At 43.9% G+C, this 60,659-nt stretch overlaps 2 protein-coding genes across 3 annotated transcripts in view; one reads left to right on the top strand and one right to left on the bottom strand.

Annotated features, from left to right (window-relative positions):
• Window positions 1–8,960: 8,960 nt before the first annotated feature.
• GOLIM4 (golgi integral membrane protein 4) lies at window positions 8,961–37,198 on the top strand. 2 transcript variants are annotated; one of them, XM_056499303.1, is made up of 16 exons: window positions 8,961–9,516; window positions 20,786–20,860; window positions 22,038–22,087; window positions 22,801–22,854; window positions 23,320–23,470; window positions 24,477–24,559; window positions 25,204–25,287; window positions 28,336–28,503; window positions 29,320–29,619; window positions 30,776–31,002; window positions 31,429–31,508; window positions 32,095–32,207; window positions 33,285–33,452; window positions 33,870–33,938; window positions 35,353–35,433; window positions 35,739–37,198. In XM_056499303.1, exons 1-16 carry the CDS (start codon window positions 9,330–9,332, stop codon window positions 35,898–35,900), a joined length of 2,052 nt encoding a protein of 683 aa, XP_056355278.1. In that variant the 5' UTR covers window positions 8,961–9,329; the 3' UTR covers window positions 35,901–37,198. The 2 variants fall into 2 exon arrangements, with proteins under 2 accessions (XP_056355278.1, XP_056355279.1); XM_056499304.1 differs by lacking the exon at window positions 25,204–25,287 and having other exon boundaries at window positions 8,973–9,516.
• A 13,037-nt stretch (window positions 37,199–50,235) lies between these two features.
• The window catches only part of LOC130257055 (uncharacterized), a 10,471-nt gene continuing 47 nt past the window's right edge, over window positions 50,236–60,659 (bottom strand). Inside the window, exons 1-7 of the mRNA XM_056499316.1 lie at window positions 60,589–60,659; window positions 55,158–55,308; window positions 54,270–54,363; window positions 53,169–53,287; window positions 52,492–52,634; window positions 51,704–51,901; window positions 50,236–50,378 (exon numbers count right to left, since the gene is read on the bottom strand). The exon at window positions 60,589–60,659 is cut by the window's right edge and continues 47 nt beyond it. Of these exons, the coding sequence (XP_056355291.1) occupies window positions 50,267–50,378; window positions 51,704–51,901; window positions 52,492–52,634; window positions 53,169–53,287; window positions 54,270–54,363; window positions 55,158–55,308; window positions 60,589–60,614 (843 nt within the window). The 5' untranslated portion in view covers window positions 60,615–60,659 and the 3' untranslated portion in view covers window positions 50,236–50,266. The remainder of the gene's footprint in view (window positions 50,379–51,703; window positions 51,902–52,491; window positions 52,635–53,168; window positions 53,288–54,269; window positions 54,364–55,157; window positions 55,309–60,588) is intronic.

Raw genomic sequence — 60,659 nt, 5'->3', positions numbered from 1 at the left:
TTAGGCACACAATACACATTGCATAGCAATTCTGAAAAGTGCAGCCCTTAGGTAAACATAGTTCTTACCTGATTTGATTAGGAATTGCACTTTTAACCAATCATTCTTAAGGGTAAGAGGTCAGCAACAATTTTAACTTTAGATCTGGAGATTTCTGCCATCTGAGAAATCATCAGCTCTTCCTAACAGTAGTTTCATGAACTCAAAAACTCTATTGATTTGCTGCAGAAGCTTTCTCCATTGTTTCAGTCTCCTTAGAGATAAAACAAAATAATTTTAAGCAACCAGGAAGTTTACCTGAGCCACTGCAGAAAGTTGACCCTAATAAAATACTATTTTATCGAAATATGGCAAATTCCCTCTCCTCGTTGCTGGCATTTGAATGTTAATATCCAATAATGCATTTTGATTTCCAATTGTTTTGGTTATTTCACCCCTTGGAATACCACAGTTCTACTCCAGATGTATTTTAATTTTCCTTACTGCCCCTGCCAAATTTCTGTTTCCCATTTGCTGAGAGCTCTCATCATGAGCAATATGTCTATGTCACTTCCTCCCTGTATGTTCAGGCTTGTCCTTGACTCATGCAATCTGGAAGAAGCTAAGCCCAGAGGAAAATTCAAGCCCTTCAGGGCTGCTATTTTTAAATACAGGAACTTCCAAGGGGCTGTTTGAAAAGGAGATTCCTTTTGAAGATAATAAACAACATGCAAGAAATACCATTTACAGCTCCTCTCCAAAGTCTCATGTCCCAGCCCTGGAGCAGGTCAGCAAAAGTGACACACCAAAAAGCATAAAATGTCCAAAGAGAAGCCACAGAGAATCAGGTTTCCACAGCCTGATGTGGGGTTTTAAATTATTTGCTGAAACATGTGGACTGTCCCCATTGATCATGGATGCTCCATCCCTGGCAGTGTCCAAGGCCAGGTTGGAAGGGGCTGGGACCAACCTGGGATAGTGGGAAGTGTCCCTGCCCAAGGCAGGGGGTGGGACTGGATGGGCTTTAAGGTCCTTTCCAACCCAACTGGGATTCTGGGATCTGCATCACCAGGCTTGTGGGATCCCTTCCCCTCTCCCTCTCCTCCTCAAGGATTAGCCTGACCTGCTGCAAACACATCTGTGATCCCTATGGATGCAAGGCCAACTGCCCATCAAACAAATCCTCCCCTTTCCCCATTAAATGGGGAGGAAGGGAGGGTTCCATTGAGCCCAGAGACAAGCGAGGCAAAGGTGTCCCAGAGACCAGGAGTTCATGTCATCCCTTTTTGTTTTGTCTGGGACTCTGAATTGGATTCTCTTTTAAACCAGCCCCTCCTGGCAGCCACACACTGCAGTTCTGAGCCCCACCTGGACACAAGTGATCTCCCACTTAAAGCAGAATGAGTGGCAAACAGCAAGAACGTGTCCAGAGTGCACTTCTCTGCTCTGAAACAGCAGGAGCCATCCAGGGAAGGCAAACACTTTGGGCTTCTGCCAGGATCTAAATGCATTCCAGCTGAGAATCCTCGTGGCATTCAGAGGTGCCAGGGTGCCAGGCCATGTGCTGGGGTGCCACTGCAGGGTGGAACCAGGAGCAAAACCCTGATGCTGCTCAGTGCCCTGATCCCACTCACATTCCTGTTTTATTACCACTTTTCTCTTGCTTTTGCCTAAACAAATAATTTCAGCAGAAGCTTATCTTTGAAAATCTTGTGGTTTATAGTTTACTATGAAAAGTAATGGTAGGCTTTTTTCTGTGCTAGCAGTATGTATTAAGTATTTTTCCATGTTATTAGGGGCCAGTTGATGGCACTTTTCCTCCTGGCTGACTCTCCTCTACCTGGACACTTATTTTCATGAAACTTTCAGGAATGTCATATCTGAGATTGCTGCCCTCTGGCAAATCTGCCTGAGTTTGAAAGGTTTGAAAGTGAACAACACACAAACACAACACCCTTGTCTGATTGCAACATCATTTCCTAAGGAAATTAATTTTTTTTAGTCAAACAAGAAAAGGCATGCACTGAGCTGGACTTCAAGGCTCTCAGGGACTGTTCATCATCATGGCCAGAGCACAAGAATGTCTGATACTGTAGGTGAGTAGATTTTGCTCTCCAGGCTCATTATTTACAAGGCAGTAACTCTGTACAGAGATTCTTACCAGCAACTGTAGCACTTCTTTATTCACAATGTAAATGTGCTGTGTAAATGCTTGTAAAACTTTATGAGCTCCATTGCCTCCGAGCAGTTCCAGCTCAGGTATGGTTAATAAATCCTGCATGTGCACTGTCTCAAGCCCCTCCCCAGCCTCCCAGGGCAATATTCCACAGGCAAAGGGCTCCCCTGCACCCACTGAGCAGGATTAGGGGGTTTTTGTTACCTAACCCTAAAAGACACAGTCCCCTTGTAAGGAGCTGTACCAGAGATTTAATTAACTTTACTTTTTCCATCCATCACCTGTAGCCTCCATCTCACACACTCCCACCCTTACTTACTGAGTGCCCACACCATCATCAATGATTTCTTTATTTCTCTAAGAGATTTTTTAGGGCAGGCAGCAGCCTGGCTCTCCTTGATCTTCTGGAGAATTCCCACTAGGTGGCACCGATATCCAACATTCCCTCTCCACCCTGCGTGTGAATTCCCCTTGCTTTGCTCCAGGTCTTCTCTCCCCTTCTTTTTTTTTTTTTTTTTTTTTTTTTTTTTTTTTTTTTTCAGCATTTCCAAGCTCTGAGTTCATCGGTTTTAATAACTACAAAAACAAACAGCTCCCGGGATCTTTTTTCCTGTCCTTACAGTGCTGGATGGATCCAAGCCAAAAGCTAAATTCTGTTTTTTTTCCCAGACAAAAAAGATCAATTTCCAGTGTGGTTTCTACAGCTGGTTCAGGAGTCTGACTGGTACAGCCATTAATTATTTCTTTTAGGACCTTCATCATTCGAGTCCTTAGAGGTTCTTTACTTTGTCATCCTCACTCATGTGCATAATAAACCTGACCTCTGCAGGAACACCTTGATCCCAGACAGACCAGGGAGCTGGGAAACAGGGAAAGCTGTGAGGAAAACTGATGGAGCAGTGACTGAGAGCTGCCAGCAGCCATTCATCTTCTGGGAAGTAAGAGAATGCCTCAAATGAGGCTTTGGTAGCAAATAAAACACAATAATTCTTTCAACAGGAAGTAGTCAAGGGTAATTCTCATTAATAGGACTGAAGTAATTTTGGATATCTTTCAGAAGAGACTGATTTTTTTCAGCAGGTCTTTCTCAAATCCAGCCCTTTCCTCCACTCCTCCATACTCTCATATGTTCCCAAACAAATATGTAGAATTCCTTTGGACTGGAACTAATTTTAGTTTGTAATGTAACAGCAAAGCATTTCCAAGACTAACAATTAGGAAAGATAGTTATGTTTTGGGAAAAAAGCCTGCACACATTTTCCTGGTGAATAGGAAGAAGCTAGAAGTCAGCAACTCCAATTAAATTAAAACTACTATTTGGGGATAGCCCTGACTGGAAAAACAGCTTCTGTTTCTGAGTCTGCCAGGCCATGATAATATCATTAAATGGAAATGAATGTGGATATGACTGCTGAAGTCCTGAGTTCATTTTAAGCTCATTTAAAATGCTTTATCGACATTTCTGCAGATTTTAAACATAAATTCCAGAGTGGCTGTTTTTGTCTCTTCAAATTAACTTTACAAAGAGTTTCCAAACTCCATTTGAAAGTCTCCACTTCAGACCCTTTAAAAATCACAAGGATATCCCAGACATAAACATCAAGGAATGTACATTAGTTCATCACTCACTATCTTACAGCTCAATGATAATGTAAACAATTATGAAGATGGGATTTCTGGAAGGCCAGGCAGCTTTACAGCTGTGGCATATCAGAGCCTGGCTTTTATTCAGGTGCTGGAAAAACAAAGACTGTGGAAAACAAAAGTGAATAATTGTGACAAGACTGTAAAAAGCAGGGAATGAAATAATTCAAAATTCACTGACCTATTTACTCCTGCATCTGCCACAGCCTCCAGTCTGGACAGCCCAACAGGAAATGCACCAGGAAAAAGTAATCACTGGAGATTATCCTACGTATGAGAGAGAAACAATGTCTGCAGCCAGCCTTCCCAAGCTCAACAATTTCCTCCAACTCATAAAAAGTGGAATGCAAGTGCTGTCCTTTGAAACAGCAATGTGGGAAGCCTCCTTCCCTGGCAGATAGGACAGAGAATTCCCAAAACTCCAGGCACAGAGAAGCCACCGGGCTCCCGTGTCCTCACACCTGCGTGGTGCTCCCCCAGCAGTCAGGGGCTTTTCCTCCCATTCGGGGGTTTTCCCTCCCATTCCCACCTGGCTGCAGGCACAGCCCAAGCTGCTGTTTGTATTTCACCCACTGCAGCATCAGAAAACCACACAGAAAACCAAACAGATCCCTGTGAAAATGCACTAAATGTGCTGCTAGATCAGTGCCCAAAGGCTCAAATATCCTCTCCCTTACTTATAGGACTATTCAGATTATCATTAGCACAATCATTATTATTATTGTTTTTGTTCCTCAGGAACAGGGGTTTACAGTTGTGAATTTCTCATCAGGTAGATCATCTGACCACTGTTTAAAGTCAATTCACTGTTTAAAAGATATGGAATCCTACTCTTTATTTTAGGTGTTACTACTGTTTTTATGGAAGCTGTCATGTTAAGAACAATGGAGCATGTAATGGCATGAGGAGGGGTTTTTTCCCTCTGGGGATTGCAGCAAAAGGCTGATCAAATTTCAGTGTTTCTTAAAAGTTGTTCTGCCTTGACAGGCTCCAGCACAGGGTACACTGAATTCAGCTGTGGTGACTGCATGGCAATGACACAAAGTCACCTACGGCCATTCCAACTGCATCCTGCATGTGTAAAGTGAATTTGTGGCTCTGTGACAAGTACAGCTCCACTGCTTCCAAGTGCTGCTGCACAGCTGTACATTTGAATGCATCTACTCACCTGCATGAATTATTTACTAAGGATAATGGGTTTGAGCCAGTAAAATGACAAGGCTGTTTTGAGTCAGGAAGCACCAGAAACAAAGTCACAGTATAGCCTCCTCAGCCATCTCCACCAGGAACCACATTTCTCACCTCAGTGAGGAATTGTTTAAATCACTCTTTGTACCCCACAAAATTTTCTCACCAGTGTTTCATCCCCATTCCTACCATGATGCTGAAGGATTTACAAAAAAGTGCCTTTATGAGCATCCATGAAGAAAAGTCAATCATCATCTCCTCTTCCACATCCAGAACTGGGGGCACCAGAACATAAATGTCAAAGCTCTGACAATTTGGAGTGTCCAGTTTGGGATTCCTAATGTTTGATTATTTTTTTCCTCCAGAATATTAAACAGCATAGAACTTTCTATATTCAAACACAGCCCTCCTATTCTCACCCCCACTCTGGACATCAGCAGAGTTCAATTCATCACTCAGATACAGCTCAGCTACAAAAATCCTGACTCCCCCAATGTCACAAAAATAATGACTTCAAGCAGGGGTAAATTCAAATTTCCCAGGAGCATTCACCTCTTCAAGTCCAATCTTTTTATTCCTGATCACTAATAGATGACACTGGATGTTAAAACAATCTGTATGTCTTAGTAAGCTTTAGCCACTGGACAAAAAGGTTCAACATCTGCAGCTGGAATGTATTTTGGAGCTGGAGAGGTAATAACAGATGCCTTGCCAGGACATTCCTTAACTTCTGGCAGCCAAAGGAATGGGCTGTGACTTGTGTGGGACAACTTCACTGTGCATTTCCATCACTTGGGATCCCTGATTAAAGATTAAAATAAAATAAAAATAAATAAAAGACTTGCTGCCTGATCTGTTCAGCTGCTGTGCTCATTATACCATTCTGGAAGAACTCAAAACTGTTCAGTGACCATTTTTATTAGAAATATAATAATTGTGGCATTGAATTTAGTAAAACTAAATGACAGAAAACACAAGAAAATTATCTTATGAGAAGGAAAATAAACAAAGGAAACAAGCAAACCAAAAAATGTAATTCTGTGGTGTCCAAATTCCAGAGGGGTGCACTTCCCAGATGAGAACCTGTGTCTGAAGGAAATGGGATTTCTCTGACATCTCTGCCCTGATCAGTTCTCCGTCATCCAGGTCTGAGTACATGGAGAGGAACTTGCAGGGTTGTAATTTACACATTTCTCAAAACTTAGAGGAACTTCATTTTGCTCAACGTTTCTTGGTCAAACCTGATGGGATTGGCCAATGCTTTTTTTGTGCTGAGCAGCACAGACCCACGGGCAGTTGGGTTGCACAAGCCTCCTTTGCCCAGGAAAAGGAACCAGAGCTGACAAACGGCTCTGTGCAAATTCCTGCCACGAATTCCCTCTGCAGCCTCCCAGCTCCCCTCGGCTCAGAAACCACTCATCCCTCATCTCTCCTGATTAGATCAGCAACGGATCCAGAGATTACAAGTTACATTTCTCTCCCAGCAACTAATTTAATGCTTTTTAATATATTACAGCCTCTTTTAGGTCCAAACCTTTCTATTTTGGGACTTCCAATTCAAATTTGCCTAATAGCTTCGTATAATAGTCCCTTGCTCCCAATAAATTCCTCATTTCAACTTTAATTGGTTTGTTCATGGAGAATCACAATTTACACGAGCTGAAGAGATCTATCACTAGCAGCTACTGAATATAAGTAATATTTGATTAAACAAAATGAGATAGTAATTTGCTTTTTTTCTCCTAGTATTTGTTAATGATATTGCCAATTTCTACTAGCAGTTAAAGTATATTTACACCATAATCAATTAAATGTATTTGGAATAGATATTAAATAACACTGTGGGTTCAGTGTCCTTTTAAACTTACATTTTATCATTTTAATAATTTAAAAATGTCAGCCAATTGTTCTCCAGTGCAAAAAAAATCAAAACTAAAGACACAGACTGTTTTTATGACTGGTGATGTAAGCAACAAGTGGAAATAAAAATATTAAATCATTTGAAGGGCTGTAACACTGCAGTATAAATCATTCCCAGTGATGTGAAACTCTCAGACCAAAAATACAGAATTATCTCACTTTACTCATCAGAGCTCAGCCTGAAGAGCCTGGAAATGGAAAAAGCACAGGACAGCTGTAAAGGAGTTTGGTAGAGGGAGGTGAGCTGGAGCTTGGGTGATTAAGAAACTTCCTGGAAATATTTTTGTGAAAGAAATGGATGGTCTAAAGCAGCATGAAAATACCTCAACTTAAAACACTCATGATTGGAACAAAAGATTTTAAATCTTTTTAATGCCAGGAAGCCCAGGAAGCTTCCTAAAGACAAGGGAAAAGGTCATGATTTTTCTTTTTTTAAAACCATCACTGTTTCAAAGCAATTACAGATCCTTCCTGGGTGTCTAACTCATAATTTCAAACACTGTGGGTCCTCAAACTGAGAGCAAGGGACTTCATTAAGTGAAAATATATCAAACAGATATTTGAAATAGACGTAGAAATAATATTAGCTTGAGGAACTGACTGCTATTAATTACTGGAATATGCAGAGTATTTGAATAAGAATTTCTGAAGCTTCTTTGATGTTGTTTTTCTATTAAGGCCAGAATAATGCCTATGCAAAACACGGATTTATGAGTTAAATGTATTTAGGAAAAAAAATAACTTTGGCATATGAATTTGATTTCTTTGCTTATTCTTCTAAGTTTAGCTTGAGAGTTACTTGGGTTTTGTTTGTCCTGTAATAAAATACACTAGGAGAGGGAGCTGTATTTAGGCTAAATCTGAATTTATGCTGATGAAGTATACGTGACCTGTGTCACGTTTTTTGGCAGCACAGAGGGATTTGGGAGCACTGAATTAGGCTGGCACAATTTTGGGAGCCTGAGATGCACCAGTGGCCTGGGTTGGGCAAGGGGGAAGAAAAGGCAAGGACAGTGAAGGCTGTGACAATCAACAACCAAAACAAAGTGCAGCCAACAAGCTATGAAATAAATAGATTATTGTGATGAATAGGTTTAGATGGGATATTGGGAAGGAACTCTTCCTTGTGAGGGTGGGGAGCTGGAATTCCCAGAGGGGCTGTGGCGGATCCCTGGCAGTGCCCAAGGCCAGGCTGGACACGGGAGCAGCCCGGGGCAGTGGGAGGTGTCCCTGCCATGGCAGGCTGGCACTGGGTGACCTTTAAGGTCCTTTCCGACCCAAACCATGAGAATCCATGGACACCGCTCAGAGCGGCGCTTTGGGGCTTTGTCCTCCCGGCGCCCCCGAGCCCAGACGGTCCCGGCGGTGCCACTGGGCCACGCGCCGTGTGTCACCCCCGCTGTCACCGCCGGTGTCACCGCCGGTGTCACAGCCCCCGTTCAGCACCGTTCGGCCCCGCACCGGGGAATGCGGGGCCGAGAGAATGCGAGGGGATGAAGGGATGCGGGGCTGAGGGGGATAAGAGGCTGAGGGGATGCGGGGCTCAGGGGATGCGGGGATGAGAGGCTGAAGGGCTCAGGCTCTGAGGGGATGCGGGGCTCAGGGGATGCGGGGCTGAGAGGCTGAAGGGCTCAGGCTCTGAGGGGATGCGGGGCTCAGGGGATGCGGGGCTGAGAGGCTGGAGGGCTCAGGATCTGAGGGGATGCGGGGCTCAGGGGATGCGGGGCTGAGGCTGAAGGGCTCAGGATCTGAGGGGATGCGGGGCTCAGGGGATGCGGGGCTGAGGCTGGAGGGCTCAGGATCTGAGGGGATGCGGGGCTCAGGGGATGCGGGGCTGAGGCTGAAGGGCTCAGGATCTGAGGGGATGCGGGGCTCAGGGGATGCGGGGCTGAGGCTGGAGGGCTCAGGATCTGAGGGGATGCGGGGCTCAGGGGATGCGGAGCCGAAGCTGGAGGCTGAGGGGCGGGCGGGAAGCGCGGCCCGCTGCGGACGGACGCGGCGCGCACCCAATGCGCTCCGGAGGGAGGGCAGAGCCCCGCGGCCCGACCCAATGAGGCCGCGCCCGGAGCGGGACTTCCTTCGGGGATCCCGCGGCGGGGGAGCCGCGGCCGAGCGGGGACACGTCAGTGCGGGGCCGGGATCTGCCTTTGTTCCCCCGCAGCCGCCCCTGGCCGCAGGGACACGGAGCATCCCCGGCATGAGCCCCGCCGCTGCCCGCACCGCTGAGACCGCCCCGGGCGCCGCGGCCGTGCCCAGGGGCTGAAACGCTGGGCCGGCCCCGCCTCCGCCGCTCCTCCTTCCCTTCCTCCTTCTCCTCCTCCTCCTGCTGCTCCTCCTGCTCCTCCCGGGGCCTCCGATGCCGCCGCCTCCAGCCCGCTGCTGAGCCGTGACGGGCGGGGGCCCTCGGGACCCCGCCGGGGACATGGGCAACGGGATGTGCTCCCGGAAACAGAAGCGGATTTTCCAGACGCTGCTGCTGCTGACTGTGGTGTTCGGGTTCCTGTACGGGGCGATGCTCTACTACGAGCTGCAGGGCCAGCTGAGGAAGGCTGAGGCCACGGCGCTCAAGTACCAGCAGCATCAGGAGTCGCTCTCGGCTCAGTTACAAGGTACTCCCTGGGCAGGAGCCTCTGCTGCCCTTCCCCAGGGCTTGCAGAACACCCTCCTCCTCCTCCGCCTGTCCGGCCTCTCTCAAAGTTTTGCTCCTTCTTCCCCTTCTTCTTCTGCAGTCTGTGGGGTTTTGGGGTCTCCCCGCCCCGCCGAGGTCAGGGTGAGGTTTTGTCCCGGATTCTTAGACAGCTCTTGTGCCCTCACATCCTGTAGTGACTCTTATTCCCAAAGGACTGCACATCACTTGGCAGTTCCTGGCATAAATGGGAAAGGCAGGCGTGCACTGCAGACCGTGTCCAGTCTGGGATTTTTGTGGGCTTCTCTGTTGTCTTGCAGGGTTTTATGTGGAGCATCCATCTGCAGCTCCTGGGCAGCATAAACTTTAAATAGCTCCAGGATGGAGGAGAATATTCTAATAAAGTGGTTTTAAAGGGTGTTTTGAAAGTAAAGTTCAAGTAAGTTACGTGACTAAGGCTGTTCTATTACTTTTGGAATAACTTTTAATTTTTTGGCTTAAAGGTGCCACATAAATACAGATCCGTGTGTATCGTGATTTAAGGATGCAGCAAATGTGAGTGTCCTGTAGTTGAAGATGAAAAGTTGTCTGATATCTGCATGCCAAGAAAATCAGAAGCAAAGCAGCAGGGATGTACCTGAAACATCAATGGTCTGGGAAGTGAAAGACCTCGGCACCTCTCTAATTGTTAAATGCAAGGTTATCAGGTCAGCACAGACAAAGCCAGAGCCAAGTCAAGTTTTCTTTCTCAAAATAGCATGAAAGAAGAATCAGAGGAATCTGCTGTAGCAGCACTAAACTTCAGGGTGATCCTCAGCCATCCTTTTCCCTGTGAAAGCATCCATCAAAGCATGCCTGGCAGCACACAGTTTGTGTGCAGAGAGCACAGCGTTGGGTTTATGCTGTTAGATTCTTACAGTGATTTGTTCCTTCAGCGTGTTTAGTCACCAGCTGACACCATCCTTACTTAGTATTTCAATTTCACTCCGTTTCCAGGTAATACCAGGGAGCTCTTTGCCAGAAATCTTCATTTTAATCACAGAAAAGGTGTAAATGTTTGGCTGGGAAGGGGGTGTGTGGCAGATGGCTAAAGGGCTACTCTAGCTAGGCTGTGCATCTGCCAACAGAGGACACAGGAACATCTTGTTCTCAGGCTCAAATTTGAAAAGTTGGCTTTTTCTGTTGCTCCTGGTTTGCCAAAGAGGAGCATGCAACAAACTTTATCCTGACACAGAGGAGAGATTCTCTGCATCAGGTATGTGAAGTCTGGACTGTTGGTTTGAACTTGAAACATGATTTTGAGTAGCCATCATCTATCCAAGCATGTTCATAGAAGCAGCAAGCAATTGTGGGAGCTGCATTTTCTGTAATTATCTTGCTTGTTTGAGTGTATCAATGGGACATGTGAAATATGGGCTAGGATCTGATAACATTAATAGATTTGATGATCCATGCAATAAACTCACATGGTTCTGGGATCCATGCCAGTGTATCAAGCCCATTAAGCAGGAGAATTCATCTATGCCAAATACAGTAGCAGTAAACCCTGTTTAAAAAAATAATGACTGGCAATTAAGTCACAGAATAGAAGAAAAAGTAAAATATACCAATAAAAATGGTTCTTTAAACTTTCCTGTGTTCTGGAAGTAGCTGTTACACCTAAGAGAGGGTGAGAGCCTAGAGAAATACTAAATGCAGCAGCAGCCCCTAGCTGCCTAATGTCCCACCGAAGTAAAGGGAAGTTATATTCCCAAGGACTCCAGAGGATCTGGGAAATAAACTTTTCTTCCCTGTCTTTCTGCAATGGCCTCCCCTGCACAATCATCCAGATTTTTTCAGTAGGAGTTTGTTAGTTAGGAGAACACAGGGAATTCAGTGCCTGTGCCTACACCCAGCTCACCTGGAGAGACACAAGCTGTGATACCCACCACCAAACCCATTCCTGAACCTGTCCTGTTTAACTCCTTGTTGTGGAAAAACAGGAAGGAATTTTCTTTAGGCAGACACTTGAAAACAACATAAAATGCTGACAGCAAATCCAGTTTGCAGGTGCAGTATCTGACTGCACTTTGAACTTTTGATTTTAAATGACCTGGATTTTAAATCAACAATGTTCCTGTTGCCAAAAAATAAAAAACAGCAGAACCCTCTATGAATATCTGAGCTACATCTCTTGGCTGTCCAAAGATTATTCATGGAGTTATTGCTGTATGAGAACAATAAAATTAAAGTATGTACTGGTAAAGTAATGCAACTTATCTTTTCTATGCAGCATAACCAGTTTCTCTATAGATCTTGGGTTAGAGATAACTTGGGGGCCTGAAATATGATGGAAGCACTCTGAAATATTTTTAAAAGAAACCAGTTAAAGGGCAAAGTTAAAGAAAATGAGGGTGCTGCAGCAACAGGGATTGATTTCTTGGGGTTCAGAGCTCTCCTGGGTGATTGAAAAAACTGAGCAGAAAAGGAAGTCTTGGACTTCTATTTCCTGAACAATCATGTCATCAGGAGACTTTTATAGGTTTAAATGTAAACTACAAGAATAAAAGGCAACTTCTAAAAGTGGTGTATTTGGGAATGCTGAGGCTGTATTGTGACAGGCTGGCTGTGCTCCTGGAAGTCTGACTGGAGTGAATCTCTTGGAGGACAGTGAAGTATCACCTGTTGTCTGACTTTTTATAGGGTTTTGTTGTGACTGCTGGAGCCTACAAAGGCTTTCCTGGTTGCACACAGAGGGGCTTGGGAGTGCAACTTGAGTCCGTTTGTGAAATGCCTGAGGTTTTGGACACTCCTGAGTTTATGGACACGGTGGCAGTTTAGGACCTATATCCCTTTGGTCTGCCCAAAATCTGAATCAAGATCCTCAGAGTGCAGCTCCCTTCACTTCCTGCTGTCCCCTCTATTATTTTTTTATGTTTTTATGGGTTTTTTTCATCCATGTAGGTAATAACCACCTTCTTTTTGGTACTTGCCAGTTTTTCATGCCCGAATGAGCTGTTCTTTCTGGTTTTCCATGAAAAGCCAGCTGTCTTAGATTTTTATCTTTTTCATTGCCTTGTTTTGCTCAAGCACAGCAACACATGAAGGAGGCCCAATCTCCTGGGAGTACATGGAAATACCAGGGCAGAATGCACACATCACTGGGGAATGGTGCAGGAAGAGTCTCAGAGTCATTTAACACACACACCTGATCTGAGGAGAGCTGCACATGGCTGTGCTTTTGGGAGGTTCTGCTCTCCCTGGTGCTCACAGCTTCAGCCACTCTGCTGAGAAGTGTTTGTGCCCCTTGGAATAAGCCCAGGGTACAAAGGGAAGGATGGCAGACCTGGGAAACACAACTGGGTTAGAAAGGCTGGGATCTTTAAACTCACCCCCTTCAGAGGACTTTGTAGATTAATATCAAACTTTGGCATTTTTCTCTAACAAAGTTCTGCTGGGCATGGAGAAAGTAGAGCTGCTTTTGTAATGTACAAAGGGAATACCAGGGGCAAAATTTAGAGATGACACAAAATTTTTTGACTGCTGAGAAAACCTAAAGTCATGGTTATCTGTAAGGTCTTTCATAGAGAAGCTGATCTCTCCAGTAAGCTGATTATTTTCAAGCCTCATTCTTTGAGCACTATATACATTTGAAACATGGAGATAATCTTACTTAGTATTTCTTAAAGTGATAAAAGCAAAACTTGATGCTCTTTGCCACCTTTGAAACTGTCAGACTAAGTCTTGAGCTGTTGGCCATAGAGGAACAGGCTTCAGTTGCTAGAACAGAACACACTGAGAGCTGCAGGTGAGCCTGATTGTACCTGAGACTGCTGCAGGATTGAAAGTATCTACAGACATCTTCTTAGCCCTTGCAGCTTCTGTCTTCTCATCCTGTGGGTGTTAAGTAACCCCTTGTGTACTATTTTAATCTGTTTAATCTGTTTTAATCCCTAATCCTAATAGCAGCCTACAGTTAGTGCCTCTTACTACCTGATTTTTTCTGCTCTTCCTGTGAGAGTCTTAACGTGTCTGTTGGCTTTGTGCAATCTCTGTGCAGCCTGAAACTGTCCTGTGATCTTGGCAGCCAGCCCAGCAGGGACTTGGACTTGAGAGTTTTCCCTAGAGTGGACAAGGTGTGGAGTTCCTCAAAGCTTTCTGATCCAGTGCTAGGAAGCACCAGCTGTAAAGCAAATGAAGACTCCTCTGTGCCTGTTGTGCCATTTGTCCTAAATCAAGGCTTGCTGAGGGGCTGGCCTGCTGGGGGTTGGTCAGATCTATGGTAGCTTTATGTGTGTGGCATTGCACAATGCACTGATCTAGAACACAGCTCTGTGTCACTTTAGTGGTTAATATTTATCATATCTGCATGCAAACTGCACAGATGCCAAAGCTGCTCTGACATCACACAGTTCTGGGTGTACTTTGCTATTACAACTTTTTTTTTACAGTACCTTGAGTTGGCAGAGCTGAGAAGGAGCAGCACTATTTTTAATGGCTTCTTTTTCACGTGCCTCAGACAAGTAGAGCTGCATCTGCTGCAGCTCCTGTGGGTTTGGCTATTCTTCCTAATAACAGAGTCCTGAACTCCTGTCATTCCTGTGACTTTCAGGTTGCACATAACACAGCAGCACTTTGATAGTGTTTTATTGCTGGCTGAGAGATCCATGGTGGCACTGTGAGAGGAGAGGTTGGTTCTGTGTGTGCTTCCCCTGAAATGGCAAGTGTAGCATCCCAAATTCTGCTACCTGGCTTGCTGAAATGGAAAACTTTGGTTTGTAACCTCCTCTGAGCAACTGCCTGTTGTACCTCCATTCACATTTTCAATGGGTATTTAATGTTCTGCATACTTAAACCCCATGAAATGCTTGAAATTGTGCAGAATTTTAAAGATATATATGGTGTAATGAATATTTATATATATACATAAGCATTTGCATGTGCATGTAAAAATATATAAACTAGATATATACAGGTCTGTTTTGCAGCTCAACCTCAAGATTTTGAGTTATCTGGAATTATCCTACTTTTACTCATAGTCTAAGTACAGAAGAGGTGCTGGAGCATATTCCTTCCTCACTGAATTCCTGAGCCTTAAAAATGACATTCCAGGCACATTGTCTCACTGGGCTGGCTGTTTGCTTGTCAGCCTGTGAGTTTGGGTGGGGCAACTTATGAGTAAGGCTTCCACCCTCTCAGAGATTTGAGTGCCCATTATAGCATCTCTGGTGTGCTGCTGAGGATATTGCCAGCAATTTGTGGCTAACAGAGTTCACTTTGCTCCTTTTGGAATGGGATCCTTGCAGGGAAAAAGTCATTTAATCTGCCCTGCTGAAAGTCAGGTGCTGCTTTGAGGTTTGATGGTAGTGAAAGCTAAATAAATCAGATTACTGGAAAAAAATGTGCTCTAGAGAGCAAGTAATTAAAGCTGAATCCTTTGTTGGGTGATTTTTCTTGGGATTTTCAGGATTCAGGAGCATGAATTTCTAGTCATGTCAGAGCCTGAGGTGAGCACTTGAGGAATTCAAGCTGTTCAGACGCTGTCCTTATTTAAGGAAGGGTCTTGTGAGTTGAATGCACTTCTGATCTTTTTGTGCTCATGTAGCACAACCCAAATATCTTGAAATTCTCTACTCTGTATTTTTAATTAATCAATAAAAGAAACTGCAATTGCTCCACTTAGTCCTCTACATTTCCCCCCTCCTCTGAGGTATCTGAAATTAGCCTGCTGTCTTATTTTCCTGAGGTGACTCAGGTCCCAGAGTTTGGCAGTCATTTCCAGGGCTTAATTACAGAGATGATGGGAGAAGTATGGCCTGCCTGAGCTCCTAGAGGGCACAGTAAGGAGCCTGCTCCTGTCCACACCACCACACTCAACAAAGCCATTTTCAGTCAAAAAATGAATCACTAACTCAGACTCTTGATTTCTGGATGCAGTTTGTGCATCTATAGGTTGGGCTTTTTTTCTTCAAGCTGTATTTTTTTGCTATTTTCTGAATACAGATATTTATGTACATCCTGACACGGTGTAGATACAATCACTAGACCTTCATAAAATTGAAAAAAGTGTAAAACACTTTGAGAGAAAGAACAGGCCATTCTTTCCTGGAGCTGAGGGTTGAGCAGACCCAGAGTTTCAGAGGGGAGAAGAAGACTCTTGTCTCTGCAGCTTTTATCAATGTTTATGTGTTTTTCTGCTAATTTTAGTCTAAAATCACTACACAGGTTTTTTTTGCATTATTTGCATTTATCATCACTCAAAAAAAGTAAAAACTATTTTCTCATCCACTGGTGTATAGAAAACAGCAATGCAAGGTGGGATGCTCCCACCCATGGTACCAAGGGTTGGAAGAAACCTTTTGTGGAATACACTGGAAATAATTTCTGGAAAACATGATCTCCTTCCTGATAAAAGTCAGGTCTGAAGCCTATCTGTGAGGGATTAAATATTTAATCACATTTAATACCCCTTCTCCAACTTATTTTTAGCAGCAGCTATTACAGTTTACTCTTGGAACATGATAAATCCTTCCTTCTGTCCCAACTTATCTTGAATCTGTTGTTTCCTAGAGGTGTTATTGACTTCTAAGAAGGGCAGAATTTGAGGCTGGTTGCAGTGAAAGGATTCTATTAAATGTAGATGTTTGCTTCAGTTTAGAAATTAATTTTCTTGTCATCCTTACAATTGAATAGAGGCCACAATGATCTCTTAGAAATGCAAGTGTGTGTTTCTAGGGTAAATAAAGTGCATTAATGTGCCAAATTTTCCAGCATTTCCCATTTTTCAGAACTGCAGTGAAGGCAAAACTAGAACCACTTACTGGAACTTTTTAGTTGGAACTTTTTCCTGGAATACTGAGTAAGTCAGAGGAACAGGTTTATTTTAATTGATAGCTCATTTTTGATGCAGGATCTCTAAAAGCACATTGTGTTTTCTCTTAAAAAAATCCCCTGAATGTAAAGTTCCAAATATTAAATACCAACTTTTCAAATTATTACTACTCTGAGCAAAATAAAGGATTAGGGAATTCAGTCAAAGTAGGGGTCATTTTTAAGTACCACTGCTAATACATGGTGTGGTTTTCCAAGAGGAATTTGACATGACTGGTTGTAATTAGACAAAACCATTACTTGATCATGTGAGTAAATTGCAAAGTGTAGGAGTTTGTTTGGAAGTAAAAGTAATTCTCTTAGTCCCCACAGTGCCAGCTGTGCTTTGCAGAGGGCAGAATAAAGCAGTCCATCCCTGCCTGGATCTTCCACAATGAAGCCTCACATACAATCAGTTTCATATTACCTTGGCTTCTATTTATACCCTTTTGTGGAAATTCAAACCAGAAAACTTCAAGGACATTAATTATTAAATTACTTTGATATTTTGTGGCTTGGAGCAGCCTGGTCTAGTGGAATGGAAGGTGTCCCTGCCCATGGCAGGGGGTGGAACAAGCTGAGCTTTAAGGTCCTTCCAAGCCAAACCATTCTGTGATAAATAGATGGGTTTTTGTAATGTTGTTTTCTTGCTCTGTACCTAAAACTGAGATTTCCTAGTCTTTATTGTGGGAATACTTCCATTTTTTCCAAGTTATTTGCAGTGTTGAATATCCATTTTTTGTTAAACCCTCCATGGAGTGTCTGAAATAGGTGAAGCTCACACTGTGATACTGAGGCCAGCATGGTTTGTGCCATGGTGGGGAATCCTGCTGCTGCAGTTTGATAATCTGTTTCTGATGAGATTATCAGTAGTGAAATCAGTGGATCTTGTTTGAAAGCAGATTCACTGATGTAAATACAGGGCTGGAAGCTTGGGGAGCAGGTCTTGTTTTATTAATAATATCTCCCCCCAGCATGAAATGTGTCAGAGGAGTCATGAAGTATCATCTGAGGTCAAAATTTTAATTATTGTCGTTGGATTAGAGAATTTATCCTACACCCCATATTGAAGGAATTCCTCTTTGACTCAGGGAAATGCTTTACTCTCAGCAGGAAAGCTCTTGCCACGGGTTCACATTTTAAATGGTTCTATTTGCAGGGACAAGAATGGGGAATTAACTATTTTTGTAACAAGTTTATGTTCTGCAGACCTTCACAGTGTCAGTAGAGAGGTGCCAGTGTGGTTTACCCCATGCTGCTGGTTCAGTTCAACTCTGCCACAGTGTGAGGGAAAACAACACTGAGTGTTGCCAGGACTACTGAAATCTGCTGGTTTTAAGTGAAAGGTATTATTGTAAGCTCAGAGAAGTTGTGTAAGAAGCAGTCATGTTGAAATCAGTAAAATTTCTTGTATAATGTATATTTAAATCCCTATGTAATCTTAATTTTTCAGGGAGCTGGGGCACTGGATCATCCTTCTGACAGACCAAATGGTTAAAGTAACATGGGCACAAAATTGCTGATAATGTAAACTAGGAAATGCTTTCTTTTAAATGTACAATAATGGCTAATTTTGCTTAATAATAGTTCTTGCTTAGAGAGGCAGAGCAAAGATAAGAGAAGGAGCCTTGAGTGTTAAATAATCTCCATTTCATCACTTCCCTGACTCCTATGTTGTAATTAACGTTCAGCACTGGTGGAAGTGGTGCAGTCTGGGAACACACTGGGCATTCCACACCTTCCTTCTCTCTCCCTTCCTTGTCTTTGTGGGGAAAATCTTGAGGACTTGATTTTATTGGGATAAGTCCAGGAATTTCAGTGTTTCCTTGTTGAAGGTGAAAGGTCTTTTATTGGTCTGTGAGGTTACCAGTTGAGTTTCTGGGCTCTGTGAGTTTGTGGCTCTTTGTTCTGTGTAGGTAGCACAAATGAACAAAGGTAATTCTCTAGGTAATTTCAAGAATTAAGCTGACACCTGTAATAATTCCATTTTTGGAATAGTGCCTATTAGCCATTAAATGACAATATTTCCCCCCCTTTTTTTACCATTCTGTTAAAAACAGTGTAGAAATAAAGTTCAACTATTTGTGCAAAGATCAGTGCAAAATTAAAAGCTTACCCTAGGAAAAATGATTTGTGCATCCCAGCAGTGGGATTTTGTCAGATTCCTTATATAGGCTTCACTCCCTACTAGGCTGGACTTTTCTATAAAACCTGTTTTTCAGTGTATTTATATCTTTCAGTTTCTTGCTCAGACATCTTATATCCAGGCTGGCAGTGAAGAAGGAGAAATTCCTGCTGTAGTAACAAGTCCTTCATTTGGGCTCTTCCTGAAGTTCCTAACTGGTGGAAATAATTCAGATTTATGGGACATTAATTCCAATATGTACCTATAAAATCTGACCTGCAACCTACTCCCCAAAGGAGCAAGTGAGAAAACATGGGAGCTGTACTTTGTTAATAATTATTTTTAATCAACACATTCAGTACATTGCATTTTATGGACTTTTATCAGAGAGAAACGTGAAGGCCAACCAGAAACTGGACTCAAAGGGCAGAGGTGAGGGAGGAGGTTTTTCCTCCTGGGGAAAAGGAAACTGAGGAGCTGTTTTAGGACTTCTCCAGCTTTGTCCCAGTATTTCAAGGATTGGCACTCAGCAGCAGGAGGAGAGGATGCACTGCCTGTGTTCAGACCCTGCAAGGGCAGGGCGATACCCTGAGCTCAGCAGGGATTCTCTGAGAGGTGCCTAAACCCCAAATCCTGCCTCCTCTGCCCCTTTCCCCCTGCCCCTGTGTGGGTTTGCTGTGCAGGGCTCCCCCCACACCCCCACACTGCATAAAGCACTGGGAGGAGCTGTGGAAGGTGCACTTGCAGATGAGAGGTGGAATGGAAAATGTTCCCTCCAAATCCATTTGTGGTTTCGTGTGTTTGCCAAGAACCCTTTTCCACCCTGATTGCATGGGAGGGCAAGCCCATTATGGATTTTCATTGCTCTCCTGAGCTGCTGTGCTGCAACCACTGTTCCTTTTGCACAATAATTCAGCATTCACCACCTTCAGGGCCTAAATAAAACCATTACTGTAGTGCTGTGTTGTGCTGCCTTTTGGTTTTCCCTTCTCCAAGCCTGCTGGTGACTTTTTCAATATTCATTGCTTGCTTGTTTTCTTCCAGAGGGTGTTGATACACTGGCTCATCTTGACTGATGCCCTTGACTTTAGAAGATAAATAGCAAAGTGGAGATAGGTGCCAGGGATTGATTAGCAATCCAGCTTCAGAGCTAAAACGTAAACACTTGTAGATAAGGCTGCAGAATGCACCTTGGTGGGATTAAGAACATGTTTTAAGGTGCAAGAGGAGTTTTCTGTGGCTGCTGAGATACAAATCTTTATTTGATGCTTCTTGTTGGAGGCTTGCATTCACCAATAGTTTATTCTCAGAAAATTATTTTCCTGGTTTTGGTGGAAAAATCACTCATTGTTTTAATACCAATTAATAACTCATTAGAAGAATGCAAACTGTAATTTGGGCAGTGAAAGATACTTGGGTTAAACTGAGCTTAAACACGTATTATTATACATTTCCATGAGTTTTAATTGATATCTTTGCTGCAAACTTGGCTGTTTCATATAATGAGAAGTGAGGAAAGGGAAGATAGAGACTGATGTACCACATCCCAAATTCCATGTCCAGAGCACAGCTGGATGAAATCCTGCTTTACTGGCAGCCAGATGGGGTTATCTGGATACAACAAACAAAGTCATAAATGTAAACCCCATTTTGGGATGGTGTCTGCTAAGGAATCATGGGCAGCTTGGACAGTCTTTGGGAGTTATTTTTGCTGGGAGACAGTGCAGAGGAATACTGTATTCCCAGTTTTTGGAAGAATTCAGTGTGCTCCCAGGTTCCCCGTGCTCAGCTTGGGCAGCAGTGCCTGCTGCACCTCCTGGAGCTGTCCTGCCCCTGGGCATCTCCCTTCCCTTCCTGGCACACTTCTGGGCTGCCAGGAATTCCTCTGGCAGCTGAGCTGTCCTGTCTTATTTCCTTGTCTCTGTGCAAACAAGGCAGGGGAGGGTGGAAACGTGGAGAGTGTCCCTGCACTTCTGAGAAGCAAAGAGGGTTTGGTAGCTCCACCACAGCTCTCTGCCCCACAAACAAATCCCTCACCTGGCTATCACATTCCGTGTTTAGCAATGCAAATGAGCAGGATTTGGGGTCCATAGAGGATGCAAAAAGGGAAAAAGTTACTGTCACAAGGGTTACAAACAGCCCTTTATCCCATGACCTCATTCCACTTGTATTTTCCTGGTGCATTCTGTGCCAGCATTCCCTGGGTGTGTTGGGGTGGATGGTGAGGTTTGTGTATGTTACTTTTTAAATGAGTTGTGTACAAAATTTCTCTTTTCAGTTGTGTATGAGCACCGGTCAAGATTAGAAAAGTCATTACAAAAGGAAAGGCTGGAACATAAGAAAGCAAAAGAAGGTAAAAATGTATTTTTCACTTTGACATTTAACTTGATTATAATAGAAAGCAATTTCAGATAGTTTTTCTTCAGTTTTAAATGAACTTGGGTAATATATAAACAATGTATTAGGATCCATTTGGCAGAGCTGTGCTGCTCTTTCTAATAGTTCTTTTTTATTTAATCATTTTTAATTGTATCTTTTTAAAAGCAATCATCTTTTTAACACTATTTACAGATGACTGCAATATGAAGTAATATACACAGAGAATATGTTTGTATCCATGTGTGTAACAAACCCAACATGCAGGTGGGGTATGGGCATGCCAGAAATTCAAAACTTGTACCAAAACCATGGCATCTTTTCCTGCATTCCATCAACTGGAAATTAAACTTGGAATCAGTAGTTTTACTTGTGCTTTAGGGTGAGCACATGCTTATACACCTTTTCCTGATTAAAACTAAATTCTTGGTGTGTGTGAGGCAAACACAAATTGTATTTCTTACACTCTGTGTGCCCTCTGTGGAAGTTCAGTCCCATTTAATCCTCTGAGTTTCCTCAGCCTCTAAATTCATTGTAATTTTCAGGGCAGAGCCTCTGTTCTTCCTTAAACTGAGGACTCAGCTGCTGAATTACAAATATGCCTCTGGCAAAGCTGACAGGGAGTAAGAAATGATTCTCACTGTGCAGGTCTCGGTGGGTTTCTGGTGCCATCTAGTGTAGAATGGTCCTGCTGCTGCCCGAGGGGGAGACACCTTTTCCAGCCCTGCAAAAAGAGGTTGAGAAGTAAATGAGGAAATGTTTTATTGTTTTCAAGAATACACAATTTATAAATGCCCTTTTCCTTCTGAGTGATGCTCTTGGGCTTCTGCTGAGAGTTCATGTGTCAGATTTAATTACCCATCTGTAGATTTGAGCCTGAACTCTGCATCTCTCACTACTGTATGAAACCTTCAATTGAAAATATTTTATGAAACTTTTTAAAGTTTGTGCATTTTAAAATTTGTGCATTTTGTCAAATTCTCCATAGGTTGTTTTCCTTTTTTTTTTTTTTTTAAGATCCTTTGAAAACTGTTTCTGCATGAATGTTCAGCTCTTAAAGAGAATTTATGTACTCAACAGTCAAGTTATTCAAGCACAGATTCTCATCTTCCTGGTGTTTTTTTTTCATCAGTACTTTCCCTTTTATGTTGCAGATTTTCTTGTTTATAAACTAGAAGCACAGGAAACACTAAATAAAGGAAGGGTAAGTCATCATTCCTAGTACAAGTTTTTAATAGCTGATGCTATTTGAGTTGCAAGGAAAAGGAAATACTTTGCAATTATGACTGTTCAAAGGAAGAGATCTTGCAAAATACTAATTGAAAGAGCTCTCACTTATCCCAGTTCTACTCTGCATTCATAAGTGCTCTCCAATTCCTAATTATTTGAGCTATAGTGGGAGATGCTAATACCTCTCCAGAAAAATTAATTTAGAAAATAATCCCCTGTTTATATTGTGGTAGTTAAAATGTAATGCTGTTTTATTTAAGGGGAAAGGGGAATAAGAAGGTGTTAGAAATCTTTTTGTAGCTTAGCCCCCAGGGAAAAGAACAGTGACAGCTTTCTAACACATGGGCTTTGAACTGGAAAGCATAAAAACATCAAGAAACTTTGTTTTATATACCAAGTGCCAGAAGGAAAGCTCTACCTGGCAGAGGACCCAGAGACCTGTAGACAACTCTTTATAAAGCAAGTAAATTAGGATTTTATGGCTATTTCATGTTGAAACTGGGGAGCAGTTTGGGAGCTGAGGAGCAGGAGTTAAAATCAGTTGTTGCTGCAGTAGGTGCAGTGTGGGAGCTTGCTCTGCTCAAAGCCAGGGCAGAGCTGGGTTTGTGTCCTGGGGAGCTGCAGCCCTTGGCTGTGCAGAGCTCAGGGCAGTGGCAGGGGTTTCACAGCAGTGCTTTTGTTTTCCAGCAAGACTCCAACAGCAGATACAGTGCTCTGAGCGTGCAGCACCAGATGCTGAAGGTGGGTGACTGGGACAGCAGACCTGGGGAGCTGGGGAGACATGGGCATCACTGCAGGGTGTCAGGCTGTGGACAGTGCCTTCCTCTGACTTCTAAAAGATGGTTTCCTGCTGTTTTTCCTGGTCAGGCTTTCCAGTGGGTAATTTAATCTTATCAGATGCAATTACTTGTAGGGAATGCTGACTTATCAGCCCTCATGGAGTTCAGCACGTAGGGATTTTCTGAGACACATTCAGCAGCTCCCAGGGGGACAGTGCAGCTCTGGGGTGAGGTGACACAGCCCTGGAACAGGAGCCTGCTCATCACAGAGATCATTTTGTGCTTGGAAGGAGCTGCAATGTGCATGCTTTGAATAATAACCTTCCTGTTATGAATGCTTCCTATTCATCAAACAAATTGCCAAAGACAATATTAGCCAGATCTGCAGATACAGAGCTGCTCCAGTGTCCCAACTTGGTATTTGCAGAGTCAACACGAAGAACTGAAGAAGCAGCACGCTGACCTTGAGGAGGATCACCGAAAACAGGGAGAGGAGTTCAGCAGGACATTCAGTGATCACAAGGAGAGATACCTACAGCTGCAGCAGGAAAAGGAGCAGGAGATCTCCAAGCTGAAGGGTAAATTTAACCTGTGTCTGGCTGCCCACATGAAATGGGGTGTTTGGCATTGTGTTTTGTATGGTGTGAGAGAGACATTGTCTTTGTTCTCACTCACAGGTCATTCATGCATCTTCTGTCTCCTGACAAGTTCCATTTATTGATGATTTTCTGAGGCCTCTCTCTGAAATCTGTTCATATGTACTCTGTGTTTCTGTCTGGGTTACAGAAATAGCAAAAAATCCACTTAAAAGCCTGTTGAGTGTCAGAGGTTGTTGAGTCAGTCTTTAAGTTTTAATTCTAAGACTGGTATAAACCTGGCAAAAAAAAAGGTTTGTCTCTTCTTTTTGGTAACTGAAAGGCAATCTAAGAATATTTGCTAGTGCTAGCAGGGATGTAATTGTGCCTCTTCCTGAAGTGACTTTATTTACAAGGATGGGGCTGTGTCCATCAGAGCCTTTTCTGCCCCCTGTCCCTAATTCAGGGGTTGGTTCTGGAGCTGTTTGCAGCTTTGTCTGCCCTGCAGGCAGAGGTTGTTTGTTGTCTCCTCATCAACATCATGAAAAAAGTGGGAATGGAACCTCTGTCCCTGATCCCTGAAGCTTTTGGAGCCATCTGGGTGTCCCTTCCAAAGCAATAGCTGTGTCCTGTGACAGAAAATTCTCATTCACCAGATGTAATGTGGGGAAAGAGAGGAGGGTGCCTTCCTCTCTGCCTTTCCAGGATTCAGATTTCCATAGGGAATTTTGCCATCTGCAGCACCCAGCAGGAGCAGTGATGCAGAATTCCAGGTGCAGGTTGGGTGCACTGATAGATTTCACCAAATGTTACGATTTTCTGTTGAAAATGGAAAGCTTTTAATAGGGATGGGTAGAGAGGTAAGAAAAACAAACCTTACAGTTATTCTACCTAATTTTTACTGCAGCACTCCTGTGGGATTTTGTGTGGATTCTGTTATAATTTTAATTTTGGTGCTTAGGCTGGTGTTATAAATCCAGCCAGGTTTAAACTCTGTATTTCTTCTCAGAATCCCTGTATAACTTACGGGAGGAGAACAGGCAGCTGAGAAAAGCTCACCAAGACATTCACACCCAGCTGCAGGATGTCAAGGTAGGCTTTGCCCTCAGGAGAACTTACAAGATCATTAGAAAAAATTTTCCCAAGTTTTCCAAAGCCCAAAGCAGGCTGTGCTGTAGACTTGTAGTTTCTGTTATGTGGGAAAAAGGAGAGGAATAGACTGAACTGAATTTGTCTTTGGCCATCTGCACTTCAGGTATATACCCATAAAAACAAACAAACAAAAAAAACCAAACAAACCAAAAAAAAAAAAGAAAAAAAAAGTAAAACAAAGAAAAAAAATCCAAACCAACCAAACAAAAAAAAGTATTTAGTATAGAAATCAGAATTTGATTTTACAAGTTAAAAATTGGGTTTTGGCAAAACTCAATGCCTAATGTTTCCCAGCTCTATTTTTTTTTTTTTTTAATGTTCATCAGCATCTGCCCCTACTTTTAATTTTATTTTATTTTAGTTACACAAATCCTGGCCTCCAAATTGCCTTCCCTGGTGTGCTTGCTTCCTCTGCCTTTTTAATATGCATTCCATATGAAATAAATAAGTGCTGTCATTCCAGCTAAGGATTTCCTTTTCAAAATAAATTGAATTATCTTCCTAGTTCAAACCCCCCTTGTCTCCCTAACTGATCTTTAGAATGAGCTTGATGTGCAACGTGTGGTGTTCTTCTTTTTGTGTAGCAACAGCATAAGAACTTGCTGTCCCAGCACAACGAGCTTGTGGTGACATTGGAAGACCACAAGAGTGCACTAGCTGCTGCTCAGGTCAGAAGGAAGGCAGCTCCTGCCAGCTCTCAGCTTCCCAAATCTCTGTCTCCCAGTTCTCTCCTGGCCTGGCTGGCTGCAGGGGCTGCATGTGCCTTTGGCATGGGGGTGCCAGAGTGCATGGCACAGAGGGGCTGCTCCTGGGAGGCTCAGAGCAGCTGGGGCCAGCCCAGCAGTGCATGTGTTGGGAGAAGAGCTTCCCTGGGAGCTGCAGTGCCTTCCTGTCTCTGTCCTCTCTGATGGAGCTGCTGTCAGCACCCTGCACTCTCACATGTCTCCTAGACCTGGATGCTGGTCTGAAAATCTCTTCTTGTGTGTGACTAGAAAGGTGGTGAGGCTGTCATGGAGTTCCAGAGTGGTTTGGAAAAAGCTCATCCAGTGTCACCCCCTGCCCCTTCCACTGTCCCAGGCTGCTCCAAGCCCCATCCAGCCTGGCCCTGGACACCTCCAGGGATCCTGGGCAGCCCCAGCTGCTCTGGGCAATACAGATCAGTGCAGCAGCAGCAGAACAGAGATGGAGATGTGCATGGAGGTGTGAAAACTCCAGGTGGAACTCAAATTAGTTCTTAGAAGAGCCAGCAGTATTAAGTTTCTTAAATGTCATTTTCAAGTGAACTATCCATGAAGCACAAACTGTTGCAGGCTCAGTCAGCTGTGCCAGTGCAAGCTGTGGGGACCACAGGGAATCTGAAGGTGGGAGTGATGTTGGAGCAGAGGAAGACTTTTGGTGAAAGATCAGAGGGAAAGGCAATGAGGCAGTGTGAAGTTATTTTTATTCCTGACTAATTTTCTTCATTTAGGCATTTTCACAGTCCACAAAATCTTTAGCAGCATGAAAAGCATTGAATCTTTTATTTTTTCCCCAGTTCTGCTTGTTGTGCCTGTCAATATGTGTAGATATTAAAAAACCAGGGAAAGATCAGGGAGGTCCCTCATAGACTGAGTATCTGAAGAATCATATCTGCAGTACTAAACCACACTGGCAGCTAATTTTGAGCTCTTCTCCCACTGGCCACCTTTGCTGTGTGGTATGTGCTGATAACATCTGAAATTCCACATGGCCACGTGGAAGGGCTGATTTAAGGTTCACCAAACCCAAAGGGAAGCTCCCCACACTGCTGGCTTTGATTCAGCTCTTTAATTAGCAAGCCTGTGTCACACAAAGCCTCTCTGTCTGCAGGCAGGGTGTGACATTTGTCCTGTGGGGACCCTCCAGAGAAGGGTCTTGCACATGCCTTGAGAACAGAGGGTATTTCACACTTTCGTGTAGTTTCCCCTGCAAACCAGCTGCAGAAGGTCCCCAAGGGGTTCTTTCCTAGCTCTATAAATGATCCCTCTATTTCTAGGTGTGTTCTAGACATTGAACACCAGCAGTCAATGCTGCACTAACCTGAATCTTTAAAGTGTTTTAGTCTTTGTGCTTTTCCCCAGTCAGGCAGATTAATTATATATTTTAATAAACCCTGTTTTCTGCCAGTATCAGCACCTTTAAGCTGTGGCCTTGAATCAGAATGTTCAGTTTAGTGACTCTGCAGTAGAACAGAGTACTTGAATTCTGATCTGGGCACTGTTTAAATATCATGGGATGGTTTGGGTTGGAAGGGACCTTAAAGCCCATCCAGTCCCTCTCCCTGCTATGGGAAGGGACACCCTCCACTATCCCAGGTTGCTCCCAGCCCTGTCCAGCCTGGGACAGGAGTCCACAACATCTCTGGGTAGCCTGTGGCACCACCCTTACAGTGAAAATCTATTCTCAGTATCAAATCTAAACCTTCCCTCCTTCAGGTTAAGGCTGCTCCCCCTTGTCCTGTCCCTCCATCCCTTGTCCCCAGTCCCTCTCCAGCTCTCCTGGTGCCCCTTTGGGCACTGCAAGGGGCTCTGAGCTCTCCCTGGAGCCTTCTCTTCTCCAGGTGAGCACCCCCAGCTGTCCCAGCCTGGCTCCAGAGCAGAGGGGCTCCAGCCCTTGGAGCTTCTCCACAGCCTCCTCTGGATCTCTCCAGCAGCTCCCAGTTGTGTTCACCTCTATGTGTGGTCACCAAGTGGAGACAAAAAAAAAATCAGAGACCTGAGTATTAGTTTTATGTTCAGTAAATATTTCTTTTTCTTCTGAAATACTCCTTTTTCCTCTCCAGCAGTTAATCAGGGAGCAGAAGCATCCCCCTGGACTGACAGGAGTAATCACTGTGCATTCTGCTTTCCCTTTAGGCCATTCTGGTTTAGGGTCCATAGGCTGTGGAGGTTCTTAAACACATCCTCACCTCCCCTGGAGCAGCAAGGAAACTCTCAGGTGTGGCACCTGTTGTATATGCAGCTGGTCAGCTTTTATCCACCCTGCCCACCTCAAAAAATCCACTTGAATTGGAAATCTTGCTGCTGCAGAGCCAGGGATTGGGATACCAACCCTGCTGGATTTTCTTTAAAGCTTCTTGATCCTGTCCAAAGTTAATCAGCAAATCAAATTCCAACATTTTAATGTTGCATTTCAGGAAACCTTTAGAAATTTACATTTTCCTTCGCTTCTTTTCTTTCTTTCCCTTCTGTTTTTCCCCTTGCTCTTCACCACTGTGACTTTCTTTGCCTCAATTCCATATGCTGGCTGTTGTCTTGTCTAACACCTGTCTAAATGTTGAGGACTTGGCATTTTCACATCATGTAGATGTACTTTAAAACTTCTGTTTCTGAAAGAGCTGCACTTCTTTCTACCAGCAAAGGAGAAGTTGTGGTGCTCTCGACTTCCCTTGCTGCCAGGAAAGCTGCATCACCCCCTTCTGACACTTCTGCTTGGCATGAATAAAACAACTCCTCTTCTTTGTCCCACAGAGATGTTTTTAATACACTTTGTATGCATGTGCTCTTTGAAAAGATCCTGATGGATCAGTGTCATCTAATGTTTGGAGGAAAAAATTTTATTTTAAATGTTCCCATCCCTTCCCCTCCCTGAAATACCAAGTTTTCTACCACGTGTCCCACCAGCAACTTCACTCCAAGGTGACTACATTTGATTAAGAAATTAATTTGGACACACTGTAATTTACATGTTGGCTTTAGACTCAGGTGGAGGAATACAAACAGCTGAAGGACACACTGAAGAAAATGCCAAGTTTCCAGGATGCAGAGAGGGTGGAAGGAGGGAACGAGCAGCCCGAGGTGCGGGGCCCGTCCCCCCAGAGCCACCCCCCAGAGCAGCACGGAGCTGGGGCTGAGCAGCAGCAGCAGGTAAAGGGCTTCAGACACCCAGGAATGGTTCTGATTCAGCAGAACATGCTGAATGTCTCCTAGGAGTGTGTGTTTCACTGTGCACCTTTGTCAGTTCTGCAGAAAAGCTGTGAGGAATGGTTTAATTGTTAAGTAGTAAGAAAATCTATTCATGATTATCTTTTCTCATGACTACTTCAGTTTTAAGTGTATTTATGGCAGCTGTTTTAAGAAGTTGCTCAAAATCTATTTTTTTAGCTATCTGAAGTGTTACAGAAGGCTTTTAGAAACTGTGAAGAAATTTTTGTTTTATAAGGTTCCAGTGGCAGATGGTCAGTGAATTTAAAATTGGCACACCAAGGTTCAAGCAGAAAACATGTAATCTAGAAGTTAAGAAAAACCAGTTGTGATTTTGTTTTACAAGAATTTTTGGCCAGCAGAACCAACAAGAAATAAAAATCATGGAATCATTTAGGTTGGAAAAGAACTTTAAGATCTTTGAGTCCAGCTGTGAACCCAGTTCTGCCAAAGCCAGCACTAAACTGTGTCTCTAAAACACAAAGCTGGCTTTGTAGAACTGTAAGAGTTTTTATTCCACTTCAGCTAAAATGAGGCTTAACTTACTCAGTGGTGGAACTGTACAACACCTTGTGTAGCTGTACAGCACAAACCAGGTAATGACCCCATTTGGCAGGAGGAGCTCATTCCAAACCAGGCATTTGGGCCTCCTGACAACAGCTCTGGGCTGGCATAAAGGATCCAAGGCTGTCCTTGGCTCTCTTGAAACTGAAACCCATAAACGTGTTGTACACACATAATCCTGTGTCTGTTTTGCAGAATGAGAAGCCAAGGGAGAGAGAGGAAACAAATAGCCAGGAACAGGGCAGGGCTGAGCCTTTCCATGCCAAGGAGCTGAACATCCAGGAGCAGCAGGAAGCTGGAGAGGATGAGGAGCAGCGGGCAGAGCAGATGGAGGAAGAGCGCAAGAAGGAGCTTGAAGAGGAAGAAATGGAGCAGGCAGGGCAGCCTGAGCACCTGGAGGAGGAGCAGGACCAAGTCCCAGAAGAGCATGAATGGAAAAAGCAGGAGCAAAAGGAAGAAGAAACCAACATGCTGGGTGATCACCTGCACTCAGAGGTAGGGAGCTTAAATCTGCTGTTTGGATGGAGGCTGCTCTTATCACTGCTGGCCTTGTATTGCAGTCACCTATTTCTAGGCAAAATCAAGTTTTTATAGGGAGTTTGGGATTCAGAGCACTCACTGTTTTTTATATAAAATTACTGTCATATTTATAGAAAATTAGGGATTCAAAGCACTTGGATGCAGTAGGATTCAGGCTCAACTTGAGCACACTTGTTCTGCACTGCTGGCCAGATCTTAATGAACATTAATTCTGCTGATAAAAAGCAAGAGATAGGAAAAAAAAAAAAAAAAAAAGAGCAACAGACTGAATCCTGTCTCCCACTTTAAACCTGAGGCCTGTGGTAGCTGATGAAGAATTCAGCAGGTGAGAGGGAGGCTGGGATGGAGAACTGCTCTGCTTTGGTAACTTGATGCATCTCAGCAAATTGCAGAGTGTTTCCTTGTCAGGGGTACCTGCCTTCTGCAAACACACTGCCAGCTCAGTGCTCACTGTTGTTTGACAGGGAATGACTAAACAGGACTAAAATAGCCAGGGGAAATCAGTGTGCAGCTCTAAGTAAAACCAGAAAATCCTGGATTTGCATCCTAGATTGGACCTGCACTGGAAAATGTATTTTACTTTAGGCTTTGTAAACACTTTCTGTCCTGGCAGATGAATTGTGTCACTCTGGTGTAATGAGGAGCTGTTGCAGAAGGAGTGCAGAGGGTCAGAACAGCAGCAATGGGTTAAGCTGTGAAACTGGAGTTAGTCTAAGTTATTGCTGAGTATAAAAAGATGTTCAGTGTCTCACTGAAGGCTGAAAGCAACTCCCCCTGAGATTACCACTTGAATAAATGGAAACTTTAGCTGTCTTATCAGTCATCAAAACCTGCTTTTACTGTGTAATATGTTGGGAGGTTTCATTTTTATTTATAGGAAAAGCATGGCTTTCCTTAGCCCACAATCTCCTCTTTCTTCCCTATGTACTCCACAAACACTCCAACACTTCCAGTCTGTGTTCCAAAAAATGTTTTAACTTCAAGCAGGGACACAAAAACGTAAAAATAACTTAGCTGTACTTGCATGGAGCTCTTCTGGACAGGTTTCTCCTTGCTTGTTTCTGATCACTGAGAGGATGATTAATGTGTGACTAACACATTTCTGTGACAGGTGACGCCAACAAAGAGACAGAAAGCAGCTTATGAGCAGCAGCTGGAGCAGCAGCACCTTGGAGCCCAGAGAGCAGAGGAGGCCAAGAAGCTCCAGCAGCAGCAGGAATCCCTGCACCAGCAGAGGCTGAGAGAGCAGCTCCTGAGGCAGCAGCAGCTCCAGGAGAGAGAGCTCCAGCTGCAGAGACAGGCAGAGCAAGGGGAGAAACTCTACAAAAACCACCTCAGGTTCAGCTCTCCCTCATGAGTTTGTCTTGCTGTGGGTTTTATGTTGCCAGTTTTGTTCTGCTCCCTTGTTCCTGAGGGCAGATTTCCAGGGGGTCCTGTTGGCCAATTCCTTGAAGAGCTAGGGTTTGTTCACTGAAATTCAGAGTCCTGACTTTACTCTTTGCCTGACCCACATCCTTCAGGACTGCAGACTCCTCCTGCAGAGATGCACAACACAAAGTCAGTGTAGCAGCACAAGAGTGTCTCTGTTCTATCAAGTGTTTTTCAGGAAAGGTGATGTGAGAAAATGTCAGATAATAGAGCATGAAACTGGGGCCTGCTCTGGCAGCTGCTGAGAGAGGCAGAGCTGCAGGTGGGGGGTTTGTTTATTAAAGCAGAAAACACACTTTTGAACCTGAAATGATGCTTGGCTTTTAATGTTCTCAGCCAACAGGCTCATTATGATAACATGGACCAGGACATTGTGCAAGGGGAGGAAGAGCAAGGTATTCAGGAAGAGGAAGGAGGTAAGAGAGAATTTCTGTCCCTGCCATCTCACAGGCTCCCTGTGTACTGCCTTCCATGGGAGACTTTAATATTCATTTCATATCCAGATTGGATTCAAGTGAAACATAAACTTGCAATTTAAAACCAGAAGCTCAAATAACCATGGCTGAACTGGCTGAGTGAAATAGAGGAATTACTAAAGATCATATCCACATTCCTGAAAGGAGAAGTGTCCTTTTGATTGAGCTGTTATTACCAGGCTCTGTGGATCTTGGTTATGTTCCTAGCTCTGCCTAGGGGTTTGTTTGATCTCTTTAAATTACAGAATCATGGAATTGTTTGGGTTGGAAGGCACTCATCTCTTTCCACACCCCTGCTGTGGACAGAGACAGCTTTCACTAGCTCAGGTTGTTCAGTTCCCCATCCAACCCAGCCTGATCTTTTAATTTCTATTTCCTATTAGAGTAAATCAATTCTGTGAGCATTATCTGTTTATGTAAAGGCTGCCTACTGCTAAAAGCACATGTGGAACCTTGTCTGTAGGAGATTCTTAAAAAGATAACTAAAAACTGCTGTAAAACAATAATCACCTCAAAAATTCTTCAGCTTATGAACATGACAACCAGCACCAGGATGAAGGTGAAGATGATGATCAGAATAATGCAAATGAGCAGCAAGAAGCAGAACATCAGGCAGAAAATCAGCAGGCTGATGAATCAGTAAGTATGAATTAAGATGCTGAGGGTTGCAGTGTTACTGAAGTGAGAACCCACAGGTCTCATCTGACATAATTGCACCTACAGAAATGAGAGAAGCAGAGGTCTGCTAGGAAGACAGGCTTGACAGTTGAAAACAACAGTTTAAAATCCATTTAAAGGTGTCCTTACTCATTTGGGAAGAAGTAAAAGGAAAAAGCTTCCTTGTTGGAAGCAAGGTGTTTATTTCCACATTCCTTTGATCTGTGCTTTTGGTGGAATAAAGGATTTGGTTGTAGCTGGGACTTGAACAGGTACATTTGGCTTCAAAAAATACCAGCAGTGCCCAGTCAGAATGAGAGGGGTTGATATTTTTCATGCTGTCATTAATTAAAGGCCAGCTCAAGAACCACTGTAACCAGCTGGAGTCAGTGCAGAGGTGTGAGGTCCTGAAAGAGGATCAGGTCAGCACTGAACTGAGCCCTGGGATGGACTGCACAGAGATCTGGGGCAGGAGAATCACCCTGTGCCTTCCCCCAAACTCAGTTTACTTGCTGCTGTCATGCATCTTCCTTCCTCCCCTCCCATTCAGGAAACTAAGATGTAAAGTGAGATGGATTAAAGATGGATCTTTAATTTGTTGTCTATAACGATATAAAACTGCTTTTATTGAATGATAAGCAGAAAATGCTCCTTTTCTGCATGGTGAAAAGTGTTTTGTTTTCTTGTAGACATAGCCAAGGTCAACAGAGCAGGACAGGCTGATACTGAATGATGCCATCAGCTCTGTGTGGAGCTGTGAGCATTAAACTCTTATCTTGGTTCACATGGCCTTATCAGGCACTGTCAGCTAGTCAGTAAACACAGGTTGTTCAGCAGCCTCTGGCACAGAAGTGCTCAGATCCTGTGGTTTGTGCAGACAGGTACCTGCACCTCTGTCCCTGCTCATGCTGAGGTAGCTCAGTGAGCCCTGATCCTGCAGATTCCAGCTGTGCCAGTGGGCATGGAGCTGGCTGTGACAGCCCCTGCTGCTCTATTTCAAGGGAAATGCAGCTGGGCCATGAGCTAAAAGTGTTTAACAGTCACTCCTGTAAATTACAGAAGGCAGCCATGGAAGATGTGAATCCTGCTGATGACCCCAATAATCAGGGAGAAGATGAATTTGAGGAAGCTGAGCAAGAGAGAGAAGAAAACCTGCCTGATGAAAATGAAAAGCACAAGGAAACGGGTCAGAAACAAGGACATCCAGGAATGGAGGAGCACTTGGTGGTGGGTAAAGGCAACAGAGGCACCTCTAGGGCTCCTTCAGGAGCTTAAAGCTGCACATTTCAGCTGTGTTGGAGCTGCAAACTCCTCCAGGCAGAGAGAGCCTGAGTTTTTATGGCATTGGTCTTCAATGGGGTGAATATTATATTCCATTGTCTTCCTGCTTAGTATGGAAAGTCTTCCTTTATTCTGTAAAGTGATTTTTCTTATATTCATCCTGCCATTTTTTAATTGAGGGCAATTTTAAATCACAGAGCTGGGCTCTCACTACTGCTAATGAATGCACTAAAACTTCTCCTGCCATTATTGTTACTTTAGCTTTACAGAGAGCTTTAGTTCCAGAACAAGAAGCTTTAATCTTCAGCCCTCTGGTTATTAGGCAAGCTCACAGAACTGAATTTTTATGTGATCTTTGTGCAGATGGCAGGAAATCCTGACCAGCAGGAGGATAATGTGGATGAACAATACCAGGAAGAGGGAGAAGAGGAGGTAAGAGCCAAGGCAGGTGTGGGCTCAGGCAGCAGAGCATAACTCCATTAACACCAACCTTGGTGTCTTCTAGAACTGCAGGATGAACCCAGATCACTTTGTCTGACTTTAGCAAACCTGGGAAGTCTTTGCCATGACTCTGCTGTCCCCTTCTGGATACACTCAGGGTTACTCATGCTCCTGTGCTGCAATCCATTACTCTTCCATGCCATACAGCATTAATTGTGCAATAATTGAAAAGATTAAGCCTTTCACAACACAAGGAAAATTTCCTGGAAACCTCAAGGTCACAGAAAACCTCATTAATCTCTAATCACACACTGCAGTTCTGAGCAAACTGCTTCCTTGGCCACTTACTTACTCTTTAGCTCTGACTTTGATTTATCTGTGCTCCTCCTGAGCAATCCAAGCTGCAGTTCCTGGAGCTGCCCAGGAAGCTGACAGCACATGGAGCTGGAGGAGAGAGGCAGGGAAGGGACTTTTTCCTTCATATCATGCTCATTGTGCAGGCACCACCCTGAGCCACCCCACAGCCCCTCAGTAGTACCTGATTAATTCCTATTTCTGCTTCCCACAAAATCCCTTTCAGAAAAAGCCCTGAAGTTGGCTGCTGTCACTCCCTCATGGGGAGCACTTTGGATTAGCTGGGCTGCACTTAGCATTCACCAGTGCAAAGTGCTGCTGCTCACATCCAAGCAGGCCACTGGGAATTGGGCAGGGCTGCCCTTTGGCAGCTGCTCTTGGCTTACAGGAAGCAATTTAGACACATCTCCTAAAGGATGTGCCCACTGTGCTGACCTGGAAGTAGGGAAGAGGGAGCAGGGACTGAGTGAGCAATTAAGAGAGAAAAGAGATGCTGCAGTGAGCATCAGTTTCTTTAGCAGGTGCACTCAGATATTATCCATGGCTGTTCAGCTCTTTGCCAAAGTGATCCTGGGGTGATGGATGCCTCTGACCCAGCTCACAGGACACTGTTTGGAGCAGACAAGCACAGCAGCACTTCCCAAGAGGAAATCAAGTTTACTTCTAAACATTCCTCTTTCAAATTTGCACCTAACGTGGTAATTGGGCCATGGAATGGAGGGAGAGTGCTGACAGAACAGAAAGGAATGAGGGATCCAAATGCTGAACATCAGGGACACAGATTCAGCATGACTTGCTCTCTCCAAGGAGAGCATTGGAAGAGATTGTGAGAATTGTCTTTAAAAGTCAGATGCTCTCAGAGGAAGTGAGTTTCCTGATTGTTGGGTGGTTATGGTTCTTTTTATCTTCCTTTAACCTCTCCCTGCTCTCTTCTCCCTTCTTTAGAATCTTCATTCTGTGAAAATACCACCGTGAAAATGTGCCCAGCTGTACCACAGGCCACTCTTTGAAAGGCAGTTAAACCATACAGAACATCTCTTGTGCTTTGCAGGTGCAGGAGGATCTGACTGAAGAGAAGAAGCGAGAGCTGGAGCACAATGCTGAGGAGCCCTATGGGGAAAATGAGGAAAATGTGAGTCCTGTGCAGGCCCAGGGCCAGGGACAGCATCAAACCTGGTCCCAGCTGCTCATGGCACAGGGGTGTGACATGATAACTGTTCTAGCTTGCTTGGGATCACAGAGCTTAACATTTCATACTGTCCCAACTCATCCTTCCATCTCTGTGTCAATTCTTGCTCCCTGGAGACTTTGGAAAAATCTTTTTTTTTTCTGTTTCTGCCCACAACTCCAGCTGAAAATCATTTCATTGCCCTAAAATAAGCTGTAAGGAAACTGGCACTGAATGTGTTGTAAGTTTGTTTTGTTTTCCCCAATTAGGCAGATGAAAAGAATAACAGAGGGACAGACCAAGAGCAAGAAATGCAAGAAGACAACAACCAGAAAGAAATTCATGAAGAAAATTATGAGGAGGAAGAGGAGGAGGAGGAGGAGGAAGGCAGAGCTGCTGCAGCAAAAACTCGCAGACGAGGGGAGATGTAGTTCCTCCCTTCATTTTTCTTTTTCCTTTACACAAATTCCTGTTGTGTTTTTTTTGTAAACAACTTTTTTTAGGGTATTTAATTTCCAGAAAAAAAAAAAAAAGGCTTGTGTTTTCCACTTTTTACTTTTCTATTAGGTGCTGTCCTGTGTTTATATGAATACAATATTTTGATACTCTAGTTTAGGATTTCTTTTCTATCCATGCTGTACATAACCAGACATCCTCTAGGCTGAATATTTTCTAACTTTGGGCACGGTTTATAGAGGCCATTTTGGATACACTTTCACCTTGTCCAGGCCTGACAGAATGTTTGTGCCATGTCAGGTGCACTCAGCACTGAAGGAGCATTCCTAGTGCCTAAATCCAGGTGACTTCAGTCACTCCAGCTCGTTGTCTTCCATGGATTTATTCTGACCAAGGGCTGCTAATTCCATGTAACCTCAGAGTCAGGCATGGGCCAAGCCCTTTGCAGGACCAGGCCTTTTCTAGGTGCAGAGCAGTTATAAAATATGCAAATTTTCCAAGCCTTCAGCATGCAGCCAAGTTACCAGCTGTTAATTTTGGCAGCTGTTTAGATACGGTTCAATTATGCATTTCTTTTAATGAGCATTCCCAGGTACTTCAATTACATTCAGTACCTGGCTGCTCATGCAAATGGGGCTGTGCTGAGAGGAGCTGGGAGCTAAAAACCAATTTAGGCTTGGAGCTCCATTATGCCAAATCAAAACACTACAGCTGTCACAGGGATGAAGATTTACAGCAGCAGCAGCAATTTCCTTGTCCTAGTTGATGTATAAAATATTTGACCAGAAGCAGAGTGATGTTGCCTCAGTGCCATGATTTCTGGAGGGTGTGGTAGCTGAGCTGACACTGTTGGTGCAAGATGTTGAACTTAAGGCCTTTACCTTCTTTTCCTTATTTATTTACAAAAATCTGCTGGAAGGATTTCTGTGAGCCCCAGGGTGAGACTCAGGCTTGAGCCAAGCCCACAGAAGTTGTTGAGCCCAGCAAACATCTCCAGCACTGCATGCTGAAACCTGAGGGGGGGGGAGGGAAATGACACAAAAATTGTGCCTTGGTGTGGGCTACCCTGAATATAATCCCAGTGCATGAATTATACAATATTTGTATTGGTACAGACACTAGTTATTTAATATATGTTAAAGGAGAGTGGGAATCTGGATTTCCCAGGCTATGCCCCATTGCTGGAAATGAGGCACAGGGGAGCTCCCCATCAAAGGCTGTGTTAATATATAAAGGGAGAGGGAGTGGGGGTTTTTTCCCTTTCTTTTTTTTTTTTTTTTTTAATAATGATGCATAGCAATGTTTTTAGTTTAATTTTTATATGAATGTAATTTAATTCATTTTTCTACTAACTTGATTATATTATGTTTTGTAGTTGGTTTCCATTCATTGCAATTTTCCTAATTGTCCCAGATCCAGTGCTTATGTTTCATAGGAAGATTTTTGTCAGTGAGTATTTTGGGTTTTCTAGTTACCATAAATCAGATTTACCTTATGTATAAAAAAAAAAGTTTACATGAGACTGTAAAATGTATAATATGTACATAATCTTCAGAATACAATTATTTTGGTAAATTGGCCTGTATTTTTAATGTCATGGTTGCAGTATTTAATTATTTGAGGCATAATAAAACTTGACTGCAGTCAATAAACTGAAATGTAGTTACTGATCTTTCACAAGCATGAGGGTTTGTGTCAGTTTTCCTAATGAGGTGTTTGGATTTCATTTTAATGCAGGAAGCAGGGACAAGCAGGGGAGGGGATGGAGCCCTGGCAGCATTTTCAGGGAGTGGAATATTTTTGTTAGTGATATTCCCACCTCTGGGTCAGAATGCCTGACCCAGGGGTACCATAGGGGAGCTGAGCTGGTCCTTATTGCCAAGGGATCCCTGGAATTCAGGGAATGCCAAATGCTTGGCTAAATCAAGAATTTAATGAGTGACCTAAGCCACAGCCCCAGCCTTGGAGCAGAGGATGAGCAGCAGAGGGGAGTGCTCAGTTTCCAGCTCACAGCCTGATGCTCTGCTTTGGGGCTGACAGAGGGGAAGTCAGAATTCAGAGGGAAATGTTCCATCACTTTGGGATTTGGCAGCACAGAGCAGCCAGGGGGAGAGCACAGGGAAACTGCTGATGGAAGGAAAATCCATGTACAGAGTCCTGGTGGTTTGGGTGAGATCAACCAGGGAAACACCCAGTGAGGCAGGAGCCCTCAGCCTCAAAACACAAAACCCACCATAAAATTCCGACCAGAAACACTGTGTTTGCTCACTGAGGAGCCATTGCAGCAATCAATTTAATGGTTGTGATGAATTTTTGATCATGAGACATCTTTGAAAAGCCCCAGCTTGGGATCACAGGGAAATTTGCCACCACAGGCTGAAAGGTCAGTCAAAAGATGATAAGAGCTCATGAACACATTAAAAAATCTCACAATGCAAAACATCATCCCAGTGGAGTTCATTCCAGAGCTCACCTCCCTGAGGAGCAAGCAGGGAGTGCTGTGCTTGGGAGCACAGCCTGTAAATCCATTTGTCACCCAAGCACAAATTCGGGGCTGACACCTCGTTCCCACCTCAGCTCAGGTTTCCAAGGGAAGGAGCCTCAGGGCACTCCCAGCTCCAAAGGACCTGAGCAGGGAAATTCGGTGTTCACAGCATCTGCAGGGTGAGGCAGGAGAAACCACAGCTCTGCATCCAGAGCAAGGAAAAAGTTGCTTTTGGTACCTCTGGCACAGCAGCAGCCCCTAAACAGAGTTCCCTTCTTGCTGGTTCAAATGCAGAGCTATTAGTCATCATCATTATCATCACAACTAAAGAGAATAAAAAGCCCAAATTATTAAAAGAAATTCTTTGCTGTGAAGAATTAGAAAATAGAAACAGGAACAGGTGCCCCAGGGAGGTTTTGGGCTCCCCATCCCTGGCAGTGTCCAAGGCCAGGTTGGATAAGACCTCGAGCACCCTGGGATAGTGGAAGGGGGTGGAACTGGAGGAGCTTTAAGGTCTCTTCCAGCCCAAAGCATCCTGGAATTCTAAATCCATGAATATACAGCTATACAGAAATATCTATTACATGAAGCAATTTGTGCAGAATTGTGTTTACTTGAGCCTTGGGCAAAAGGCTCTTGTAGATGAGCTCAGTTCTGAGTTTCCAGGCTCTCCTGCAACCCAGAACAACCATTTATGAATATCTGTATGCCACTGACCTGTTTCCCCGAGGAACATGAGCATTATTATGTGGCACAGAAGAGCCAACTGCACTCCTTGGGCTGCCAAAAGCTCTAGGAAACAAAGGCAAATTGGAAATGGTTCCCCTGCCCAGTCCATGGCATGCCAGATGGACGTGCTAATGGATTGATTTTGTTGTAAAATTAAGAGATGTGGTGCAATGATGAAAAATGTTGAGATGCCTCCAACCTCAAAATCAATATTTTGATGAGTTCTAAAATAAATTTGTTGAAAATAATGCTGTGATTTGAAGAAAGTGGAAGTGTTATAATTCACAGTGACAGATCTGCAAAGCCTCAATCCATGTTGTTCCTGAAGAGACATTGAGAAAAGCTTAAAATTAGAAAACTGGAATATTTTTTGGCAGTTTCAAAATTGGGAATCTGTTCAGAATGGAGTTTCTCACTGGTGTTTTTGTGTAGAGCCTCAGGAACACAACCAGGAGATCTCCAAACCCAAAACCCTGAGTTCCTGTGGGTTATTTGGGGGCTGTGTGGCAAAGCAAGGGGGCTCAGTGCAGGGATGAGGAGAGTGAGCTGTAACTCTTATCCTGCCTCACTCCCCAGGTGGATTTGGGCTGTGCTGTGACCAGCAGCTCTCCAGGTTATTCTGCATGCTGGTTCCACGCTGCCAGGAATTGCACTCAGTGTGGGCAGGAGAGGAGAAAAGGGCATTTCCATCATGCTGGGTAGCAAAGGTTTCACAGCTCGAGCTGTTGAATGTTTCAGTGTGGAAAAAGGAGAGGGGATTATTTGACATTCCTCTGTATCTTAGCAAACTGCTAAAGATTCATGAATATTTCAAAGAGCCCTGGCTTTTTGAAAGGTGCCTTAAATCTCTTTGGTGTGCAGCAGATGTGGTGTTTTCCATTCCAGGTACAGCATCACAGATTGAGCTCTGCCTTGGGTTGCTGGTATTTTAAGCAGCAGAGGGCAAAATATTAAATAAAAATCAACATTTTTTCCCCTTACAGGGCAATCCCACAGCTGCCAATTCTGTTGGTGAATAACCTGATCTGTAATTTGCTTGTCCCAAATCAAATCTTCCTGTTCCCAGCAGCTGGATTTTGCTAAAGGTGCCTCTTGGAGAAAGCAGCATCCAGCTTGGGTAAAAGTACAGAGCCATTTCCAGTTTTTTCCTTGCCTCCACAAAGCTGCATTTTCCCTTCTGATGGTGTTTTGTTGGGATTGTTGTGCTCAGGCCCAGAGGAGCTGCCCCCAGGTCAGAATTCCCCTCCCTGACTGATCCCTCAGGTGTGGGCAGTGGGTTTGGAACCTCCAAACCCCACAGATTTCATCTCAGAGAGAAAAAAAACAAGGAATTGAGGGTTTGGGAATGGCAGGAAGAGCTTGGTTTGTTTGGTCCCTTGTGAGAGGGAGGGAAATTCTCATTTTGTGTGACCAGTGTGAAGCACATCCCTCCTCTGCAGGGCAGGACACCCTGTCTGGGTGGGGAATTCAAACCTCCAGAGAATTGTCCCCATTCCTTAGGAGCTCTGGCTCCATTTGGGTGTCCCCTCCTGCTCATCACCAACACAAAGGGATTGCTGGATCCTCCCTTTGTGCCCAAACCATCTGAATGTGCCCAGGAGGGGCAGCTCCCTCCTGCCTCAGCCTCCCCAGCCCTGCCAGCCCAGGAAATGCAATACCTAATAAGAGGATTAAGTAGAGAGGAATTCTGTTTAATATTGTATTAGCAATGGCAGATCCTCCCCTGCCTGCTCCAGCTCCCTCACAGGATACAATGTCCACGCTTGTAAGGGAAGATTATTGACATCTGATCAGTCAATAAATCTGTTCTTGTTTTTTAATGACCCCAAGAGCTGTTTCCACACGCTCACATCGTCTTACCAACAATTTACCCTCATAAATTAATTATTTCCTTTAGGGCCTTTTAAACCCTAGGACCTGTTTTAGTTCTTTGCAACAATTCTAATTTAATTGTAAATCAAGGCTCAGGGCAGAGCAGGGTTAAACCTCACCAGCCCAGACAGAGCTGTGCAAAACCAGAAACAGAGAGGCAGAGACAGCAACAAAAACCTTCTGAAAGGATGCAGGAGCCAGCTCAGAGGGATGGAGCATGGCTGATGTGTGGAAACTGGGAGAACTGGGATGTTCAACCTGGAAAAGAGTTTGCATGGGCCAGCTGTGACCTTCCAGGACCTGAGGGGAGCCTCAAGAAAGACGGACAGGGACTGTTTAGGAGGGGCTGGGGTGACAGGACCATGGGAATGGCTTTAAGGTGACAGAGGGCAGGGTTAGAGGGGATTTTGGGAAGGAATTTCCAATTCCAGTTTCCCTGTGAGGGTGGGGAGGATCCCTGGCAGAGCCCAAGGCCAGGCTGGACAGGGTTTGGAACAACCTGGGATAGTGGAATATGTTGGAACTGGATGATTTTAAAGCTCCCTTCCAACCCAAACCATTCTGTGATTCTCCAATTTAGAACAAGTGGGTTTGAGTCCTCTGTTGCTAAATCCTGCAAGTGACATTTGCAATAATTTTCCCTTCTGTGCCTGAGTTTTCTGCCTGTGTAAAGGGGGAGAACAGTCCTCTGTTATCATAGAAGGACTTGATCAATAAGAATGTATTAAAGATTCATATAGAGGTGTATTAAAGCATCCATGCTATGCTAATGTCTCCCATTCAAATACTATAAAAAGCTCAGTGGGCCCTTGGCTGAGCCATTAAGTGAACGATGGGCAAATTGGAAATGTCCAAGAAAAAGAAGGAGCAGAATTACACTCTGCTATGAAACACCAGGCAGCTCCCATAAAAATCAATGGCACTGCATAGCAGTAAATTGCAGGGGAGATGAGCTTTATTTCATGGCTCATAAGTGAACATGAATCTCCAACAACCTGCCAGCCCTGACAGCTGTGCCTCTGCAAGGAGCTGGGTTTGGGAGCTGCCTCCATCCCCTGGACCTGCTCCTGTGGGACATCCCCAGCAGGTTTCACTCAGGTGGCAGAAATCCTCTCCAGGCTCATCCCCCTGAAATCTGAGCCCTGCTGGAGTGACTGAGCTGTGCCAGAGCTCCTTTAGATTGTTGGGTTTGTTTCTGTGTGTTCTGCTCTCCAAGCTCCTTCTGCTCCAGGCAGAAGTTATTCCCTAATAATGTTATGGCAGCATCTTAAGGAGGGACAAAGAAAAAAAAATATTCCTGCCTGAAAAGTGACACAAAAACCTGTGGCAAAGCTGCAGGAGGAAACAGGAGAGGAGTTCCCATGTTCACATTTTGTCCTGCTCCAGGGCTAACCAGAGCAGGTGGGTCCATGGCAGGGAAATTGCTCACAGGCAGCAGCTGTGGGGATAAAATCTCATCAGGGGAGGAGCAGACACAGATTTTGGAGGATTTTGGTGAGGTGGGGGTGTGCTGTGCCTGCTGAGTGGATGGCTGAGGCTAAAATCCAGGATGGAGCAGCTCTGCTTTCCCAGCCTGGATTGCCCAAGCACAGCAAGTGCCAGTGAGTTCTCTCCTTCTGGATTTCCACACCCAGAACTGGCTGTGATGGGCACTGGGGAGCCCAGCCCAGCTCCAGAGTCAAAGACAGAAGCCAGCAGGGGATCTGCACAAACCAGCACCTTGTGGCCTCACCTGGAGATCAAGGTCTGTGGGAGCAGCAGATAAAAATCAAATAAGTGACATAAATCCCAGAGGTCATGGAAAAAACCTCCTCAGATTTAACCACTGCCCCCTAATTCATCACCTTTTTATCTAACAGTGAAAAGCAGGAACTGCCAAAACACTGAGAGGACAAACCAGCTAAAAAACTTTATTTTCCCTCAAGTTCTTCACCTTATCCCCTCCCCAGACACTGCACTTGCCTCCAGATCTCCCTTCAAGCTGCCAATATCCCACATCAAGGAGGCACTTCCAGCCTCATCTTTCCACTATTTTCCTTTTCCATAGTGTTTTACTTCCCCTGATGATTTCTTATTATCCTCCAAAAGGCTTTTGAATCTGTTTTCCCAACCCACCCAGCACAGTTAATTATCAGGAATTAAATTATCTATCAAAGAGCTAATAGACTTGTTCCTTCAGGGGCTAAACTAGTCATTGCAAAGTTTATCTGGAAGGGGGAAGGTTTAAAAATGTTAAACCCAACAGGTTTTAGTCCTTATTATCCTCTCTGCAGCCTATCTCTTTGCTGTTGTTTGGCTCTGCTTTGTGTTTTAAGCAGAATTTCTGTTATCTCTCAAAGAAGTAAAATATATTTGCTTGGTTGTGAAAGGATTTGGAGCTGAGACACTGTGTCATGTTAAAGCAGCACAGACTCTCCATCATCTAACAAAAAATTAGCAACAAAAGCCCTCAAAAACTGATTATGAGAGCAATTTTCCTCTGTATATAACAGCCTGGAATGAAGGGCTGAAATTCAGCTGAGGGGTGAAAAAAGCTGTGCTGGACATTATTCCATCTGGGGAAAATGCTGGGTGAATAAATACCTGTTGAGTGAGTGAAAATATCCATTGGGCTTCATCTGAAAGTGAAAATATAGGTGGGAAACTTTGAGTTTCCTAATTTTTAGGGGGAAATGGTTGAGCAGAGCCCAGCAGAAAGAGCCTGGGAGGGATGTGTGGGGTGCCCTGAGTGGGCTCAGCCCCACAGAGGGTTTTGGGAGTCCCTCTGCACAGAACCAGCACATTGTGACTCCAAAAAAGATCTTAACATGAACATCCAGGCAATTTTAAGGAGCTCCATAATGAGGGGATGTTGTCTTTTTAGAAATCCTATGAAATAGAATTCTATGAGGCACTGGAGAGTGATCTGCACAACCCAAAAAATCAGCACAAAGAGCTAAAAAAGGCACTTTAAAGCCAAGACCCAGGGCCAGCTCCCTCAGGTGGGCTCTTCCAGCCATGCTGGGCACAACCTCCAGCAAAAACTCAACAACCAAGAGACCCAGAATGGCTCAAGGAAGAAAGAGAGGCAAATTACAGCTGGTTATTATTGTCAAAAAGTTCAGCATTTCCCTGTGGAATCTGTTTCTTTTGGCTGTGGTTCATTCCACTGAATAAAACACACTTTTTTTTTTCCTAATTCATTTGAACTTCTGGCAGCTGCACTTCAGCTCACTGGCCAGGGTTCTGTGGCTGCTCTGCTCTCTGCAGTTCTCATTGTTGGGTAGTTCAGGTCAGATTATTCCACCTGGGACAATATTAATGGCTGTGACAGTTCCCAGGGCTCAGGCAGGCATCTCTCAAATAGATGAGCCCCTAATTCTGTGAATATCTTCCAGTGATGGGGTTTGTTCAAACAGGATTATGCAGTGAAATGGAGAGAGGAGAGCAGGGAGTAGCTAAAATTGGTGCTGAGGGAGTTGCTGTGGTTCAGAATGAGCCTGGTCCCAGGAAAGGACAGGAATCACTGAGAATCACTGAGAATATCTGAGAATATCTGGGGGTGATTCCTCCTCTCTGCAACTGCACCTGCAAGCAGCACACTGCAGCCCCAGCACCAACTAAAGGATGCACCTCCAGGTAAATGAGGAAATCTGTTTGGAAGAAAGGGGTGAACTTCAAATTAATTAAAGCAATGTAAGGAGGAAGGCTGGATTCAGCTCAGTCCTGGCAGAAAGAGGAGTTTTGGGTTCCATACATCAAGAGCACAGGAATTTCCATCAGATATTCCCATGTTATTACTGTCCAAGCTTCTCTCATCCCTGTTCAGGTTATCACTTTTATTTTTAAGGCTGATTTTATCCATAGCATTTCTTGTTGATGGCCTTCTTTACTTTCCTTCAGGGCTTTCAATTGCATCATGTGGTGTGTACCTGGCAATTCCAGCACAAATCTGTCTGGAATGATGGATTAGAAATGAAAAATGAGTGATCTGGGATATCTAAAGAGTTTATTTCCAGCCTGCTTCCTGCCATGTGCCTCTGCATGTCCAGTACATGTATCCAAATGGATCAGAATGTCAGCATATTCAACAAAATCATTTTTCCTTTTGGTATCATCAAAAATGCTGAAAATGCTTTACTGAACAGCAAAAATTAAGTGGTGATGACTGAAAGCTGCATTGGACAGACCAGGAGGAATTTGGTTTTAATCAGACAGGAAGGAAATGGTGAAATAAATGAGCACAGTCTGATATATTCAGATTCAGGTTCCCTGGGGAAGGGGAGAGGGCTCTGCTTCTGCAGGGTTAACATGCCATGGACAGGAGCAGGGCAGGGACAGCAGGGATCCCTTCCTGGCCATGGGGATGTGCAGGGAGAGCTGGGACTGAGCACAGCACCCTCAGCACATCCCAAAGGCTGGGCCAGGCATTTCCCATGGGCACAACACCCTGAGAGCTCTCAGGGACCTCAGCAGGCTCTGGGGATGTGCTTGGGGCTGCTCTGTGCCCAGCACTGCAGGCTGAGCTCAGGGAATTAATTATAAATAATTTAATAAATTATTTAACGCATAGCAGTGTGGGAATTTGGGGTGGAATGATTTGCATTTGTCTTGGTTTGAAGGACAGGTGTTTGCCAATAAAGGCAGAAGCTTTTCTTTGAAATGGAGAATGTAAACTCCCTTCTTTTAAATTATTATTATAATTTTGAAATTAAGGAGCTTTCAGGCAAAGATATGGGAATTAGGAATAGCAGTTCTTTACTAGGAAAATTAAAATAGCAATGCAGTATTACACAGAACAATCCCAGCCCTGCCAGAGTCAGAATCCAAGCTGACACCCGTCAGTCAGTCAGGGTGTTGGCACAGTCCCATTCAATGGTGGCTGCATCCTCCTGCAGGGGCAGATGTGGTTCAGCTGCAGCAGTGCTCCTGGAGAAGGTGCAGTTTCCTCTGAAGCTCCAGGGATGATGTGGAAAGGTCTGGCTTTCCTCTGGAATCCAGTGGGAAGAAGGTCCCTTGGTGTCCAAAATCTCAGTTTTTATCTGGGTAGGAAAGGCTTGGCTGCTCCCCTGGCTGGAGCATCTCCCAGTGGGATGATGGAATTTTATCAGTCATGCCCTGGGACTCAGTGGCCATGAACAGGAGATATCTCCTGGAGGGAGGATGGGCTGTGGGAAGATAAAGATGATTGCCCAGCTGGTTTAAAGATGGCCCATGAGCAGATAATGTGTGCCAGGAGATCAGGGTCACTGCCCCAGCTGGGTTAACAGATGGGACAGAATTCACATTTCTGGCCACATCCTGTGTTGCAGCCCAAGACAGCATTGAAATTCTGCCCACCTTTCCTCTTTGCTGTGCTCACACACACTCAGGGCTGCAATGAACAGTCCTGGGGAAGGATATTGCCTCAAAACCTTTCTTCTCTGAGTGATTTAAATAATTTGGACCAATTGTGTTTGTCCTTCATGTCCTGCAAGGTGAGGTGTGTGTGAGCAGATGGTTTTTGAAATGCTTATCAGTACTTGATGGTTTCTTCTCTGCTACAACTTTGCTTCCATGACCCCTGAACTGTAATAATTACAGATCTTATAAACCCTTCTCTGAAACTCCTGGGATCATAATAAAGAATTGAATGAAAAACCTTATTTTCTTTCTATTCATTTAGTTAATCTTGTTTGTTTTTTTCTATTTTATATAGTTCAAATTTTTCCATTCAAACTTTTCTGATTTGTATTGAGAGATTTAGACATAATGGGAAGTGAAGAGACAGCTTAATTAGACAGGTTTGGGCTCATCAGCCCTGGACCTGCCTGAGGATGTTAAGCAAGATTTTGGGAGCACTTTGCTAAGTTTTCATGAAATGTCAGGTTCAAAGGAATCTTTGTAAGTAATTGGAAATTGATTTCATGCCACTTTGATACTGAGCTCACCTGTGGCAGCTGTTATTTTGCATTTCAGAATGGGTGGAAGGAATTTTCCCTGTGAGGATGGGGAGGCCCTGGCACAGATTTCCCAGAGAAGCTGTGGCTGCTCCTGGATCCCTGGAAATGTCCAAGGCCATTGAGGGGATTGAATTAAATGGGCTTTTCTGTCCCTTCCAACCTAAACCATTCTGTGCTTCTCTGATCTTTAAATCTCTCTGCAGCATGACTCAAACATCACCAGCACGTTCTTGCCCCTGGATGCACTTTAAATAAAATCAGCAAGGCTCCCCAGAATTACCTCATATTTCCCTGGGATCCCAGAGCCAGAGCATTAAAATAATGAAATGAAAAATTATGAGAGCAGAACCAACTTCCTGTTTGGGAAGAATAAATCAGTGCCTGTGCCTTTGGCTGACCCAGCACTCAGGTGAAGCAGCAGAGCCCCTGTCCCCAGGAGAGACTCCAGCATCTCCTCATTACAGCTGCAAGAGCTGGGGTGACTTCACCAGGAGCTGAAACATCTGCCCATGGCACTGGAGCAATTTCCCACCTCAGCCTCCCTTTCTGATGCTGGATTCTGGGAGGAGAGCTCAGTGCTTGGTGCTGTGATTCCAGCAGGGCTGGTTTAATGCCCCTTGGGGTCTGGTGGCATGAATTCAGAACAGCAATAAACTGATGGGTTCTCAATCCAACACCCCCCAAGAGCAGGTCTGGCAGTTCCCAAAATCCTGCTCCAGCTGCCACTTCAGGAAAATTTTGATTTCTGTGATAAAATGCTGTGATTTTGATTTCTATATAAAAATAGAAATGGGGCATTCTGTCTACCTTGGCACTTAGGTCTGTCAAAGGATTGTCTCACACATGTCCTCAGCTGGAAGGAATATATTTAAAGCTTTGTGTCCAACCTTCCACTCCCAGGCACAACAGGGGTTCTTTATAATGATAATGTGTTCTAGGGGATCTGGATTCATTTCTAGACTATCCTCAGTCCATAAAAAACTTTCATTTTCTGTTCCCATCCCCTTCACAGCAAAGATTCCTGCTCTGGGCCAGTTTGCCATGTACAGCACCACCCCAAACTTCCACATTGCTGTGGATTAAATAACTTGGTGAATTCCCTGAGCTCAGCTGGCAGTGCTGGGGCACAGAGCAGCTCCAAGCACATCACAAGAGCCTGCCTGATGTCCCTGTTTCAAAGCCCTGCCAGCCTTGTTGTTTCTGAATAAACCACACATCTCTCTCTGAACCTGTAAAAGCTCTTTGCAGTGTGTTGCAGAATTTCCCTCCTGATCCTGGGGGTGGTTATGGAGGGGTTTGTATCAGTCTGCTCTGTTCTCAGTGCTGGGCTGATCCTGTGAGTGTGCAAACACTGCTCTGCTTGTCTGAAATTCAAGATCATTTCCTGAGGGTGACCATCAAGCTGACCCCTCCTTGCAGTGCTCCTCTGCCTTTCCCTGTCACAGCTGTAGAAAATCTCTGAGCCAGATCCTGCAGCACATTTAAAATCTTATTATTTGATTATTGCAATGTTTTAATCAGCTGTTTTGGCTGAGCTGTGGGAGAGGCAAGGACAGCCCTGAGGGAGAGCCTGGAGACTTTCCCAGCTGGGATTTCTCCTGCCTGGGTGCAGTGCAGGTGCTGAGCAGAGCTGCTGTGACACTGGTGCTGCTGTGACATTGGTGCTGTGACATTTGTGCTGCTGTGACATTGGTGCTGCTGTGGCATTGGTGCTGCTGTGACATTGGTGCTGCTGTGACATTGGTGCTGCTGTGACACTGGTGCTGCTGTGGCATTTGTGCTGCTGTGACATTGGTGCTGCTGTGACATTGGTGCTGTGGCATTGGTGCTGCTGTGACACTGGTGCTGCTGTGACATTGGTGCTGTGACACTGGTGCTGCTGTGACATTGGTGCTTCTGTGACATTGGTGCTGCTGTGACATTGGTGCTGCTGTGGCATTGGTGCTGCTGTGGCATTGGTGCTGCTGTGACATTTGTGCTGCTGTGACACTGGTGCTGCTGTGACATTGGTGCTGTGACACTGGTGCTGCTGTGACATTAGTGCTGCTGTGGCATTAGAGCTGCTGTGGCATTTGTGCTGCTGTGGCATTTGTGCTGCTGTGGCATTTGTGCTGCTGTGGCATTGGTGCTGCTGTGGCATTGGTGCTGCTGTGGCATTTGTGCTGCTGTGGCATTGGTGCTGCTGTGACACTGGTGCTGCTGTGGCATTTGTGCTGCTGTGACATTGGTGCTGTTGTGGCATTGGTGCTGCTGTGACATTGGTGCTGCTGTGACATTAGAGCTGCTGTGGCATTTGTGCTGCTGTGGCATTTGTGCTGCTGTGACATTGGTGCTGCTGTGACATTGGTGCTGCTGTGACATTGGTGCTGCTGTGGCATTTGTGCTGCTGAGCCTGGGCCCTGCAGAGGGCTGGGCTCTCCTTCCTCCTCCCTGCAGCCAGCACACAGCAGAGAATTTATTGACTGTCTCTGCAGTCAGGCAATTCCCTTAACTGCCTTCATTTCCAGGGCTCTGTCACCCCCCCTGCCCTGTTGGTGGCACAGATATTTGTGTGCTGGTTGGGATAAAAACCCCCAAGACTGGGCAGCAAATCAATCCAAGGCAAGGACAGACACCTCTCAAAGGCAATTGCATCCAGAAATCCTGAGAACCTTCACAATTCCCCTGTCTGCTCCCACAGGTCTCTCCTCCCTTGGTTCTGCTTTGAGGAGCCTCTATTAAGCAGCAGGACATCCCCAAATAATGCCAGCAGTGAGACAAAAGACGTTTCCTTCTCTTGAGTTACCTCCCCAGTGCTCTCTGCCACACCAAACTCCAGAGCAAGATCTTTTTTATTGTCTTTATTTTTTTTTTTTTTCAATTTCTAAGGGTCAGACTGATTCAGCTTTGCCCATGTACAAAGCTCATTAAAAAGCACTTGGACATGGTGGGGCTTTTTATTCAGCTGTGGGATTTTCCTTTTCTTTGGATGTTCATCCCTGTATCATTTCCACAATGATCTTGGGGTCTGAGCTTGGATATGTTTTAATTAAATGCAGTGGGAGTCAATAACTGTGAGTAGTTGTCGACACAGAGTTCCTGGATGAGAAAATCACATGCAGTTTTTAATACACCAAACTCATGATATTCAGTATAACATTATGTATTATTTATGTACCCACATCCATATTGGTATCACAAATGCACTCAAAAATGTTTTGTTTCTGTTTCAATGTCTCTTTGACCAGTTAAAAAAAAAAAAAAAAAAAAAAAAAAGATCTTCCATAAGCAGGATTTATTGTCTCTTTGAAGCAAGGTGGTTGTAGCACAGTTGTGATCCCACAAAAATACAGTGCTAGAGTATAGTGCAGATTCTGTAAAACAACCTGACATCAGGGGGTGAACAGTCCTCTGGCAGTTTTGGGATACCATCCAGCATTTTCAGGTTTGGCAAATTGGAGAACACACTTAAAGAGAGACAAAAAGAAAAATAGAAATTGAGAAAAATAATCTTGGGAAATGTTGAGAACAAAACAGGCACTGATAAAAAAGAAACAGTGGATTCAAACATATCTAAAATAGATTTGGGTTGTTGGAAATCTTGATTTTTCATTTGTTGCAGAATTTATCTGATAAAGAGCTAATTAAAACTCTCAGATTTCCCTCTATTGTACCACTTTTATATCATCAGACTCAATAAAAAGAATCTTTCTTCCAACACTGAGAATGAGCATAATACCAGAGTTATATCAAAAAATACCAATATTTAATTGCCCTAAGACTGAGAGCAGGAACACAATTAGGAATTGTTAAAAGGTGGTTTTCTGCTTTTGTTCTCCTGGACCTGTAGATATGCAAATAAAAAGTGAAACCCATAATTTAAAGTTTACTTTTCCCCTTCCAGGCTGATATCTGCCTCCCTGCCTCTGGAAAGCAGCAGCACCACACTGCCAAAGGGATGCCCACAAGACTAAAGGGATAAAACATGCTGGAAATTCAGAAATTTTCATTAAACACTTCTTTTGCACTTCTCCTGTCTTTTTCCCCCCTCCCAGGCAGTGATGGGAGGAGATGTGTCCCATTTCAGACACACTCTGCAAGGTTCATCTTTAAAATATCAACACCTGGCTGTGTTTGTAGTGGGAAAAAAAAAAAACCATGAAGATTTTCTAGGAGTGAGACTGAGAATAGATTATATTCTCCAGGATTTCCTTGGATTATAATGTGCTGGATTAGAATTTCCAACCCCAGCACATCCCAGAGCCTGCAGCACAACTTTCACTGAGGGGCAGCTCAGGGCAGAGCAGCTCCCACAGGGACAGGGGGAATCCAGAAAAATCAAATGAAGGGAACTCAATTTTCCCCTGCTGTTGCTCCTGTCTTCCAAGACATGCTCCTGATTCCATCTCTGACATGTAATGCAGTTTGGGCTCCTTGCAGAGCCCACCAAGGATGCAGAGATTGAGTAATAGGTAGCTGCTATTAATAAAAGGGAATCTAATTTATCTGCTCACTGTCTGTAGACCTGATCCACGGGCTTAGTTCAGCTCCAGAGCTGCCAGTCATGCCATTAAAAAGTATCATAGGCAGTTTCTGGATATTTTGGGGCTTTTATCACATAACAGCTCACTAACCCACATTCCTGGAGCTTTTCAGAGTGTTGAAACTAAGGGAAAATGAAAAGCTCTTTTAGAGAGCTTGTTGGATTTGAGATGCTATTCCTTTGAAACTCTGACAAACATTTGTTTTTTGTGTTTATCACTTCTGTTAGGCTCGAGGGGGGCAGACTTACAGTTGTCTGTATCTTTCCTGGAACTCACAGGGATTCCTCTTGAGGATCAGGGATTCAAGTGGAGTGTGTCTGAAGTCTGAAATCCCACTTAGGGTCGTGATGTTATTTTCAGCAAGAGATAAGTGCTGAATCTGGGGGATCTTTGGCAGCTGTTTGAAGGATGTAAAGTGGTTTTTATTTGCATTTAGCTCTCTGCATCTGTAAAGTACAAAGTGTAGCATCACTATCACATCTGGGACAGGATCCCTAAACAGGGATGGGTTTTACACACTGGTTTTACATTTGTGCTGCTTTTGCCTCATCATGGACTGCCAGACCTGATCCCCACACTTTACATTCCACAATTCCTTTATATTGTACAACAGATGCTTCATTATTTCTGCTCTCCATACACCTAAATACACAGCAGCAGAGTAGCAGCAGGTGGATGGTAAAATGGATTTATAGTTGTCATGGTCGTGCTTGGCCTCTCTGCTTGAGTTATGTTCCACCATCTCTGCACAGAGATTCCTTCTGTGTTCAACAATTTCCCCTTTTGATCTCCCTGAAGCTGACAAGACCCATTAATTATTCCCCAGGAATAAAGGGGACATCATCTGATCTCCTCATTGGGTATTTTCAGCCTGGGGATGGTGACATGAACTCAGAGCAGCAATAAACTGATGGATTCTCAACCCAACACCCCCAAAATCCTGCTCCAGCTGCCACTTCAGGGAAACTTTGATTTCTGTGATGAAATTCTGTGATTTTGATTTCTATATAAAAATAGAAATGGACATTCTGTCTACCTTGGCAACCTTATGGCACTTAGGTCTGTCAAAGAATTGTCCACCAGCCACAGCTTTTCCACCCGAATTAACCTTTGGAGGATTCTTTTGAAGTTTTCCACCTGGTAGAGATCACCCAGGTCCTGGAAGGAAAGGTTCAGCTCCTGGGAAGGGAAAAATAAGAGAAATCACTTTTTTATTTCTTTCCCTTGCTTTCTAATAGCAATATCATTAAATGTAGAATTAGTCAGAGGTAGTTAAAATGAGAATATATTTTATGCTGCTGCTCATATTGGTGGTACCAAGTGGCAAATTCACCTCAGAATCATAGTGATGGACTCCTTAATTCTTTGAAAGGAAAAAGAAACCATGTCTCAAGCATGAGTTTTGGTGTCCATCTCCCCCTTCCTCCATGAGTGGGAGGGAGCAGGACCAAGTGATCCTGGCTGATTGCTTTGGCTTCCAAACTCTTCTGGCACCAAAGGGCTGAGCATCAGCCAGATGTAAATATTCATAGAGCCCTCACAGAATGGTCTGGGTTGGCAGGGAGTTTCAAATTCACCCAATTCACCCCCTGCCACAGCCAGGGACACCTTCCTTGTAACAGGTTTAAACCTACTAAAGGCAGTGAGCAGCCAGCACATCATTATTTGGCTCATTTACAGCTACAGTCCAAAGTGTTAATGAGAAAGTTTTACAGCACAGTTTTCCCAGTTCTCTTGCAGCCTCTTTTCCCATTTCTCTGTGTCAGTTACTTGTTTTCTTTTTTTCAGAACATGTTCTTCTTTTCTGAAAAACAGCTCTTCTTCTGAGGGCCCTGGTCAGAGAGAAAGATTTGCAGTTGAGGATGGGATACAGAACTGGCACTTAGTCTTATATATACATATTGCTGGGAAGATTCTGTAATAAAGAAATATATATAATATTATAGGTGTGTAAGTTTCCAGGCTTCTGAGATATAAATGAATGGGAAGATTTTTCTACCATTTCCAGGCCCATAATTCAGCCAGCAATCTACAGCCGTGATGATTTTGTGCATGGTTGGTAAATGACAGATCTGCTACAGCTCAGAATGAAAACTCTTTCTGAAGGGCTCATAAGGATCTGAGTTCAAAAATCCTTCTGATTCCTTGCCATTGTATGAGTTAGCCCTTGATTGTCCTAAGAAATTAAAATGTTTGCAGCTCCCAGAGCAGTGACAAGGACCAGCAGCCCCTCCAAACCTCATTTGTGTTGAGACAGACACACTCTGGAGACTTCAAGCCCTAATGAAATGTTTAGAGCTGTGGAGATCTCCAAATTCCTGACTGAAGCAAGGACAGGCTGGAAATTTTCCACTGTTTACTCCCAAACATGCAAATACTGGATTTTAAAACCCATCTGTTCCTGAGTGTGTCTATAGATTGTAATTGAGCCAATTCAGTCTTGAAATACAATATTATATTTCTGTTTGCAGGACTGGGTTTCCCTCTTGCTCTCTTGTTTGGCTGCTTGGCTCATGGCTACTGCAGGCTGAGCAGTCAAATGTTAATGAACTTTTGAGAGAAAAGCACCATTTCAACACTAAAAATTCTAAATTTGCAGTTCAGGCAGTTGTTTTTAATTTTGGAAATTGCAAAGGGTAATTTCCTAATGGTTAAAAAATAAAAACCATGCATGGGCACAATGAAATGAAATCCTGCCCCTTTTCAGAAGAATGGCAAACTCCATGATTTAAGCTCATCCTTTTCAAGGATGTGCTCTCTTTTTAACTCCACTGAGTTAGAGCTGAAGTGTCAGAGTGTGTTTTTGATCCTTACCTTCCCTCACTCGGGGGCAGTGCAGCTGATTTCCTCGAACCCCGTGTTCCTCTATGTCACACCAGCCAAGGTACTTGAAGGAGTCAGAAGGAAGCTTAAAAAAAGGCAAGATAAAGACACAAAATAATCAGTAAGAGCTCCTGAAGCTTTGGCATTGTACTTTCTCTTATTTCTGGCCTTATTACAGCAGAAATCCCCCCAGTCAGAGCCATATGCAGGAGCTGGGAAATGCTGTGGGAATTCACAGTTAAGTGGAGTTTGGCACAGCTCATCCTGTTTAATAAATTGGCTCAAATATTGGGGAGAGCCTTTTTAGGGCTCATTTTCCACCTGCCCAATGTCTGATCAGGAATGGTGAATAAAGCAGCAACACACACAACTCCTTCCAAGCATCAGGAAGAAGTGATTTATTGAAAAGCATTGCACTTATATGAGATAGATTGTGAAAACAAAACAGAAAAGGCTCTTTGGGCCAAGAAGGCAACACCTCTTTGAAATCATGCTTTGTGCAAAACATCACAAGATGCTCACACAGCTTGGGGTCAACACCAGGTGTTTATCTGTATATGTTTTGTCTCTGAGAAAATTCCCCAGCCTGGGAAAGGTCTGAGCTGGAGCTGAGAAAGCCTGGGAATAATCCAGGCTGGGTTTCTCCACGAGCCTTCAGCAGTGCCCATGGCATCAGTTTGGTGCTCAAAGGCTGAAGCAAATCCCCAGCCACAGCTGGCCACAAACAACAGAACTTTGTTTATATTCCACCCCAGTTTTGGAGGATAAAATTAGGTAAACAAAATCCACTTCAAAGCTGAGGAAGAGATTCCCACCTTAGCTCCTCTTTGTCAATGTTTCTTTTCTACAAACCTGGAATCAGGAGAGCCCAACACTTACTGGGAAAGGCAGCCTGGAGTCCCAGCCCTGCCCAGGGATTCCTCTGTTTTGGGGTAAAACTGGTGGAATGGTGTGTGCATCACTGAGGAGGGAGCAGCAGGAGGAATAGGGCTGGAAGAACTTTGGGTTGCTTGCAGTCAGACCTGAGGAACTAGAGGGGAGATGTTAGGCCAGTGTAGATTCTGTGAAGAGAAATGCAAATTTTATTGGTTTTGTTCTATAATTACAGAAAATAATTACAGAAAGTACAGAATAGCTCAGGGTGGGACTTGCCAGCAGCCAACAGCCACATCCTGAGACCAAACCTTGGGCCAAACCCTCACCTCTCACCTGAGCTGAACTTCCTACACACAGGAGCCTTTCACAGAAAGATGAAGTTACTGGAGATTTATAGAAAATCTGAGTTTTGGAGAAAATTGAGAGCTGATCTTGTTCAACAGCATGATGTGTTTGTTCCCTTCTAGCCAGGAGAGCCCTGCCTTTATGGATCTGGGTTGGATGAAAAGATACCTCAGTTATTTATTTTATTCCATTGTACATGTGCTCTAACTCACTATTTTACTAATATTAGTATATTTATTTTAACCTCTTGGATATGTTCTAGAGGATTCTCAGAGGCCTGGAGAAAAGCTGAACTTTGTTCAATAGAGTCTTCAGATCACAGAATCATTAGTGCTGGGAAAGAGCCCCAAGGTTATCAAGCCCAACCTTCAGCTTGAAGTTGTGTGTTCCTGTGCTCTTAGTCCCTTGCCTAAGTCCCTTCCAAAAGTCACATTTTATATACCCCAACTGGGGCAATTTCTCCAATTGTGCTTCAGAGGGATTGAAGAATTGGCAGGCTGGCAGCTGCAATTTAGGAATTTACCAGAGAATGGCTGAGAACAATGATTTAATTTGGTCAGGGTGTGCATCCAGCTCTGTAATTTGACATTTGCTGTGCAGGCTTGGGGAGCTTTGCCAGGGAGCCTCAGCTGTCAGTCAGCATCACAAAATGGGTGAGCAGCAGAAATACAGAATAAAACCACAGCTTTAGAATGGTTTGGGGAGGGAGGCAAAGGAGGTGTCACACTGGGAGTAACAGGCTAAATAGAACATTGGCTAAAATGGAAATTACAGATTTGTGGCAATTCCTCATCAAGAGACGTGTCCTGGTGACCTCAGGGAGCAGGAGCAGCTCTGACAAACAGCTCTCCCTCCTCCTGCTTTTTTGGGGTTTTAAGGGGTCAGAGCAGCCCCAAGGAGCTGTGGGTGACATGTGAGCTCAGCAGTTTGGAAAACAGCTATTTATTGAGTGTGCTGGTTTTGTATGGAAGTTACCTAGGAGGAGGATACACACAGAGGTTTTTCTTTATGAGAAATTTTGCTGTGAGTTGATGGAACTAATTGAAGCTTGATTTAATAATTGATAGCTTGGAAGACCAATTAGAGACATTACTTTGCTCACAAACACAGCTCTGGGGAGGCTGTGAACATGGGAGGAGTTTCACAATTTGCAGATTTTTCTCAAGCAGATGCAAATTGTGAAAGTGAAGACACAAGAAAACTTTATTTTTCTCTTGGAAAAAATCCCTATAGCCAAACAAGAAAAAAACCCCTCTATCTGAAGTAAACTGAAATGATTATTTAAGTAAAAGTCTGACTGAAGTGTCTCTATATGTTGTTGAAATGTCAAAGGTGGGGGGGAGGAGGGAGTGATCTGAAAATTTTATTCCCAATATTTTCTCTGTGTTGTTAATAAATCTCTTCTTTATACCCTTTTAAGTTTTAAGCCTGCCTTGTTCTTTCTCCTAATCCTATCTCACAACAAAAATTAAGTATATTAAAATTGGCAAACCTGAACTAAAGCAAGGCACTGAGACACTTTTTGAGGTCACCTGGAGGCTGTTTGTGGGGTGTGTGTGTTAGAGAACAGCAACCCTGTCAAAAGAGGATTTACATCAGGTAAATTGTAAAAAAAAAACCCCTAGAAAATAAAAAAAGTGCTGGGAATTGTTGTTTAGCTCTGTCTTGGTGTTTGTTGTGCTTGTATGTTAAATGAGATCAGACCAAAGAAATCTGTACAAATTCTTTTAAGAAAAAGATCTGCTATTTTTCTCAGTTTGGAAGTGATCTTTTAGGATGTATTCAAATGACTATTTATAACTGCAAGACTTTTCAAAAGCTACCTTCCTCTCAGCTAGATCCTACCTCCTCTGCTGAGACAGGAATATACACTCCCAGCCCCTGGAAATGTGGGATAAAACATTTTAGCTGAACCATTTAACATGATATCTATTCTGATCTCCTGGCAGGAAACCCACTCACAAAATTCTGTATCAGTGATGGCAAATAAAAAGAAAAGTTCCAGAAAAAAAAAAAAAAAAAAGTGATGGGTACAACTTCCCCAATCAGGTGGGTAGTGAGATTTCCATGGGAAGGAGTGACAGAAAGAAACATCTTTCATCTCAAAACTGCCTGAGTTTAATAAGCACCAGCTGGACCCCACATTATGTCACAGAGGATATTTTGGAGGAGCAAGTGCCACACAGCTTTTCTCTCCCTCCCTTTGTTTACCTTCCCATTCTGCTGCAAAATTGATGCAAAAGGAGTGGCAATGAGCGAGGCAGGATGCAATTCCAAGCAATTACAGATCACACAATACATGAAAGGAACAAAATTTCCTGCCTTGATTGTGGGGCCCTTCGGCTGGATATGAATCTGCAATGACACCTCTGGGAGCAGCACACTAGATTATGTCAAGCATTAAGGGGAAAAAAATAAGATTCATGATGTCTGTCCAGGCTGAGTCATTTCCTCTCACTTTGCCTGGAGTGAGAAATTGGTGGTTATCATAAATCATGGACCTAAATTCTTATGAGAGAAGAATTAATTTCACTAATGGAAACCCTCTGTGGCAATTGCATTCCTCCATTCTCCCTCTTTTTTTGGGGGGTGTGGGGGAGTATTTATGATCTCTTTTAAGCAGAGGTACTTGACTGTATTTTAAGAATTCTATAATAAAGGTTTGGAAAGGAAATTTCAAAAGGTAATGGGGGAAAAAGAATCTTGTGTATGACCACCTTCTAATTTCTGAATTAGAAATTCAGTCCAGTTCCTACCATGGCTAGATCTTTGCTGCTGACACCAAATCCAGGTACAACATTTGTTTTTTCATCTCAATTATGAACAAAGACCCACAAAATTGTACCAAACAATTCTTTGCAGTCTGGAGTGCTCTGTGTGAGCTGACAAGGGGCTGCACAGACTTTGGGGTAACTGAAGCACTCCTGGCCATCCCCTTGTATTTACATTATTCTCCTCAGTGGAACCCCCATGGAGGAATTCAGTGCCTGAAGTGTTCTGCAAAGTGTCAGGAGTGAGGACAGAGCAGCTCCTGCATTTTCAGAGCATGACTGGGGAGATATGAGCCCATACCTTGGAAAATCATGCTGAGCTCCCTGATCAAAGTGTCAGCAGCTTGGCTGGGGAATGTTCTCCTCTCTCTGACTCCTTGGCCAGCTTTGCAGAGAGCCCAGAAAGCCCCAGATCTCCTGACTGCACCCCAAGTACATTTGAGTCCAGCTGCCTTTAAGTGTAGGATGCTTTAAAAACCAACAAAAGACTTTGAAGAGCTAAAGCTGAGCTGCTTCTGAAACTGCACCAGTGGAAGATACTGAGTGAGAAACAGACTGAAAAGTCCCTCCTGTGTATATTTTAGATATTTGGCTGTTAAAAAGGAGTGTCAGTCAAAAAAAAAAACAAAAAAACAAAAAAAAACAAAAAAAAAAAACCTCTTTTCTCCTGATAAAACAGCAGCCTTGCCAAACAAACATCTGAGGCTTTACAGCACAGGTTCACAGGTGGAATTGGTTGAATCCACAGGTGGAATTGCATGAATTTTAAATCCCCTGCCAACCCAGAGCATCTTGTGAGGACTCTGTGAATATTTATACCTGGCTCTGCTGCACAGAAGATGGGAAGCTCTGTTGAAGAGGAGTCAAGATAAAGGGGGTTATGAGCTAACTCTTGCATTTGGGATTTGAAAGGCTTTTTGTCCCAGACTTTTGAGCAGTTTTGGGGTCTGGACTAACTTCCCACAGCCTTATCCCCAGCTGCTCTTCAGGAATCAGCATCCTCCAGCAGGCTTGGCTTTCACTGAACCACGGCTGCTTTCCCCTTAAATCTGAAATGATCTGGATAAAAGGTTTGGGAACAAGTAGTGGGGCTATTAATGCTAACTCTTCACATATCCAGAGTCAGAACTCCTGTGGAGCTTGCTGCATCCCACCAAACCACAGCCAAATCTGATGGAAGGTCCCTGCTCCTGTGGGGTTGAGCTCAGTGAAGTCTGGTCAGGTTCTTATTCAGCAGCAAAGTGCTCTCAGTGCATTCAGTCCTGATAACATGGAGGTGAAAAATGTGGACCATTCTAAAGGAAGGAACCAAATCAGATGTGTTTTAAGATCATCTTTAAGGAATAGGGGGAAAAAAAAAATCCAACCTAGAGAAACAAAGAAAAGAGCAATAAATCCTCCCAAAGCAAGGAGTTGGTATCACTGATTTTGCAGTTCTGAGAGCTGGTTCTGGATGTGCCCAAACCTGCACAAATGAGTGTTTGCTCCCAGCTTCCAAACACCCAATTATTTATGTGTGTCCCAGTCAATGGCAAATGACATTAAAGACAAATGGGACATTAATGTTATGTCTTGGTCAATGGCAAATGCCAAAGGCACATAAACAACCTGCAGGGTAACTCACCAATTTGTGAAAGTATTTAAAACATGGCAGACTCAGAGTTCAGGCTGTGCTTCATTTCAAATGCACACAATTTACTGCTCCAGAGTAAATGCAAACATTTATTATGAGAACTCTCTGAACTTTGGAGAGTAGAAGATATGGACACAGTGTTTGCATGCTCTATTACCTTTCAATTACTTTTGTAGGAGTTTTATGAGACATGATGCAACATTTTGAAGCACTTCTTTTGAGTGTAATTTAGGGGCAAGCACACCTGTAAGTTATGGCTACAAAGCATCCTTGCTGATAGCTGCAGCATCAATTATCTTGCTTTATGCTTCATAAAATTGCCCCCCCAAAGACATGATTAACTTAATTAGGTCCTATCACCATAATGATACATTCTCAGAGTATTAACTGGCATTTTCCTAGTGGATACAACTTGCACCAATACAAAGCCCAGTTTTCCATCCTCGTGCCTTCCACGCATTTCCACAACAAACATTTTCATTTTTGCTGGGACAGCTTTTTCTTTCAGGCAACGGCACCGAGGTAAACAGCTCTGTTTGAATTCCTGCTTTCCCTGCACAGCAGTCTCTGCTAGCAGCACAGGCTGGCACATTCTACAAAGACACTCAATCCTGTAACTCTATCTTTGTTGTCAAAGCATGTCAAGCAATGACTACAGGCTCGTGTCTCCTTTGCACCCTCCTACCTTTCAGACATGTCTGGCTGCTGCATCGAATCCTCACATCTTGCACAGGGCTACTTGTCTACAGGCAGAGC

Source organism: Oenanthe melanoleuca, chromosome 9 (genome assembly GCF_029582105.1).
Source record: "Oenanthe melanoleuca isolate GR-GAL-2019-014 chromosome 9, OMel1.0, whole genome shotgun sequence".
Classification (NCBI taxonomy): domain Eukaryota; kingdom Metazoa; phylum Chordata; class Aves; order Passeriformes; family Muscicapidae; genus Oenanthe; species Oenanthe melanoleuca.
Note: the sequence above shows the minus strand (reverse complement) of the source record. Positions and strands in the feature narration are given on the sequence as shown.

What these genes read in the sequence shown, in the direction of transcription:
- GOLIM4 (XM_056499303.1), top strand. Translation starts at nt 9,330, where the DNA reads ATGGGCAACGGGATGTGCTCCCGGAAACAGAAGCGGATTTTCCAGACG. An exon ending in GGGCTGAGCAGCAGCAGCAG is followed by an intron (nt 28,504 to 29,319) that starts GTAAAGGGCTTC and finishes TCTGTTTTGCAG; the next exon opens with AATGAGAAGCCAAGGGAGAG. An exon ending in CTCTACAAAAACCACCTCAG is followed by an intron (nt 31,003 to 31,428) that starts GTTCAGCTCTCC and finishes TAATGTTCTCAG; the next exon opens with CCAACAGGCTCATTATGATA.